This window comes from Mesoplodon bidens (assembly GCF_964165515.1).
Source record: "Mesoplodon bidens genome assembly, contig: HAP1_SCAFFOLD_593, whole genome shotgun sequence".
Taxonomy (NCBI): Eukaryota; Metazoa; Chordata; class Mammalia; order Artiodactyla; family Ziphiidae; genus Mesoplodon; species Mesoplodon bidens.
In genome coordinates, this window is record NW_027672613.1 from 57,969 (window position 1) to 130,057 (window position 72,089).

Sequence of the window (72,089 nt, forward strand, 5' to 3'; positions counted from 1 at the left end):
TAATTATTAGAGAGATGCAAATCAAAACTACAATGAGGTATCACCTCACACCTGTTAGAATCGGCATCATCAGAAAATCTACAGACAACAAATTCTGGGGAGGGTGTGGACAAAAGGAGCCCTCTTCCACTATTGGTGGGAATGTAAATTGATACAGTCACTATGGAGAACAGTATGGAGTTTCCTTTAAAAAACGAGAAATAGAATTACCATCTGACCCAGCAATCCCACTTTTGGGCATATACCCAGAGACAACCATAAATCAAAAAGGCACATTGACCACAAGGTTCATTGCAGCACTATTTACAATAGCCAGTTAATGGAAGCAACCTAAATGCCCACAGACAGATGAATGGATAAAGATGGGGTACATATATAAAATGGAATATTACTCGGCCATAAAAAGGAATGAAACTGGGTCATTTGTAGAGACATCGATGGATCTAGAGACTGTCATACAGAATGAAGTAAGTCAGAAATAGGAAATCAAATATTTTATATTAATGCATATATGTGGAACCTAAAAGATGGTACAGATGAACTGGTTTGCAGGGAAGAAACAGAGACACAGAGGTAGAGAACAAACGTATGGACACCAAGTGTGGGAAGCCATGGGGTGGTGGTGGTGGGATGAGTTGGGAGATTGGGATTGACCTGTATACATGTATATGCATAAAATACATAACTAATAATAAGCCGCTGTATAAAAAGTAAATAAAATTAAATTTCAAAATTTTAAAATATAAAATTTAAAAATAAAACAGAAAAATGTTCTTCCCTTCACACAGATGTATTTATAGGAATGAATTATTTCCATGTTATATCTATAAATACATAAAAGAGGAATAAAATCTAACTTGAACCATAAACGAAAAAAAACCCTGAACCCACCAGTTATACAGAGGAAAACCCTATCAGGGCACTTGCTCCAGCGGTAAACAATTCTGAAATTGGTCAGAGGTGGGGAATCATCTCCCATACAGCCAGCAACCCACTCCCCATGCAAGGAGCGTCCTCATTGCAAAGCTGGGGGACCGTGCCGAGGCATCTCTGAATAAAGGTGAGCTGAGCCCCAGGCCAGCTGCTGCTGAACTGTTCCCACCCTTCCCAGGTAAAACACCTGAATATGTACAAAGGCTTGAAAGCCTAGAGGAAGGGCCGTGGAGCCACACCAGCGACAGCACGCAGGCCAACTTGGTGACTGCAGGCCAGCCAGGGTGATCCTGGCCCCGGGCGCTCTTCCGGAAGCTTTCCATTGTCCTGCCTGAGATACCCCTCTTGTCCCGGCCCCCACTGCTTTTTTCCTTCCTCACCTCTGTCCGGAGAGAAATTCCAGCGGAAGGTATGGGTGACACATCCTCTTCTTTACAGGTTGCAGCCTGGCAACTCCTGCAGAAAGGCCAGCAGAACCCCACTCAACCGGGCCACCAACAAAGCTGTGGCCCCTCACTCCCTCCCACCAGCACAGCCCCGAGACTGCTGACGGGGCAGAGAATATGGACTCAGGCACAGCTTCAGGGGCTATTGCTGCCTGGAGCGCTGTTTATATTGACCTCAACCAGGCAGACCTGGGGAGGGCCGGCCGGCAGGGTAAGGCTGCCCAGGTCAGCTAATCCACAACCCTCAGGGAATCACATTGTTGAAAATGGACCTCCCTAAGGCAGAATAGAAGCCAAGGAAAATAAGGACACAATGCCATTTGCAGCACCGTAGATGAGTCTAGAGGTAATCACGTGACTTGGAGTAAGTCAGAAAGTGAAAGACACATATCATTTCATATCACTTATAGCTGTTACCTAAAATAGAAACCAGGGCAGTCATTTCCACTGAGAAGTGCAATCATAGATTCATTAAACAAACTTATGGTTCACCAATGGAAAGGTGGGAGGATTGGTTTCATTACGATATCGGGGTTAACAGACATATACAAACAGAGGTGACATATATAATCACCAAAGACCTACGGAATACCAAGAGAAGACTACTCAACATTCTGTCATAACGTACATGGGAAAAGGATCCCAGGAAGAACAGACATCTGTATATGTGTAAAAGAACCACATCTTCCACACCTACAACAAGCCAAACATTGTAATCAAACTTGCTATAATAAAAAATAAAAAAAATAAATTAAAAATACGAACAAGAAGTAGGGAGTCAAACATGAGGGGCTTTCTCCTGGCACATTCCATTCTAAATTCCAATCTAGAACACGACGTCCATTGAGGCTCTGTTGCCCTAGTAACCAGATGTGTTAAGGGAGAACTGCTGCCAGCTAGTGGCCATTTCACACAAGAGCAGCTTTAATCCCAGTGCTAATGGTCAGTTGATATTCAAAATCATTGCAGGCCTGTAAATGACACCTGCCCTGAAAACAAATCCTGGGGCCACATATCGACCAAAAAATTTAAAGGACGTCCATATTTCAAAACGACCGTTTCAAAAGGCATATTTTATGCACATTAGTGTTCTGCTTCTTTTTCTTTCTTTCTTTTTTGGTTAAAAACACAGGAATGGAAAAAGGCATCCCTTAGAAGGGGCGAAAATAGTTGCAAACGAATCAATGGACAAAGGTTTAATCTCCAATATAAATAAACAGCTCATGCAGCTTATTAAAAAAACAAACAACCCAATACAAAAATGGGCAGAAGATCTAAAGAGACGTTTCTTCAAAGAAGACAGAGAGATGGCCAAGACGCACATGAAAAGCTGCTCAAGAGCACTAATTATTAGAGAAATGCAAATCAAAACTACAATGAGGTATCACCTCACACCTGTTAGAATCGGCATCATCAGAAAATCTACAAACAACAAATTCTGGGGAGGGTGTGGACAAAAGGACCCCTCTTCCCCTATTGGTGGTAATGTAAATTGATACAGTCACTATGGAGAACAGTATGGAGTTTCCTTTAAAAAACTAGAAATAGAATTACCATCTGACCCAGCAATCCCACTGTTGGGCATATACCCAGAGACAACCATAAATCAAAAAGGCACATTCACCACAAGGTTCATTGCAGCACTATTTACAATAGCCAGGTAATGGAAGCAACCTAAATGCCCACAGACAGATGAATGGATAAAGATGGGGTACATATATAAAATGGAATATTACTCGGCCATAAAAAGGAATGAAACTGGGTCATTTGTAGAGACATCGATGGATCTAGAGACTGTCATACAGAATGAAGTAAGTCAGAAAGAGGAAAACAAATATTGTATATTAATGCATATATGTGGAACCTAAAAAATGGTACAGATGAACTGGTTTGCAGGGAAGAAATAGAGACACAGAGGTAGAGAACAAACGTATGGACACCAAGTGTGGGAAGCCATGGGGTGGTGGTGGTGGGATGAGTTGGGAGTTTGAGATTGACCTGTATACATGTATATGCATAAAATAGATAACTAATAGTAAGCCGCTGTATAAAAAAGTAAATAAAATTAAATTTCAAAATTTTAAAATATAAAATTTAAAAATAAAACAGAAAAAAGTTCTTCCCTTCACACAGATGTATTTATAGGAATGAATTATTTCCATGCTTATATCTATAAATACATAAAAGAGGAATAAAATCTAAATTGAACCATAAACGAAAAAAAACCCTGAACCCACCATTTATACAGAGGAAAATCCTATCAGGGCACTTGCTCCAGCGGTAAACAATTCTGAAATTGGTCATAGGTGGGGAATCATCTCCCATACAGCCAGCAACCCACCCCCCATGCAAGGAGCGTCCTCATTGCAAAGCTGGGGGACCGTGCCGAGGCATCTCTGAATAAAGGTGAGCTGAGCCCCAGGCCAGCTGCTGCTGAACTGTTCCCACCCTTCCCAGGTAAAACACCTGAATATGTACAAAGGCTTGAAAGCCTAGAGGAAGGGCCGTGGAGCCACACCAGCGACAGCACGCAGGCCAACTTGGTGACTGCAGGCCAGCCAGGGTGATCCTGGCCCCGGGCGCTCTTCCGGAAGCTTTCCATTGTCCTGCCTGAGATACCCCTCTTGTCCCGGCCCCCACTGCTTTTTTCCTTCCTCAACTCTGTCCGGAGAGAAATTCCAGCGGAAGGTATGGGTGACACATCCTCTTCTTTACAGGTGGCAGCCTGGCAACTCCTGCAGAAAGGCCAGCAGAACCCCACTCACACCGGGCCGCCAACAAAGCTGTGGCCCCTCACTCCCTGCCACCAGCACAGCCCCGAGACTGCTGACGGGGCAGAGAATATGGAGTCAGGCACAGCTTCAGGGGCTATTGCTGCCTGGAGCGCTGTTTATATTGACCTCAACCAGGCAGACCTGGGGAGGGCCGGCCGGCAGGGTAAGGCTGCCCAGGTCAGCTAATCCACAACCCTCAGGGAATCACATTGTTGAAAATGGACCTCGCTAAGGCAGAATAGAAGCCAAGGAAAATAAGGACACAATGCCATTTGCAGCACCGTAGATGAGTCTAGAGGTAATCACGTGACTTGGAGTAAGTCAGAAAGTGAAAGACACATATCATTTCATATCACTTATAGGTGTTACCTAAAATAGAAACCAGGGCAGTCATTTCCACTGAGAAGTGCAATCATAGATTCATTAAACAAACTTATGGTTCACCAATGGAAAGGTGTGAGGATAGGTTTCATTACGATATCGGGGTTAACAGACATATACAAACAGAGGTGACATATATAATCACCAAAGACCTACGGAATACCAAGAGAAGACTACTCAACATTCTGTCATAACGTACATGGGAAAAGGATCCCAGGAAGAACAGACATCTGTATATGTGTAAAAGAACCACATCTTCCACACCTACAACAAGCCAAACATTGTAATCAAACTTGCTATAATAAAAAATAAAAAAATTAAATTAAAAATACGAACAAGAAGTAGGGAGTCAAACTTGAGGGGCTTTCTCCTGGCACATTCCATTCTAAATTCCAATCTAGAACATGACTTCCATTGAGGCTCTGTTGCCCTAGTAACCAGATGTGTTAAGGGAGAAATGCTGCCACCTAGTGGCCGTTTCACACAACAGCATCTTTAATCCCAGTGCTAATGGTCAGTTGATATTCAAAATCATTGCAGGCCTGTAAATGACACCTGCCCTGAAAACAAATCCTGGGGTCACATATCGACCAAAAAATTTAAAGGACGTCCATATTTCAAAACGACCGTTTTTCAAAAGGCATATTTTATGCACATTAGTGTTCTGCTTCTTTTTCTTTCTTTCTTTTTTTGGTTAAAAACACGGGAATGGAAAAAGGCATCCCTCAGAAGGGGCGAAAATAGTTGCAAACGAATCAATGGACAAAGGTTTAATCTCCAATATATATAAACAGCTCATGCAGCTTATTAAAAAAACAAACAACCCAATACAAAAATGGGCAGAAGATCTAAAGAGACGTTTCTTCAAAGAAGACACAGAGATGGCCAAGTCGCACATGAAAAGCTGCTCAAGAGCACTAATTATTAGAGAGATGCAAATCAAAACTACAATGAGGTATCACCTCACACCTGTTAGAATCGGCATCATCAGAAAATCTACAGACAACAAATTCTGGGGAGGGTGTGGACAAAAGGAGCCCTCTTCCACTATTGGTGGGAATGTAAATTGATACAGTCACTATGGAGAACAGTATGGAGTTTCCTTTAAAAAACGAGAAATAGAATTACCATCTGACCCAGCAATCCCACTTTTGGGCATATACCCAGAGACAACCATAAATCAAAAAGGCACATTGACCACAAGGTTCATTGCAGCACTATTTACAATAGCCAGTTAATGGAAGCAACCTAAATGCCCACAGACAGATGAATGGATAAAGATGGGGTACATATATAAAATGGAATATTACTCGGCCATAAAAAGGAATGAAACTGGGTCATTTGTAGAGACATCGATGGATCTAGAGACTGTCATACAGAATGAAGTAAGTCAGAAATAGGAAATCAAATATTTTATATTAATGCATATATGTGGAACCTAAAAGATGGTACAGATGAACTGGTTTGCAGGGAAGAAACAGAGACACAGAGGTAGAGAACAAACGTATGGACACCAAGTGTGGGAAGCCATGGGGTGGTGGTGGTGGGATGAGTTGGGAGATTGGGATTGACCTGTATACATGTATATGCATAAAATACATAACTAATAATAAGCCGCTGTATAAAAAGTAAATAAAATTAAATTTCAAAATTTTAAAATATAAAATTTAAAAATAAAACAGAAAAATGTTCTTCCCTTCACACAGATGTATTTATAGGAATGAATTATTTCCATGTTATATCTATAAATACATAAAAGAGGAATAAAATCTAACTTGAACCATAAACGAAAAAAAACCCTGAACCCACCAGTTATACAGAGGAAAACCCTATCAGGGCACTTGCTCCAGCGGTAAACAATTCTGAAATTGGTCAGAGGTGGGGAATCATCTCCCATACAGCCAGCAACCCACCCCCCATGCAAGGAGCGTCCTCATTGCAAAGCTGGGGGACCGTGCCGAGGCATCTCTGAATAAAGGTGAGCTGAGCCCCAGGCCAGCTGCTGCTGAACTGTTCCCACCCTTCCCAGGTAAAACACCTGAATATGTACAAAGGCTTGAAAGCCTAGAGGAAGGGCCGTGGAGCCACACCAGCGACAGCACGCAGGCCAACTTGGTGACTGCAGGCCAGCCAGGGTGATCCTGGCCCCGGGCGCTCTTCCGGAAGCTTTCCATTGTCCTGCCTGAGATACCCCTCTTGTCCCGGCCCCCACTGCTTTTTTCCTTCCTCACCTCTGTCCGGAGAGAAATTCCAGCGGAAGGTATGGGTGACACATCCTCTTCTTTACAGGTGGCAGCCTGGCAACTCCTGCAGAAAGGCCAGCAGAACCCCACTCAACCGGGCCACAAACAAAGCTGTGGCCCCTCACTCCCTCCCACCAGCACAGCCCCGAGACTGCTGACGGGGCAGAGAATATAGACTCAGGCACAGCTTCAGGGGCTATTGCTGCCTGGAGCGCTGTTTATATTGACCTCAACCAGGCAGACCTGGGGAGGGCCGGCCGGCAGGGTAAGGCTGCCCAGGTCAGCTAATCCACAACCCTCAGGGAATCACATTGTTGAAAATGGACCTCGCTAAGGCAGAATAGAAGCCAAGGAAAATAAGGACACAATGCCATTTGCAGCACCGTAGATGAGTCTAGAGGTAATCACGTGACTTGGAGTAAGTCAGAAAGTGAAAGACACATATCATTTCATATCACTTATAGCTGTTACCTAAAATAGAAACCAGGGCAGTCATTTCCACTGAGAAGTGCAATCGTAGATTCATTAAACAAACTTATGGTTCACCAATGGAAAGGTGTGAGGATTGGTTTCATTACGATATCGGGGTTAACAGACATATACAAACAGAGGTGACATATATAATCACCAAGACCTACGGAATACCAAGAGAAGACTACTCAACATTCTGTCATAACGTACATGGGAAAAGGATCCCAGGAAGAACAGACATCTGTATATGTGTAAAAGAACCACATCTTCCACACCTACAACAAGCCAAACATTGTAATCAAACTTGCTATAATAAAAAATAAAAAAATTAAATTAAAAATACGAACAAGAAGTAGGGAGTCAAACTTGAGGTGCTTTCTCCTGGCACAATCCATTCTCAATTCCAATCTAGAACAGGACGTCCATTGAGGCTCTGTTGCCCTAGTAACCAGATGTGTTAAGGGAGAACTGCTGCCACCTAGTGGCCGTTTCACACAACAGCAGCTTTAATCCCAGTGCTAATGGTCAGTTGATATTCAAAATCATTGCAGGCCTGTAAATGACACCTGCCCTGAAAACAAATCCTGGGGCCACATATCAACCAAAAAATTTAAAGGACGTCCATATTTCAAAACGACCGTTTCAAAAGGCATATTTTATGCACATTAGTGTTCTGCTTCTTTTTCTTTCTTTCTTTTTTGGTTAAAAACACGGGAATGGAAAAAGGCATCCCTCAGAAGGGGCGAAAATAGTTGCAAACGAATCAATGGACAAAGGTTTAATCTCCAATATATATAAACAGCTCATGCAGCTTATTAAAAAAACAAACAACCCAATACAAAAATGGGCAGAAGATCTAAAGAGACGTTTCTTCAAAGAAGACACAGAGATGGCCAAGACGCACATGAAAATCTGCTCAAGAGCACTAATTATTAGAGAGATGCAAATCAAAACTACAATGAGGTATCACCTCACACCTTTTAGAATCGGCATCATCAGAAAATCTACAGACAACAAATTCTGGGGAGGGTGTGGACAAAAGGAGCCCTCTTCCACTATTGGTGGGAATGTAAATTGATACAGTCACTATGGAGAACAGTATGGAGTTTCCTTTAAAAAACGAGAAATAGAATTACCATCTGACCCAGCAATCCCACTTTTGGGCATATACCCAGAGGCAACCATAAATACAAAAGGCACATTCACCACAAGGTTCATTGCAGCACTATTTACAATAGCCAGGTAATGGAAGCAAACTAAATACCCACAGACAGATGAATGGATAAAGATGGGGTACATATATAAAATGGAATATTACTCGGCCATAAAAAGGAATGAAACTGGGTCATTTGTAGAGACATCGATGGATCTAGAGAATGTCATACAGAATGAAGTAAGTCAGAAAGAGAAAAACAGATATTGTATTTTAATGCATATATGTGGAACCTAGAAAAATGGTACAGATGAACTGGTTTGCAGGGAAGAAACAGAGACACAGAGGTAGAGAACAAACGTATGGACACCAAGTGAGGGAAGCCATGGGGTGGTGGTGGTGGGATGAGTTGGGAGTTTGAGATTGACCTGTATACAGGTATATGCATAAAATACATAACTAATAATAAGCCGCTGTATAAAAAAGTAAATAAAATTAAATTTCAAAATTTTAAAATATAAAATTTAAAAATAAAACAGAAAAATGTTCTTCCCTTCACACAGATGTATTTATAGGAATGAATTATTTCCATGCTTATATCTATAAATACATAAAAGAGGAATAAAATCTAACTTGAACCATAAACGAAAAAAACCCCTGAACCCACCAGTTATACAGAGGAAAACCCTATCAGGGCACTTGCTCCAGCGGTAAACAATTCTGAAATTGGTCAGAGGTGGGGAATCATCTCCCATACAGCCAGCAACCCACCCCCCATGCAAGGAGCGTCCTCATTGCAAAGCTGGGGGACCGTGCCGAGGCATCTCTGAATAAAGGTGAGCTGAGCCCCAGGCCAGCTGCTGCTGAACTGTTCCCACCCTTCCCAGGTAAAACACCTGAATATGTACAAAGGCTTGAAAGCCTAGAGGAAGGGCCGTGGAGCCACACCAGCGACAGCACGCAGGCCAACTTGGTGACTGCAGGCCAGCCAGGGTGATCCTGGCCCCGGGCGCTCTTCCGGAAGCTTTCCATTGTCCTGCCTGAGATACCCCTCTTGTCCCGGCCCCCACTGCTTTTTTCCTTCCTCACCTCTGTCCGGAGAGAAATTCCAGCGGAAGGTATGGGTGACACATCCTCTTCTTTACAGGTGGCAGCCTGGCAACTCCTGCAGAAAGGCCAGCAGAAACCCACTCACACCACGCCACCAACAAAGCTGTGGCCCCTCACTCCCTCCCACCAGCACAGTCCCGAGACTTCTCACGGGCAGAGAATATGGAGTCAGGCACAGCTTCAGGGGCTATTGCTGCCTGGAGCGCTGTTTATATTGACCTCAACCAGGCAGACCTGGGGAGGGCCGGCCGGCAGGGTAAGGCTGCCCAGGTCAGCTAATCCACAACCCTCAGGGAATCACATTGTTGAAAATGGACCTCGCTAAGGCAGAATAGAAGCCAAAGAAAATAAGGACACAATGCCATTTGCAGCACCGTAGATGAGTCTAGAGATAATCACGTGACTTGGAGTAAGTCAGAAAGTGAAAGACACATATCATTTCATATCACTTATAGGTGTTACCTAAAATAGAAACCAGGGCAGTCATTTCCACTGAGAAGTGCAATCATAGATTCATTAAACAAACTTATGGTTCACCAATGGAAAGGTGTGAGGATTGGTTTCATTACGATATCGGGGTTAACAGACATATACAAACAGAGGTGACATATATAATCACCAAAGACCTACGGAATACCAAGAGAAGACTACTCAACATTCTGTCATAACGTACATGGGAAAAGGATCCCAGGAAGAACAAACATCTGTATATGTGTAAAAGAACCACATCTTCCACACCTACAACAAGCCAAACATTGTAATCAAACTTGCTATAATAAAAAATAAAAAAATTAAATTAAAAATACGAACAAGAAGTAGTGAGACAAACTTGAGGGCCTTTCTCCTGGCACATTCCATTCTAAATTCCAATCTAGAACAGGACTTCCACTGAGGCTCTGTTGCCCTAGTAACCAGAATTGGTAAGGGAGAACTGCTGCCACCTTGTGGCCGTTTCACACAACAGCAGCTTTAATCCCAGTGCTAATGGTCTGTTGATATTCAAAATCATTGCAGGCCTGTAAATGACACCTGCCCTGAAAACAAATCCTGGGGCCACATATCGACCAAAAAATTTAAAGGACGTCCATATTTCAAAACGACCGTTTCAAAAGGCATATTTTATGAACATTAGTGTTCTGCTTCTTTTTCTTTCTTTCTTTTTTGGTTAAAAACACGGGAATGGAAAAAAGGATCCCTCAGAAGGGGCGAAAATAGTTGCAAACGAATCAATGGACAAAGGTTTAATCTCCAATATATATAAACAGCTCATGCAGCTTATTAAAAAAACAAACAACCCAATACAAAAATGGGCAGAAGATCTAAAGAGACGTTTCTTCAAAGAAGACACAGAGATGGCCAAGACGCACATGAAAAGCTGCTCAAGAGCACTAATTATTAGAGAAATGCAAATCAAAACTACAATGAGGTATCACCTCACACCTGTTAGAATCGGCATCATCAGAAAATCTAAAAACAACAAGTTCTGGGGAGGGTGTGGACAAAAGGAGCCCTCTTCCACTATTGGTGGGAATGTAAATTGATACATTCACTATGGAGAACAATATGGAGTTTCCTTTAAAAAACTAGAAATAGAATTACCATCTGACCCAGCAATCCCACTTTTGGGCATATACCCAGAGACAACCATAAATCAAAAAGGCACATTCACCACAAGGTTCATTGCAGCACTATTTACAATAGCCAGGTAATGGAAGCAACCTAAATGCCCACAGACAGATGAATGGATAAAGATGGGGTACATATATAAAATGGAATATTACTCGGCCATAAAAAGGAATGAAACTGGGTCATTTGTAGAGACATCGATTGATCTAGAGACTGTCATACAGAATGAAGTTAGTCAGAAAGAGGAAAACAAATATTGTATATTAATGCATATATGTGGAACCTAAAAAATGGTACAGATGAACTGGTTTGCAGGGAAGAAATAGAGACACAGAGGCAGAGAACAAACGTATGGACACCAAGTGTGGGAAGCCATGGGGTGGTGGTGGTGGGATGAGTTGGGAGTTTGAGATTGACCTGTATACATGTATATGCATAAAATACATAACTAATAATAACCCACTGTATAAAAAAGTAAATAAAATTAAATTTCAAAATTTTAAAATATAAAATTTAAAAATAAAACAGAAAAAAGTTCTTCCCTTCACACAGATGTATTTATAGGAATGAATTATTTCCATGCTTATATCTATAAATACATAAAAGAGGAATAAAATCTAACTTGAACCATAAACGAAAAAAAACCCTGAACCCACCAGTTATACAGAGGAAAACCCTATCAGGGCACTTGCTCCAGCGGTAAACAATTCTGAAATTGGTCAGAGGTGGGGAATCATCTCCCATACAGCCAGCAACCCACCCCGCATGCAAGGAGCGTCCTCATTGCAAAGCTGGGGGACCGTGCCGAGGCATCTCTGAATAAAGGTGAGCTGAGCCCCAGGCCAGCTGCTGCTGAACTGTTCCCACCCTTCCCAGGTAAAACACCTGAATATGTACAAAGGCTTGAAAGCCTACAGGAAGGGCCGTGGAGCCACACCAGCGACAGCACGCAGGCCAACTTGGTGACTGCAGGCCAGCCAGGGTGATCCTGGCCCCGGGCGCTCTTCCGGAAGCTTTCCATTGTCCTGCCTGAGATACCCCTCTTGTCCCGGCCCCCACTGCTTTTTTCCTTCCTCACCTCTGTCCGGAGAGAAATTCCAGCGGAAGGTATGGGTGACACATCCTCTTCTTTACAGGTGGCAGCCTGGCAACTCCTGCAGAAAGGCCAGCAGAACCCCACTCACACCGGGCCACCAACAAAGCTGTGGCCCCTCACTCCTTCCCACCAGCACAGCCCCGAGACTGCTCACGGGGCAGAGAATATGGACTCAGGCACAGCTTCAGGGGCTATTGCTGCCTGGAGCGCTGTTTATATTGACCTCAACCAGGCAGACCTGGGGAGGGCCGGCCGGCAGGGTAAGGCTGCCCAGGTCAGCTAATCCACAACCCTCAGGGAATCACATTGTTGAAAATGGACCTCGCTAAGGCAGAATAGAAGCCAAGGAAAATAAGGACACAATGCCATTTGCAGCACCGTAGATGAGTCTAGAGGTAATCACGTGACATGGATTAAGTCAGAAAGTGAAAGACACATATCATTTCATATCACTTATAGGTGTTACCTAAAATAGAATCCAGGGCAGTCATTTCCACTGAGAAGTGCAATCATAGATTCATTAAACAAACTTATGGTTCACCAATGGAAAGGTGTGAGGATTGGTTTCATTACGATATCGGGGTTAACAGACATATACAAACAGAGGTGACATATATAATCACCAAAGACCTACGGAATACCAAGAGAAGACTACTCAACATTCTGTCATAACGTACATGGGAAAAGGATCCCAGGAAGAACAGACATCTGTATATGTGTAAAAGAACCACATCTTCCACACCTACAACAAGCCAAACATTGTAATCAAACTTGCTATAAAAAAAATAAAAAAATTAAATTAAAAATACGAACAAGAAGTAGGGAGTCAAACTTGACTGGCTTTCTCCTGGCACATTCCATTCTAAATTCCAATCTAGAACACGACTTCCATTGAGGATCTGTTGCCCTAGTAACCAGATGTGTTAAGGGAGAACTGCTGCCAGCTGGTGGCCGTTTCACACAACAGCAGCTTTAATCCCAGTGCTAATGGTCTGTTGATATTCAAAATCATTGCAGGCCTGTAAATGACACCTGCCCTGAAAACAAATCCTGGGGCCACATATCGACCAAAAAATTTAAAGGACGTCCATATTTCAAAACGACCGTTTCAAAAGGCATATTTTATGAACATTAGTGTTCTGCTTCTTTTTCTTTCTTTCTTTTTTGGTTAAAAACACGGGAATGGAAAAAAGCATCCCTCAGAAGGGCCGAAAATAGTTGCAAACGAATCAATGGACAAAGGTTTAATCTCCAATATATATAAACAGCTCATGCAGCTTATTAAAAAAACAAACAACCCAATACAAAAATGGGCAGAAGATCTAAAGAGACGTTTCTTCAAAGAAGACACAGAGATGGCCAAGACGCACATGAAAAGCTGCTCAAGAGCACTAATTATTAGAGAAATGCAAATCAAAACTACAATGAGGTATCACCTCACACCTGTTAGAATCGGCATCATCAGAAAATCTAAAAACAACAAATTCTGGGGAGGGTGTGGACAAAAGGAGCCCTCTTCCACTATTGGTGGGAATGTAAATTGATACATTCACTATGGAGAACAATATGGAGTTTCCTTTAAAAAACTAGAAATAGAATTACCATCTGACCCAGCAATCCCACTTTTGGGCATATACCCAGAGACAACCATAAATCAAAAAGGCACATTCACCACAAGGTTCATTGCAGCACTATTTACAATAGCCAGGTAATGGAAGCAACCTAAATGCCCACAGACAGATGAATGGATAAAGATGGGGTACATATATAAAATGGAATATTACTCGGCCATAAAAAGGAATGAAACTGGGTCATTTGTAGAGACATCGATTGATCTAGAGACTGTCATACAGAATGAAGTTAGTCAGAAAGAGGAAAACAAATATTGTATATTAATGCATATATGTGGAACCTAAAAAATGGTACAGATGAACTGGTTTGCAGGGAAGAAATAGAGACACAGAGGCAGAGAACAAACGTATGGACACCAAGTGTGGGAAGCCATGGGGTGGTGGTGGTGGGATGAGTTGGGAGTTTGAGATTGACCTGTATACATGTATATGCATAAAATACATAACTAATAATAACCCACTGTATAAAAAAGTAAATAAATTTAAATTTCAAAATTTTAAAATATAAAATTTAAAAATAAAACAGAAAAAAGTTCTTCCCTTCACACAGATGTATTTATAGGAATGAATTATTTCCATGCTTATATCTATAAATACATAAAAGAGGAATAAAATCTAACTTGAACCATAAACGAAAAAAAACCCTGAACCCACCAGTTATACAGAGGAAAACCCTATCAGGGCACTTGCTCCAGCGGTAAACAATTCTGAAATTGGTCAGAGGTGGGGAATCATCTCCCATACAGCCAGCAACCCACCCCGCATGCAAGGAGCGTCCTCATTGCAAAGCTGGGGGACCGTGCCGAGGCATCTCTGAATAAAGGTGAGCTGAGCCCCAGGCCAGCTGCTGCTGAACTGTTCCCACCCTTCCCAGGTAAAACACCTGAATATGTACAAAGGCTTGAAAGCCTACAGGAAGGGCCGTGGAGCCACACCAGCGACAGCACGCAGGCCAACTTGGTGACTGCAGGCCAGCCAGGGTGATCCTGGCCCCGGGCGCTCTTCCGGAAGCTTTCCATTGTCCTGCCTGAGATACCCCTCTTGTCCCGGCCCCCACTGCTTTTTTCCTTCCTCACCTCTGTCCGGAGAGAAATTCCAGCGGAAGGTATGGGTGACACATCCTCTTCTTTACAGGTGGCAGCCTGGCAACTCCTGCAGAAAGGCCAGCAGAACCCCACTCACACCGGGCCACCAACAAAGCTGTGGCCCCTCACTCCCTCCCACCAGCACAGCCCCGAGACTGCTGACGGGGCAGAGAATATGGAGTCAGGCACAGCTTCAGGGCCTATTGCTGCCTGGAGCGCTGTTTATATTGACCTCAACCAGGCAGACCTGGGGAGGGCCGGCGGGCAGGGTAAGGCTGCCCAGGTCAGCTAATCCACAACCCTCAGGGAATCACATTGTTGAAAATGGACCTCGCTAAGGCAGAATAGAAGCCAAGGAAAATAAGGACACAATGCCATTTGCAGCACCGTAGAAGAGTCTAGAGGTAATCACGTGACTTGGAGTAAGTCAGAAAGTGAAAGACACATATCATTTCATATCACTTATAGGTGTTACCTAAAATAGAAACCAGGGCAGTCATTTCCACTGAGAAGTGCAATCATAGATTCATTAAACAAACTTATGGTTCACCAATGGAAAGGTGTGAGGATTGGTTTCATTACGATATCGGGGTTAACAGACATATACAAACAGAGGTGACATATATAATCACCAAAGACCTACGGAATACCAAGAGAAGACTACTCAACATTCTGTCATAACGTACATGGGAAAAGGATCCCAGAAAGAACAGACATCTGTATATGTGTAAAAGAACCACATCTTCCACACCTACAACAAGCCAAACATTGTAATCAAACTTGCTATAATAAAAAATAAAAAAATTAAATTAAAAATACGAACAAGAAGTAGGGAGTCAAACTTGAGGGGCTTTCTCCTGGCACATTCCATTCTCAATTCCAATCTAGAACAGGACGTCCATTGAGGCTCTGTTGCCCTAGTAACCAGATGTGTTAAGGGAGAACTGCTGCCAGCTAGTGGCCATTTCACACAACAGCAGATTTAATCCCAGTGCTAATGGTCAGTTGATATTCAAAATCATTGCAGGCCTGTAAATGACACCTGCCCTGAAAACAAATCCTGGGGCCACGTATCGAACAAAAAATTTAAAGGACGTCCATATTACAAAACGACCGTTTCAAAAGGCATATTTTATGCACATTAGTGTTCTGCTTCTTTTTCTTTCTTTCTTTTTTGGTTAAAAACACGGGAATGGAAAAAGTCATCCCTCAGAAGGGGCGAAAATAGTTGCAAACGAATCAATGGACAAAGGTTTAATCTCCAATATATATAAACAGCTCATGCAGCTTATTAAGAAAACAAACAACCCAATACAAAAATGGGCAGAAGATCTAAAGAGACGTTTCTTCAAAGAAGACACAGAGATGGCCAAGACGCACATGAAAAGCTGCTCAAGAGCACTAATTATTAGAGAAATGCAAATAAAAACTACAATGATGTATCAACTCACACCTGTTAGAATCGGCATCATCAGAAAATCTACAAACAACAAATTCTGGGGAGGGTGTGGACAAAAGGAGCCCTCTTCCACTACTGGTGGGAATGTAAATTGATACAGTCACTATGGAGAACAGTATGGAGTTTCCTTTAAAAAACTAGAAATAGAATTACCATCTGACCCAGCAATCCCACTTTTGGGCATATACCCAGAGACAACCATAAATCAAAAAGGCACATTCACCACAAGGTTCATTGCAGCACTATTTACAATAGCCAGGTAATGGAAGCAACCTAAATGCCCACAGACAGATGAATGGATAAAGATGGGGTACATATATAAAATGGAATATTACTCGGCCATAAAAAGGAATGAAACTGGGTCATTTATAGAGACATCGATGGATCTAGAGACTGTCATACAGAATGAAGTTAGTCAGAAAGAGGAAAACAAATATTGTATATTAATGCATATATGTGGAACCTAAAAAATGGTACAGATGAACTGGTTTGCAGGGAAGAAATAGAGACACAGAGGTAGAGAACAAACGTATGGACACCAAGTGTGGGAAGCCATGGGGTGGTGGTGGTGGGATGAGTTGGGAGTTTGAGATTGACCTGTATACATGTATATGCATAAAATACATAACTAATAATAACCCACTGTATAAAAAAGTAAATAAAATTAAATTTCAAAATTTTAAAATAAAAAAGAAAAAAGTTATTCCCTTCACACAGATGTATTTATAGGAATGAATTATTTCCATGCTTATATCTATAAATACATAAAAGAGGAATAAAATCTAACTTGAACCATAAACGAAAAAAAACCCTGAACCCACCAGTTATACAGTGGAAAACCCTATCAGGGCACCTGCTCCAGCGGTAAACAATACTGAAATTGGTCAGAGGTGGGGAATCATCTCCCATACAGCCAGCAACCCACACCCCATGCAAGGAGCGTCCTCATTGCAAAGCTGGGGGACCGTGCCGAGGCATCTCTGAATAAAGGTGAGCTGAGCCCCAGGCCAGCTGCTGCTGAACTGTTCCCACCCTTCCCAGGTAAAACACCTGAATATGTACAAAGGCTTGAAAGCCTACAGGAAGGGCCGTGGAGCCACACCAGCGACAGCACGCAGGCCAACTTGGTGACTGCAGGCCAGCCAGGGTGATCCTGGCCCCGGGCGCTCTTCCGGAAGCTTTCCATTGTCCTGCCTGAGATACCCCTCTTGTCCCGGCCCCCACTGCTTTTTTCCTTCCTCACCTCTGTCCGGAGAGAAATTCCAGCGGAAGGTATGGGTGACACATCCTCTTCTTTACAGGTGGCAGCCTGGCAACTCCTGCAGAAAGGCCAGCAGAACCCCACTCACACCGGGCCACCAACAAAGCTGTGGCCCCTCACTCCCTCCCACCAGCACAGCCCCGAGACTGCTGACGGGGCAGAGAATATGGAGTCAGGCACAGCTTCAGGGCCTATTGCTGCCTGGAGCGCTGTTTATATTGACCTCAACCAGGCAGACCTGGGGAGGGCCGGCGGGCAGGGTAAGGCTGCCCAGGTCAGCTAATCCACAACCCTCAGGGAATCACATTGTTGAAAATGGACCTCGCTAAGGCAGAATAGAAGCCAAGGAAAATAAGGACACAATGCCATTTGCAGCACCGTAGAAGAGTCTAGAGGTAATCACGTGACTTGGAGTAAGTCAGAAAGTGAAAGACACATATCATTTCATATCACTTATAGGTGTTACCTAAAATAGAAACCAGGGCAGTCATTTCCACTGAGAAGTGCAATCATAGATTCATTAAACAAACTTATGGTTCACCAATGGAAAGGTGTGAGGATTGGTTTCATTACGATATCGGGGTTAACAGACATATACAAACAGAGGTGACATATATAATCACCAAAGACCTACGGAATACCAAGAGAAGACTACTCAACATTCTGTCATAACGTACATGGGAAAAGGATCCCAGAAAGAACAGACATCTGTATATGTGTAAAAGAACCACATCTTCCACACCTACAACAAGCCAAACATTGTAATCAAACTTGCTATAATAAAAAATAAAAAAATTAAATTAAAAATACGAACAAGAAGTAGGGAGTCAAACTTGAGGGGCTTTCTCCTGGCACATTCCATTCTCAATTCCAATCTAGAACAGGACGTCCATTGAGGCTCTGTTGCCCTAGTAACCAGATGTGTTAAGGGAGAACTGCTGCCAGCTAGTGGCCATTTCACACAACAGCAGATTTAATCCCAGTGCTAATGGTCAGTTGATATTCAAAATCATTGCAGGCCTGTAAATGACACCTGCCCTGAAAACAAATCCTGGGGCCACGTATCGAACAAAAAATTTAAAGGACGTCCATATTACAAAACGACCGTTTCAAAAGGCATATTTTATGCACATTAGTGTTCTGCTTCTTTTTCTTTCTTTCTTTTTTGGTTAAAAACACGGGAATGGAAAAAGTCATCCCTCAGAAGGGGCGAAAATAGTTGCAAACGAATCAATGGACAAAGGTTTAATCTCCAATATATATAAACAGCTCATGCAGCTTATTAAGAAAACAAACAACCCAATACAAAAATGGGCAGAAGATCTAAAGAGACGTTTCTTCAAAGAAGACACAGAGATGGCCAAGACGCACATGAAAAGCTGCTCAAGAGCACTAATTATTAGAGAAATGCAAATAAAAACTACAATGATGTATCAACTCACACCTGTTAGAATCGGCATCATCAGAAAATCTACAAACAACAAATTCTGGGGAGGGTGTGGACAAAAGGAGCCCTCTTCCACTACTGGTGGGAATGTAAATTGATACAGTCACTATGGAGAACAGTATGGAGTTTCCTTTAAAAAACTAGAAATAGAATTACCATCTGACCCAGCAATCCCACTTTTGGGCATATACCCAGAGACAACCATAAATCAAAAAGGCACATTCACCACAAGGTTCATTGCAGCACTATTTACAATAGCCAGGTAATGGAAGCAACCTAAATGCCCACAGACAGATGAATGGATAAAGATGGGGTACATATATAAAATGGAATATTACTCGGCCATAAAAAGGAATGAAACTGGGTCATTTATAGAGACATCGATGGATCTAGAGACTGTCATACAGAATGAAGTTAGTCAGAAAGAGGAAAACAAATATTGTATATTAATGCATATATGTGGAACCTAAAAAATGGTACAGATGAACTGGTTTGCAGGGAAGAAATAGAGACACAGAGGTAGAGAACAAACGTATGGACACCAAGTGTGGGAAGCCATGGGGTGGTGGTGGTGGGATGAGTTGGGAGTTTGAGATTGACCTGTATACATGTATATGCATAAAATACATAACTAATAATAACCCACTGTATAAAAAAGTAAATAAAATTAAATTTCAAAATTTTAAAATAAAAAAGAAAAAAGTTATTCCCTTCACACAGATGTATTTATAGGAATGAATTATTTCCATGCTTATATCTATAAATACATAAAAGAGGAATAAAATCTAACTTGAACCATAAACGAAAAAAAACCCTGAACCCACCAGTTATACAGTGGAAAACCCTATCAGGGCACCTGCTCCAGCGGTAAACAATACTGAAATTGGTCAGAGGTGGGGAATCATCTCCCATACAGCCAGCAACCCACACCCCATGCAAGGAGCGTCCTCATTGCAAAGCTGGGGGACCGTGCCGAGGCATCTCTGAATAAAGGTGAGCTGAGCCCCAGGCCAGCTGCTGCTGAACTGTTCCCACCCTTCCCAGGTAAAACACCTGAATATGTACAAAGGCTTGAAAGCCTAGAGGAAGGGCCGTGGAGCCACACCAGCGACAGCACGCAGGCCAACTTGGTGACTGCAGGCCAGCCAGGGTGATCCTGGCCCCGGGCGCTCTTCTGGAAGCTTTCCATTGTCCTGCCTGAGATACCCCTCTTGTCCCGGCCCCCACTGCTTTTTTCCTTCCTCACCTCTGTCCGGAGAGAAATTCCAGCGGAAGGTATGGGTGACACATCCTCTTCTTTACAGGTGGCAGCCTGGCAACTCCTGCAGAAAGGCCAGCAGAACCCCACTCACACCGGGCCACCAACAAAGCTGTGGCCCCTCACTCCCTCCCACCAGCACAGCCCTGAGACTGCTGACGGGGCAGAGAATATGGAGTCAGGCACAGCTTCAGGGGCTATTGCTGCCTGGAGCGCTGTTTATATTGACCTCAACCAGGCAGACCTGGGGAGGGCCGGCCGGCAGGGTAAGGCTGCCCAGGTCAGCTAATCCACAACCCTCAGGGAATCACATTGTTGAAAATGGACCTCGCTAAGGCAGAATAGAAGCCAAGGAAAATAAGGACACAATGCCATTTGCAGCACCGTAGATGAGTCTAGAGGTAATCACGTGACTTGGAGTAAGTCAGAAAGTGAAAGACACATATCATTTCATATCACTTATAGGTTTTACCTAAAATAGAAACCAGGGCAGTCATTTCCACTGAGAAGTGCAATCATAGATTCATTAAACAAACTTATGGTTCACCAATGGAAAGGTGTGAGGATTGGTTTCATTACGATATCGGGGTTAACAGACATATACAAACAGAGGTGACATATATAATCACCAAAGACCTACGGAATACCAAGAGAAGACTACTCAACATTCTGTCATAACGTACATGGGAAAAGGATCCCAGAAAGAACAGACATCTGTATATGTGTAAAAGAACCACATCTTCCACACCTACAACAAGCCAAACATTGTAATCAAACTTGCTATAATAAAAAATAAAAAAATTAAATTAAAAATACGAACAAGAAGTAGGGAGTCAAACTTGAGGGGCTTTCTCCTGGCACATTCCATTCTCAATTCCAATCTAGAACAGGACGTCCATTGAGGCTCTGTTGCCCTAGTAACCAGATGTGTTAAGGGAGTACTGCTGCCAGCTAGTGGCCGTTTCACACAACAGCAGCTTTAATCCCAGTGCTAATGGTCAGTTGATATTCTAAATCATTGCAGGCCTGTAAATGACACCTGCCCTGAAAACAAATCCTGGGGCCACATATCGACCAAAAAATTTAAAGGACGTCCATATTTCAAAACGACCGTTTCAAAAGGCATATTTTATGCACATTAGTGTTCTGCTTCTTTTTCTTTCTTTCTTTTTTGGTTAAAAACACGGGAATGGAAAACGTCATCCCTCAGAAGGGGCGAAAATAGTTGCAAACGAATCAATGGACAAAGGTTTAATCTCCAATATATATAAACAGCTCATGCAGCTTATTAAGAAAACAAACAACCCAATACAAAAATGGGCAGAAGATCTAAAGAGACGTTTCTTCAAAGAAGACACAGAGATAGCCAAGACGCACATGAAAAGCTGCTCAAGAGCACTAATTATTAGAGAAATGCAAATAAAAACTACAATGATGTATCAACTCACACCTGTTAGAATCGGCATCATCAGAAAATCTACAAACAACAAATTCTGGGGAGGGTGTGGACAAAAGGAGCCCTCTTCCACTATTGGTGGGAATGTAAATTGATACATTCACTATGGAGAACAGTATGGAGTTTCCTTTAAAAAACTAGAAATAGAATTACCATCTGACCCAGCAATCCCACTTTTGGGCATATACCCAGAGACAACCATAAATCAAAAAGGCACATTCACCACAAGGTTCATTGCAGCACTATTTACAATAGCCAGGTAATGGAAGCAACCTAAATGCCCACAGACAGATGAATGGATAAAGATGGGGTACATATATAAAATGGAATATTACTCGGCCATAAAAAGGAATGAAACTGGGTCATTTGTAGAGACATCGATGGATCTAGAGACTGTCATACAGAATGAAGTTAGTCAGAAAGAGGAAAACAAATATTGTATATTAATGCATATATGTGGAACCTAAAAAATGGTACAGATGAACTGGTTTGCAGGGAAGAAATAGAGACACAGAGGCAGAGAACAAACGTATGGACACCAAGTGTGGGAAGCCATAGGGTGGTGGTGGTGGGATGAGTTGGGAGTTTGAGATTGACCTGTATACATGTATATGCATAAAATACATAACTAATAATAACCCGCTGTATAAAAAAGTAAATAAAATTTCAAAATTTTAAAATATAAAATTTAAAAATAAAACAGAAAAAAGTTCTTCCCTTCACACAGATGTATTTATAGGAATGAATTATTTCCATGCTTATATCTATAAATACATAAAAGAGGAATAAAATCTAACTTGAACCATAAACGAAAAAAAACCCTGAACCCACCAGTTATACAGAGGAAAACCCTATCAGGGCACTTGCTCCAGCGGTAAACAATTCTGAAATTGGTCATAGGTGGGGAATCATCTGCCATACAGCCAGCAACCAACCCCCCATGCAAGGAGCGTCCTCATTGCAAACCTGGGGGACCGTGCCGAGGCATCTCTGAATAAAGGTGAGCTGAGCCCCAGGCCAGCTGCTGCTGAACTGTTCCCACCCTTCCCAGGTAAAACACCTGAATATGTACAAAGGCTTGAAAGCCTAGAGGAAGGGCCGTGGAGTCACACCAGCGACAGCATGCAGGCCAACTTGGTGACTGCAGGCCAGCCAGGGTGATCCTGGCCCCGGGCGCTCTTCCGGAAGCTTTCCATTGTCCTGCCTGAGATACCCCACCTGTCCCGGCCCCCACTGCTTTTTTCCTTCCTCACCTCTGTCCGGAGAGAAATTCCAGCGGAAGGTATGGGTGACACATCCTCTTCTTTACAGGTGGCAGCCTGGCAACTCCTGCAGAAAGGCCAGCAGAACCCCACTCACACCTGGCCACCAACGAAGCTGTGGCCCCTCACTCCCTGCCACCAGCACAGCCCCGAGACTGCTGACGGGGCAGAGAATATGGAGTCAGGGACAGCTTCAGCGGCTATTGCTGCCTGGAGCGCTGTTTATATTGACCTCAACCAGGCAGACCTGGGGAGGGCCGGCCGGCAGGGTAAGGCTGCCCAGGTCAGCTAATCCACAACCCTCAGGGAATCACATTGTTGAAAATGGACCTCGCTAAGGCAGAATAGAAGCCAAGGAAAATAAGGACACAATGCCATTTGCAGCACCGTAGATGAGTCTAGAGGTAATCACGTGACTTGGAGTAAGTCAGAAAGTGAAAGACACATATCATTTCATATCACTTATAGCTGTTACCTAAAATAGAAACCAGGGCAGTCATTTCCAGTGAGAAGTGCAATCATAGATTCATTAAACAAACTTATGGTTCACCAATGGAAAGGTGTGAGGATTGGTTTCATTACGATATCGGGGTTAACAGACATATACAAACAGAGGTGACATATATAATCACCAAAGACCTACGGAATACCAAGAGAAGACTACTCAACATTCTGTCATAACGTACATGGGAAAAGGATCCCAGGAAGAACAGACATCTGTATATGTGTAAAAGAACCACATCTTCCACACCTACAACAAGCCAAACATTGTAATCAAACTTGCTATAATAAAAAATAAAAAAATTAAATTAAAAATACGAACAAGAAGTAGGGAGTCAAACTTGAGGGGCTTTCTCCTGGCACATTCCATTCTCAATTCCAATGTAGAACAGGACTTCCATTGAGGCTCTGTTGCCCTAGTAACCAGATGTGTTAAGGGAGAACTGCTGCCAGCTAGTGGCCGTTTCACACAACAGCAGCTTTAATCCCAGTGCTAATGGTCAGTTGTTATTCAAAATCATTGCAGGCCTGTAAATGACACCTGCCCTGAAAACAAATCCTGGGGCCACATATCGACCAAAAAATTTAAAGGACGTCCATATTTCAAAACGACAGTTTCAAAAGGCATATTTTATGCACATTAGTGTTCTGCTTCTTTTTCTTTCTTTCTTTTTTGGTTAAAAACACGGGAATGGAAAAAGGCATCCCTCAGAAGGGGCGAAAATTGTCGCAAACGAATCAATGGACAAAGGTTTAATCTCCAATATATATAAACAGCTCATGCAACTTATTAAGAAAACAAACAACCCAATACAAAAATGGGCAGAAGATCTAAAGAGACGTTTCTTCAAAGAAGACACAGAGATGGCCAAGACGCACATGAAAAGCTGCTCAAGAGCACTAATTATTAGAGAAATGCAAATCAAAACTACAATAAGGTATCACCTCACACCTGTTAGAATCGGCATCATCAGAAAATCTACAAACAACAAATTCTGGGGAGGGTGTGGACAAAAGGAGCCCTCTTCCACTATTGGTGGGAATGTAAATTGATACAGTCACTATGGAGAACAGTATGGAGTTTCCTTTAAAAAACTAGAAATAGAATTACCATCTGACCCAGCAATCCCACTTTTGGGCATATACCCAGAGACAACCATAAATCAAAAAGGCACATTCACCACAAGGTTCATTGCAGCACTATTTACAATAGCCAGGTAATGGAAGCAAACTAAATGCCCACAGACAGATGAATGGATAAAGATGGGGTACATATATAAAATGGAATATTACTCGGCCATAAAAAGGAATGAAACTGGGTCATTTGTAGAGACATCGATTGATCTAGAGACTGTCATACAGAATGAAGTTAGTCAGAAAGAGGAAAACAAATATTGTATATTAATGCATATATGTGGAACCTAAAAAATGGTACAGATGAACTGGTTTGCAGGGAAGAAATAGAGACACAGAGGCAGAGAACAAACGTATGGACACCAAGTGTGGGAAGCCATGGGGTGGTGGTGGTGGGATGAGTTGGGAGTTTGAGATTGACCTGTATACATGTATATGCATAAAATACATAACTAATAATAACCCACTGTATAAAAAAGTAAATAAAATTAAATTTCAAAATTTTAAAATATAAAATTTAAAAATAAAACAGAAAAAAGTTCTTCCCTTCACACAGATGTATTTATAGGAATGAATTATTTCCATGCTTATATCTATAAATACATAAAAGAGGAATAAAATCTAACTTGAACCATAAACGAAAAAAAACCCTGAACCCACCAGTTATACAGAGGAAAACCCTATCAGGGCACTTGCTCCAGCGGTAAACAATTCTGAAATTGGTCAGAGGTGGGGAATCATCTCCCATACAGCCAGCAACCCACCCCGCATGCAAGGAGCGTCCTCATTGCAAAGCTGGGGGACCGTGCCGAGGCATCTCTGAATAAAGGTGAGCTGAGCCCCAGGCCAGCTGCTGCTGAACTGTTCCCACCCTTCCCAGGTAAAACACCTGAATATGTACAAAGGCTTGAAAGCCTACAGGAAGGGCCGTGGAGCCACACCAGCGACAGCACGCAGGCCAACTTGGTGACTGCAGGCCAGCCAGGGTGATCCTGGCCCCGGGCGCTCTTCCGGAAGCTTTCCATTGTCCTGCCTGAGATACCCCTCTTGTCCCGGCCCCCACTGCTTTTTTCCTTCCTCACCTCTGTCCGGAGAGAAATTCCAGCGGAAGGTATGGGTGACACATCCTCTTCTTTACAGGTGGCAGCCTGGCAACTCCTGCAGAAAGGCCAGCAGAACCCCACTCACACCGGGCCACCAACAAAGCTGTGGCCCCTCACTCCCTCCCACCAGCACAGCCCCGAGACTGCTGACGGGGCAGAGAATATGGAGTCAGGCACAGCTTCAGGGCCTATTGCTGCCTGGAGCGCTGTTTATATTGACCTCAACCAGGCAGACCTGGGGAGGGCCGGCGGGCAGGGTAAGGCTGCCCAGGTCAGCTAATCCACAACCCTCAGGGAATCACATTGTTGAAAATGGACCTCGCTAAGGCAGAATAGAAGCCAAGGAAAATAAGGACACAATGCCATTTGCAGCACCGTAGAAGAGTCTAGAGGTAATCACGTGACTTGGAGTAAGTCAGAAAGTGAAAGACACATATCATTTCATATCACTTATAGGTGTTACCTAAAATAGAAACCAGGGCAGTCATTTCCACTGAGAAGTGCAATCATAGATTCATTAAACAAACTTATGGTTCACCAATGGAAAGGTGTGAGGATTGGTTTCATTACGATATCGGGGTTAACAGACATATACAAACAGAGGTGACATATATAATCACCAAAGACCTACGGAATACCAAGAGAAGACTACTCAACATTCTGTCATAACGTACATGGGAAAAGGATCCCAGAAAGAACAGACATCTGTATATGTGTAAAAGAACCACATCTTCCACACCTACAACAAGCCAAACATTGTAATCAAACTTGCTATAATAAAAAATAAAAAAATTAAATTAAAAATACGAACAAGAAGTAGGGAGTCAAACTTGAGGGGCTTTCTCCTGGCACATTCCATTCTCAATTCCAATCTAGAACAGGACGTCCATTGAGGCTCTGTTGCCCTAGTAACCAGATGTGTTAAGGGAGAACTGCTGCCAGCTAGTGGCCATTTCACACAACAGCAGCTTTAATCCCAGTGCTAATGGTCAGTTGATATTCAAAATCATTGCAGGCCTGTAAATGACACCTGCCCTGAAAACAAATCCTGGGGCCACGTATCGAACAAAAAATTTAAAGGACGTCCATATTACAAAACGACCGTTTCAAAAGGCATATTTTATGCACATTAGTGTTCTGCTTCTTTTTCTTTCTTTCTTTTTTGGTTAAAAACACGGGAATGGAAAAAGTCATCCCTCAGAAGGGGCGAAAATAGTTGCAAACGAATCAATGGACAAAGGTTTAATCTCCAATATATATAAACAGCTCATGCAGCTTATTAAGAAAACAAACAACCCAATACAAAAATGGGCAGAAGATCTAAAGAGACGTTTCTTCAAAGAAGACACAGAGATGGCCAAGACGCACATGAAAAGCTGCTCAAGAGCACTAATTATTAGAGAAATGCAAATAAAAACTACAATGATGTATCAACTCACACCTGTTAGAATCGGCATCATCAGAAAATCTACAAACAACAAATTCTGGGGAGGGTGTGGACAAAAGGAGCCCTCTTCCACTACTGGTGGGAATGTAAATTGATACAGTCACTATGGAGAACAGTATGGAGTTTCCTTTAAAAAACTAGAAATAGAATTACCATCTGACCCAGCAATCCCACTTTTGGGCATATACCCAGAGACAACCATAAATCAAAAAGGCACATTCACCACAAGGTTCATTGCAGCACTATTTACAATAGCCAGGTAATGGAAGCAACCTAAATGCCCACAGACAGATGAATGGATAAAGATGGGGTACATATATAAAATGGAATATTACTCGGCCATAAAAAGGAATGAAACTGGGTCATTTATAGAGACATCGATGGATCTAGAGACTGTCATACAGAATGAAGTTAGTCAGAAAGAGGAAAACAAATATTGTATATTAATGCATATATGTGGAACCTAAAAAATGGTACAGATGAACTGGTTTGCAGGGAAGAAATAGAGACACAGAGGTAGAGAACAAACGTATGGACACCAAGTGTGGGAAGCCATGGGGTGGTGGTGGTGGGATGAGTTGGGAGTTTGAGATTGACCTGTATACATGTATATGCATAAAATACATAACTAATAATAACCCACTGTATAAAAAAGTAAATAAAATTAAATTTCAAAATTTAAAAATAAAAAAGAAAAAAGTTCTTCCCTTCACACAGATGTATTTATAGGAATGAATTATTTCCATGCTTATATCTATAAATACATAAAAGAGGAATAAAATCTAAGTTGAACCATAAACGAAAAAAAACCCTGAACCCACCAGTTATACAGAGGAAAACCCTATAAGGCACCTGCTCCAGTGGTAAACAATTCTGAAATTGGTCAGAGGTGGGGAATCATCTCCCATACAGCCAGCAACCCACCCCGCATGCAAGGAGCGTCCTCATTGCAAAGCTGGGGGACCGTGCCGAGGCATCTCTGAATAAAGGTGAGCTGAGCCCCAGGCCAGCTGCTGCTGAACTGTTCCCACCCTTCCCAGGTAAAACACCTGAATATGTACAAAGGCTTGAAAGCCTAGAGGAAGGGCCGTGGAGCCACACCAGCGACAGCACGCAGGCCAACTTGGTGACTGCAGGCGAGCCAGGGTGATCCTGGCACCGGGCGCTCTTCCGGAAGCTTTCCATTGTCCTGCCTGAGATACCCCTCTTGTCCCGGCCCCCACTGCTTTTTTCCTTCCTCACCTCTGTCCGGAGAGAAATTCCAGCGGAAGGTATGGGTGACACATCCTCTTCTTTACAGGTGGCAGCCTGGCAACTCCTGCAGAAAGGCCAGCAGAACCCCACTCACACCGGGCCACCAACAAAGCTGTGGCCCCTCACTCCTTCCCACCAGCACAGCCCCGAGACTGCTCACGGGGCAGAGAATATGGAGTCAGGCACAGCTTCAGGGGCTATTGCTGCCTGGAGCGCTGTTTATATTGACCTCAACCAGGCAGACCTGGGGAGGGCCGGCCGGCAGGGTAAGGCTGCCCAGGTCAGCTAATCCACAACCCTCAGGGAATCACATTGTTGAAAATGGACCTCGCTAAGGCAGAATAGAAGCCAAGGAAAATAAGGACACAATGCCATTTGCAGCACCGTAGATGAGTCTAGAGGTAATCACGTGACTTGGAGTAAGTCAGAAAGTGAAAGACACATATCATTTCATATCACTTATAGCTGTTACCTAAAATAGAAACCAGGGCAGTCATTTCCACTGAGAAGTGCAATCATAGATTCATTAAACAAACTTATGGTTCACCAATGGAAAGGTGTGAGGATTGGTTTCATTACGATATCGGGGTTAACAGACATATACAAACAGAGGTGACATATATAATCACCAAAGACCTACGGAATACCAAGAGAAGACTACTCAACATTCTGTCATAACGTACATGGGAAAAGGATCCCAGGAAGAACAGACATCTGTATATGTGTAAAAGAAGCACATCTTCCACAACTACAACAAGCCAAACATTGTAATCAAACTTGCTATAATAAAAAATAAAAAAATTAAATTAAAAATACGAACAAGAAGTAGGGAGTCAAACTTGAGGGGCTTTCTCCTGGCACATTCCATTCTAAATTCCAATCTAGAACACGACTTCCATTGAGGATCTGTTGCCCTAGTAACCAGATGTGTTAAGGGAGAACTGCTGCCAGCTAGTGGCCGTTTCACACAACAGCAGCTTTAATCCCAGTGCTAATGGTCAGTTGATATTCAAAATCATTGCAGGCCTGTAAATGACACCTGCCCTGAAAACAAATCCTGGGGCCACATATCGACCAAAAAATTTAAAGGACGTCCATATTTCAAAACGACCGTTTCAAAAGGCATATTTTATGCACATTAGTGTTCTGCTTCTTTTTCTTTCTTTCTTTTTTGGTTAAAAACACGGGAATGGAAAAAGTCATCCCTCAGAAGGGGCGAAAATAGTTGCAAACGAATCAATGGACAAAGGTTTAATCTCCAATATATATAAACAGCTCATGCAGCTTATTAAAAAAACAAACAACCCAATACAAAAATGGGCAGAAGATCTAAAGAGACGTTTCTTCAAAGAAGACACAGAGATGGCCAAGACGCACATGAAAAGCTGCTCAAGAGCACTAATTATTAGAGAAATGCAAATCAAAACTACAATGAGGTATCACCTCACACCTGGTAGAATCGGCATCATCAGAAAATCTAAAAACAACAAATTCTGGGGAGGGTGTGGACAAAAGGAGCCCTCTTCCACTATTGGTGGGAATGTAAATTGATACAGTCACTATGGAGAACAGTATGGAGTTTCTTTAAAAAACTAGAAATAGAATTACCATCTGACCCAGCAATCCCACTTTTGGGCATATACCCAGAGACACCATAAATCAAAAAGGCACATTCACCACAAGGTTCATTGCAGCACTATTTACAATAGCCAGGTAATGGAAGCAACCTAAATGCCCACAGACAGATGAATGGATAAAGATGGGGAACATATATAAAATGGAATATTACTCGGCCATAAAAAGGAATGAACCTGGGTCATTTGTAGAGACATCGATGGATCTAGAGACTGTCATACAGAATGAAGTAAGTCAGAAAGAGGAAAACAAATATTGTATATTAATGCATATATGTGGAACCTAAAAAATGGTACAGATGAACTGGTTTGCAGGGAAGAAATAGAGACACAGAGGTAGAGAACAAACGTATGGACACCAAGTGTGGGAAGCCATGGGGTGGTGGTGGTGGGATGAGTTGGGAGTTTGAGATTGACCTGTATACATGTATATGCATAAAATACATAACTAATAATAACCCGCTGTATAAAAAAGTAAATAAAATTAAATTTCAAAATTTTAAAATATAAAATTTAAAAATAAAACAGAAAAAAGTTCTTCCCTTCACACAGATGTATTTATAGGAATGAATTATTTCCATGCTTATATCTATAAATACATAAAAGAGGAATAAAATCTAACTTGAACCATAAACGAAAAAAAACCCTGAACCCACCAGTTATACAGAGGAAAACCCTATCAGGGAACTTGCTCCAGCGGTAAACAATTCTGAAATTGGTCATAGGTGGGGAATCATCTCCCATACAGCCAGCAACCAACCCCCCATGCAAGGAGCGTCCTCATTGCAAAGCTGGGGGACCGTGCCGAGGCATCTCTGAATAAAGGTGAGCTGAGCCCCAGGCCAGCTGCTGCTGAACTGTTCCCACCCTTCCCAGGTAAAACACCTGAATATGTACAAAGGCTTGAAAGCCTAGAGGAAGGGCCGTGGAGTCACACCAGCGACAGCATGCAGGCCAACTTGGTGACTGCAGGCCAGCCAGGGTGATCCTGGCCCCGGGCGCTCTTCCGGAAGCTTTCCATTGTCCTGCCTGAGATACCCCTCTTGTCCCGGCCCCCACTGCTTTTTTCCTTCCTCACCTCTGTCCGGAGAGAAATTCCAGCGGAAGGTATGGGTGACACATCCTCTTCTTTACAGGTGGCAGCCTGGCAACTCCTGCAGAAAGGCCAGCAGAACCCCACTCACACCGGGCCACCAACGAAGCTGTGGCCCCTCACTCCCTGCCACCAGCACAGCCCCGAGACTGCTGACGGGGCAGAGAATATGGAGTCAGGGACAGCTTCAGCGGCTATTGCTGCCTGGAGCGCTGTTTATATTGACCTCAACCAGGCAGACCTGGGGAGGGCCGGCCGGCAGGGTAAGGCTGCCCAGGTCAGCTAATCCACAACCCTCAGGGAATCACATTGTTGAAAATGGACCTCGCTAAGGCAGAATAGAAGCCAAGGAAAATAAGGACACAATGCCATTTGCAGCACCGTAGATGAGTCTAGAGGTAATCACGTGACTTGGAGTAAGTCAGAAAGTGAAAGACACATATCATTTCATATCACTTATAGCTGTTACCTAAAATAGAAACCAGGGCAGTCATTTCCAGTGAGAAGTGCAATCATAGATTCATTAAACAAACTTATGGTTCACCAATGGAAAGGTGTGAGGATTGGTTTCATTACGATATCGGGGTTAACACACATATACAAACAGAGGTGACATATATAATCACCAAAGACCTACGGAATACCAAGAGAAGACTACTCAACATTCTGTCATAACGTACATGGGAAAAGGATCCCAGGAAGAACAGACATCTGTATATGTGTAAAAGAACCACATCTTCCACACCTACAACAAGCCAAACATTGTAATCAAACTTGCTATAATAAAAAATAAAAAAATTAAATTAAAAATACGAACAAGAAGTAGGGAGTCAAACTTGAGGGGCTTTCTCCTGGCACATTCCATTCTCAATTCCAATGTAGAACAGGACTTCCATTGAGGCTCTGTTGCCCTAGTAACCAGATGTGTTAAGGGAGAACTGCTGCCAGCTAGTGGCCGTTTCACACAACAGCAGCTTTAATCCCAGTGCTAATGGTCAGTTGTTATTCAAAATCATTGCAGGCCTGTAAATGACACCTGCCCTGAAAACAAATCCTGGGGCCACATATCGACCAAAAAATTTAAAGGACGTCCATATTTCAAAACGACAGTTTCAAAAGGCATATTTTATGCACATTAGTGTTCTGCTTCTTTTTCTTTCTTTCTTTTTTGGTTAAAAACACGGGAATGGAAAAAGGCATCCCTCAGGGGGCGAAAATTGTCGCAAACGAATCAATGGACAAAGTTTTAATCTCCAATATATATAAACAGCTCATGCAACTTATTAAGAAAACAAACAACCCAATACAAAAATGGGCAGAAGATCTAAAGAGACGTTTCTTCAAAGAAGACACAGAGATGGCCAAGACGCACATGAAAAGCTGCTCAAGAGCACTAATTATTAGAGAAATGCAAATCAAAACTACAATAAGGTATCACCTCACACCTGTTAGAATCGGCATCATCAGAAAATCTACAAACAACAAATTCTGGGGAGGGTGTGGACAAAAGGAGCCCTCTTCCACTATTGGTGGGAATGTAAATTGATACAGTCACTATGGAGAACAGTATGGAGTTTCCTTTAAAAAACTAGAAATAGAATTACCATCTGACCCAGCAATCCCACTTTTGGGCATATACCCAGAGACAACCATAAATCAAAAAGGCACATTCACCACAAGGTTCATTGCAGCACTATTTACAATAGCCAGGTAATGGAAGCAAACTAAATGCCCACAGACAGATGAATGGATAAAGATGGGGTACATATATAAAATGGAATATTACTCGGCCATAAAAAGGAATGAAACTGGGTCATTTGTAGAGACATCGATTGATCTAGAGACTGTCATACAGAATGAAGTTAGTCAGAAAGAGGAAAACAAATATTGTATATTAATGCATATATGTGGAAGCTAAAAAATGGTACAGATGAACTGGTTTGCAGGGAAGAAATAGAGACACAGAGGCAGAGAACAAACGTATGGACACCAAGTGTGGGAAGCCATGGGGTGGTGGTGGTGGGATGAGTTGGGAGTTTGAGATTGACCTGTATACATGTATATGCATAAAATACATAACTAATAATAACCCACTGTATAAAAAAGTAAATAAAATTAAATTTCAAAATTTTAAAATATAAAATTTAAAAATAAAACAGAAAAAAGTTCTTCCCTTCACACAGATGTATTTATAGGAATGAATTATTTCCATGCTTATATCTATAAATACATAAAAGAGGAATAAAATCTAACTTGAACCATAAACGAAAAAAAACCCTGAACCCACCAGTTATACAGAGGAAAACCCTATCAGGGCACTTGCTCCAGCGGTAAACAATTCTGAAATTGGTCAGAGGTGGGGAATCATCTCCCATACAGCCAGCAACCCACCCCGCATGCAAGGAGCGTCCTCATTGCAAAGCTGGGGGACCGTGCCGAGGCATCTCTGAATAAAGGTGAGCTGAGCCCCAGGCCAGCTGCTGCTGAACTGTTCCCACCCTTCCCAGGTAAAACACCTGAATATGTACAAAGGCTTGAAAGCCTACAGGAAGGGCCGTGGAGCCACACCAGCGACAGCACGCAGGCCAACTTGGTGACTGCAGGCCAGCCAGGGTGATCCTGGCCCCGGGCGCTCTTCCGGAAGCTTTCCATTGTCCTGCCTGAGATACCCCTCTTGTCCCGGCCCCCACTGCTTTTTTCCTTCCTCACCTCTGTCCGGAGAGAAATTCCAGCGGAAGGTATGGGTGACACATCCTCTTCTTTACAGGTGGCAGCCTGGCAACTCCTGCAGAAAGGCCAGCAGAACCCCACTCACACCGGGCCACCAACAAAGCTGTGGCCCCTCACTCCCTCCCACCAGCACAGCCCCGAGACTGCTGACGGGGCAGAGAATATGGAGTCAGGCACAGCTTCAGGGCCTATTGCTGCCTGGAGCGCTGTTTATATTGACCTCAACCAGGCAGACCTGGGGAGGGCCGGCGGGCAGGGTAAGGCTGCCCAGGTCAGCTAATCCACAACCCTCAGGGAATCACATTGTTGAAAATGGACCTCGCTAAGGCAGAATAGAAGCCAAGGAAAATAAGGACACAATGCCATTTGCAGCACCGTAGAAGAGTCTAGAGGTAATCACGTGACTTGGAGTAAGTCAGAAAGTGAAAGACACATATCATTTCATATCACTTATAGGTGTTACCTAAAATAGAAACCAGGGCAGTCATTTCCACTGAGAAGTGCAATCATAGATTCATTAAACAAACTTATGGTTCACCAATGGAAAGGTGTGAGGATTGGTTTCATTACGATATCGGGGTTAACAGACATATACAAACAGAGGTGACATATATAATCACCAAAGACCTACGGAATACCAAGAGAAGACTACTCAACATTCTGTCATAACGTACATGGGAAAAGGATCCCAGAAAGAACAGACATCTGTATATGTGTAAAAGAACCACATCTTCCACACCTACAACAAGCCAAACATTGTAATCAAACTTGCTATAATAAAAAATAAAAAAATTAAATTAAAAATACGAACAAGAAGTAGGGAGTCAAACTTGAGGGGCTTTCTCCTGGCACATTCCATTCTCAATTCCAATCTAGAACAGGACGTCCATTGAGGCTCTGTTGCCCTAGTAACCAGATGTGTTAAGGGAGAACTGCTGCCAGCTAGTGGCCATTTCACACAACAGCAGCTTTAATCCCAGTGCTAATGGTCAGTTGATATTCAAAATCATTGCAGGCCTGTAAATGACACCTGCCCTGAAAACAAATCCTGGGGCCACGTATCGAACAAAAAATTTAAAGGACGTCCATATTACAAAACGACCGTTTCAAAAGGCATATTTTATGCACATTAGTGTTCTGCTTCTTTTTCTTTCTTTCTTTTTTGGTTAAAAACACGGGAATGGAAAAAGTCATCCCTCAGAAGGGGCGAAAATAGTTGCAAACGAATCAATGGACAAAGGTTTAATCTCCAATATATATAAACAGCTCATGCAGCTTATTAAGAAAACAAACAACCCAATACAAAAATGGGCAGAAGATCTAAAGAGACGTTTCTTCAAAGAAGACACAGAGATGGCCAAGACGCACATGAAAAGCTGCTCAAGAGCACTAATTATTAGAGAAATGCAAATAAAAACTACAATGATGTATCAACTCACACCTGTTAGAATCGGCATCATCAGAAAATCTACAAACAACAAATTCTGGGGAGGGTGTGGACAAAAGGAGCCCTCTTCCACTACTGGTGGGAATGTAAATTGATACAGTCACTATGGAGAACAGTATGGAGTTTCCTTTAAAAAACTAGAAATAGAATTACCATCTGACCCAGCAATCCCACTTTTGGGCATATACCCAGAGACAACCATAAATCAAAAAGGCACATTCACCACAAGGTTCATTGCAGCACTATTTACAATAGCCAGGTAATGGAAGCAACCTAAATGCCCACAGACAGATGAATGGATAAAGATGGGGTACATATATAAAATGGAATATTACTCGGCCATAAAAAGGAATGAAACTGGGTCATTTATAGAGACATCGATGGATCTAGAGACTGTCATACAGAATGAAGTTAGTCAGAAAGAGGAAAACAAATATTGTATATTAATGCATATATGTGGAAGCTAAAAAATGGTACAGATGAACTGGTTTGCAGGGAAGAAATAGAGACACAGAGGCAGAGAACAAACGTATGGACACCAAGTGTGGGAAGCCATGGGGTGGTGGTGGTGGGATGAGTTGGGAGTTTGAGATTGACCTGTATACATGTATATGCATAAAATACATAACTAATAATAACCCACTGTATAAAAAAGTAAATAAAATTAAATTTCAAAATTTTAAAATAAAAAAGAAAAAAGTTCTTCCCTTCACACAGATGTATTTATAGGAATGAATTATTTCCATGCTTATATCTATAAATACATAAAAGAGGAATAAAATCTAACTTGAACCATAAACGAAAAAAAACCCTGAACCCACCAGTTATACAGAGGAAAACCCTATCAGGGCACTTGCTCCAGCGGTAAACAATTCTGAAATTGGTCAGAGGTGGGGAATCATCTCCCAAACAGCCAGCAACCCACCCCCCATGCAAGGAGCGTCGTCATTGCAAAGCTGGGGGACCGTGCCGAGGCATCTCTGAATAAAGGTGAGCTGAGCCCCAGGCCAGCTGCTGCTGAACTGTTCCCACCCTTCCCAGGTAAAACACCTGAATATGTACAAAGGCTTGACAGCCTACAGGAAGGGCCGTGGAGCCACACCAGCGACAGCACGCAGGCCAACTTGGTGACTGCAGGCCAGCCAGGGTGGTCCTGCCCCCGGGCGCTCTTCCGGAAGCTTTCCATTGTCCTGCCTGAGATACCCCACCTGTTCCGGCCCCCACTGCTTTTTTCCTTCCTCACCTCTGTCCGGAGAGAAACTCCAGCGGAAGGTATGGGTGACACATCCTCTTCTTTACAGGTGGCAGCCTGGCAACTCCTGCAGAAAGGCCAGCAGAACCCCACTCACACCGGGCCACCAACAAAGCTGTGGCCCCTCATTCCATCCCACCCGCACAGCCCCGAGACTGCTGACGGGGCAGAGAATATGGAGTCAGGCACAGCTTCAGGGGCTATTGCTGCCTGGAGCGCTGTTTATATTGACCTCAACCAGGCACACATGGGGAGGGCCGGGCGGCAGGTTAAGGCTGCCCAGGTCAGCTAATCCACAACACTCAGGGAATCACATTGTTGAAAATGGACCTTGCTAAGGCAGAAGAGAAGCCAAGGAAAAAAAGAACACAATGCCATTTGCACCACCGTAGATGAGTCTAGAGGTAATCACGTGACTTGTAGTAAGTCAGAAAGTGAAAGACACATATCATATCATATCACGTATAGGTGTTACCTAAAAATGGATACCAGGGCAGATATTTCCACCGAGAAGGGCAATCAGAGATTCATTAAACAAACTTATGGTTCACCAATGGAAAGGTGTGAGGATGGGTTTCATTACGATATCGGGGTTAACAGACTTATACAAACACAGGTGACATATATAATCGCCAAAGACCTACGGAATACCAAAAGACTACTCATCATTCTATCATAACGTACATGGGAAAAGGATCCCAGGAAAAACAGACATGTGTATATGTGTAAAAGAACCACATCTTCCACACCTCCAACAAGCCAAACATTGTAATCAAACTTGCTGTAATAAAAAATAAAAATTAAATTAAAAACACGAACAAGAAGTAGGGAGACAAACTTGAGGGGCTTTCTCCTGGCACATTCCATTCTAAATTCCAATCTAGAACAGGACTTCCATTGAGGCTCTGTTGCCCTAGTAACCAGAATTGGTAAGGAAGCACTGCTGCCACCTTGTGGCCGTTTCACACAACAGCAGCTTTAATCCCAGCGCTAATGGTCAGTTGATATTCCAAATCATTGCAGGCCTGTAAATGACACCTGCCCTGAAAACAAATCCTGGGGTCACATATCGACCAAAAAATTCAAAGGACGTCCATATTTCAAAACGACCGTTTCAAAAGGCATATTTTATGCACATTAGTTTCCTGCTTCTTTTTCTTTCTTTCTTTTTTGGTTAAAAAAACGGGAATGGAAAAAGGCATCCCTCAGAAGGGGCGAAAATATTTGCAAACGAATCAATGGACAAAGGTTTAATCTCCAATATATATAAACAGCTCATGCAGCTTAATATTAAATAAACAAACAACCCAATACAAAAATGGGCAGAAGATCTAAAGAGACGTTTCTTCAAAGAAGACACAGAGATGGCCAAGACGCACATGAAAAGCTGCTCAACAGCACTAATTATTAGAGAAATGCAAATGAAAATTACAATGAGGTATCACCTCACACCTGTTAGAATCGGCATCATCAGAAAATCTACAAACAACAAATTCTGGGGAGGGTGTGGACAAAAGGAGCCCTCTTCCACTATTGGTGGGAATGTAAATTGATACAGTCACTATGGAGAACAGTATGGAGTTTCCTTAAAAAAAAACTCGAAATAGAATTACCATCTGATCAAGCAATCCCACTTCTGGCCATATATCCAAAGAAAACCATAATTCAAAAAGGCACATTCACCAAAATGTTCATTGCAGCACTATTTACAATAGCCAGGTAATGGAAGCAACCTAAATGCCCACAGACAGATGAATGGATAAAATTGGGGTACATATATAAAATGGAATATTACTCGGCCATAAAAAGGAATGAAACTGGGTCATTTGTACAGACATCGATGGATCTAGAGACTGTCATACAGAATGAAGTAAGTCAGAAAGAGGAAAACAAATATTGTATATTAATGCATATATGTGGAACCTAAAAAATGGTACAGATGAACTGGTTTGCAGGGAAGCAATAGAGACACACAGGTAGAGAACATACGTATGGACACCAAGTGTGGGAAGCCATGGGGTGGTGGTGGTGGGACGAGTTGGGAGATTGAGATTGACCTGTATCCATGTATATGCATAAAATACATAACTAATAATAACCTGCTGTAATATAAAAGTAAATAAAATTAAATTTCAAAATTTTAAAAAATAAAATTTAAATATAAAACAGAAAAATGTTCTTCCCTTCACACAGATGTATTTATAGGAATGAATTATTTCCATGCTTATATCTATAAATATATAAAAGAGGAATAAAATCTAACTTGAACCATAAAAGAAAAAAAACCTGAACCCACCAGTTATACAGAGGAAAACCCTATCAGGGCACCTGATCCAGCGGCAAAAAATTCTGAAATTGGTCAGAGGTGGGGAATCATCTCCCATACAGCCAGCAACCCACCCCCCACGCAAGGAGCGTCCTCATGGCAAAGCTGGGGGAGCGAGCCGAGGCATCTCAGAATAAAGGTGAGCTGAGCCCCAGGCCAGCTGCTGCTGAACTCTTCCCACCCTTCCCAGGTAAAACACCTGAATATGTACAAGGGCGTGAAAGACTAGAGGAAGGGCCGTGGAGCCACACCAGCGACAGCACGCAGGCCAACTTGATGCCTGCAGCCCAGCCAGGGTGGTCCTGGCCGCGGGCGCTCTTCCGGAAGCTTTCCATTGTCCTGCCTGAGATACCCCGCCTGTCCAGGCCCCCACTGCTTTTTTCCTTCCTCACCTCTGTCCGGAGAGAAATTCCAGCGGAAGGTATGGGTGACACATCCTCTTCTTTACAGGTGGCAGCCTGGCAACTCCTGCAGAAAGGCCAGCAGAACCCCACTCACACCGGGCCACCAACAAAGCTGTGGCCCCTCACTCCCTCCCACCAGCACAGCCCCGACACTGCTCACGGGGCAGAGAATATGGAGGCAGGCAAAGCTTCAGGGGCTATTGCTGCCTGGAGCACTGTTTATATTGACCTCAACCAGGCACACCTGGGGAGGGCCGGCCGGCAGGATAAGGCTGCCCACGTCAGCTAATCCACAACCCTCAGGGAATCACAGTGTTGAAAATGGACCTCGCTAAATCAGAAAAGAAGTCAATGCAAAAAAGGACACAATGCCATTTGCAGCACCATAGATGAGTCTAGAGGTTATCACGTGACTTGTAGTAAGTCAGAAAGTGAAAGACACATATCGTATCATATCACTTACAGGTGTAACCTAAAAATGGATACCAGGGCAGATATTTCCACGGAGAAGGGCAATCACAGATTCATTAAACAAACTTATGGTTCACCAATGGAAAGGTGTGAGGATTGGTTTCATTACGATATTGGGGTTAACAGACATATACAAACACAGGTGACATATATAATCAGATAAGACCTACGGAATACAAAGAGAGGACTACTCAACATTCTGTCATAACGTACATGGGAAAAGGATCCCAGGAAGAACAGACATCTGTATATGTGTCAAAGAACCACATATTCCACACCTACAACAAGCCAAACATTGTAATCAAAGTTGCTGTAATAAAAAATAAAAAATTAAATTAAAAACACGAACAAGAAGTAGTGAGACAAACATGAGGGGCTTTCTCCTGGCACATTCCATTGTAAATTCCATTTAGAACACGACTTCCATTGAGGCTCTGTTGCACTAATGACCCGGTTTGAAAGAGAGAACTGCTGCCACCTTGTGGCCGTTTCACACAACAGCAGCTTTAATCCCAGCGCTAAAGGTCAGTTGATATTCAAAATCATTGCAGGCCTGTATATGACACCTGACCTGAAAACAAATCCTGGGGTTACGTATCGACCAAAAAATTCAAAGGACGTCCATATTTCAAAACGACCGTTTCAAAAGGCATATTTTATGCTCATTAGTTTTCTGCTTCTTTTTCTTTCTTTCTTTTTTGGTTAAAAATACGGGAATGGAAAAAGGCATTCCTCAGAAGGGGCGAAAATAGTTGCAAACGAATCAATGGACAAAGGTTTAATCTCCAATATATATAAACTGCACATGCAGCTTAATATTAAAAAAACAAACAACCCAATACAAAAATGGGCAGAAGATCTAAAGATACGTTTCTTCAAAGAAGACACAGAGATGGCCAAGACGCACATGAAAAGCTGGTCAACAGCACTAATTATTAGAGAAATGCAAATCAAAACTACAATGAGGTATCACCTCACACCTGTTAGAATCGGCATCATCAGAAAATCTACAAACAACAAATTCTGGGGAGGGTGTGGACAAAAGGAGCCCGCTTCCACTATTGGTGGGAATGTAAATTGATACAGTCACTATGGAGAACAGTATGGAGTTTCCTTAAAAAAAAACTCGAAATAGAATTACCATCTGATCAAGCAATCCCACTTCTGGGCATATACCCAAAGAAAACCATAAATCAAAAAGGCACATTCACCACAATGTTCATTGCAGCACTATTTACAATAGCCAGGTAATGGAAGCAACCTAAATGCCCACAGACAGATGAACGGATAAAGATGGGGTACATATAGAAAATGGAATATTACTCGGCCATAAAAAGGAATGAATCTGGGTCATTTGTAGAGACATCGATGGATTTAGAGACTGTCATACAGAATGAAGTAAGTCAGAAAGAGGAAAACAAATATTGTATATTAATGCATATATGTGGAACCTAAAAAATGGTACAGATGAACTGGTTTGCAGGGAAGAAATAGAGACACAGAGGTAGAGAACAAACATATGGACACCAAGTGTGGGAAGCCATGGGGTGGTGGTGGTGGGATGAGTTGGGAGTTTGAGATTGACCTGTATACATATATATGCATAAAATACATACCTAATAATAAGACGCTGTATAAAAAAGTAAATAAAATTAAATTTCAAAATTTTAAAATATAAAATTTAAAAATAAAACAGAAAATAGATCTTCCCTTCACACAGATGTATTTATAGGAATGAATTATTTCCATGCTTATATCTATAAATACATAAAAGAGGAATAAAATCTAACTTGAACCATAAACGAAAAAAAAACCTGAACCCACCAGTTATACAGTGGAAAACCCTAACAGGGCACTTGCTCCAGTGGTAAACAATTCTGAAATTGGTCAGAGGTGGGGAATCATCTCCCGTACAGCCAGCAGCCCACCCCCCATGAAAGGAGCGTCCTCATTGCAAAGCTGGGGGACCGTGCCGAGGCATCTCTGAATAAAGGTGAGCTGAGCCCCAGGCCAGCGGCTGCTGAACTGTTCCCACCCTGCCCAGGTAAAACACCTGAATATGTACAAAGTCTTGAAAGCCTAGAGGAAGGGCCGTGGAGCCACACCAGCGACAGCACGCAGGCCAACTTGGTGACTGCAAGACAGCCAGGTGATCATGGCCCCGTGCGCTCTTCCGGAAGATTTCCATTGTCCTGCCTGAGATACCCCTCTTGTCCCGGCCCACACTGCATTTTTCCTTCCTCACCTCTGTCCGGAGAGAAATTCCAGCGGAAGGTATGGGTGACACATCCTCTTCTTTACAGGTGGCAGCCTGGCAACTCCTGCAGAAAGGCCAGCAGAACCCCACTCACACCGGGCCACCAACAAAGCTGTGGCCCCTCACTCCCTCCCACCAGCACAGCCCCGAGACTGCTGACGGGGCAGAGAATATGGAGTCAGGCACAGCTTCAGGGGCTATTGCTGCCTGGAGCGCTGTTTATATTGACCTCAACCAGGCAGACCTGGGGAGGGCCGGCCGGCAGGGTAAGGCTGCCCAGGTCAGCTAATCCACAACCCTCAGGGAATCACATTGTTGAAAATGGACGTCGCTAAGGCAGAATAGAAGCCAAGGAATATAAGGACACAATGCCATTTGCAGCGCCGTAGATGAGTCTAGATGTAATCACGTGACTTGTAGTAAGTCAGAAAGTGAAAGACACATATCATTTCACATCACTTATAAGTGTTACCTAAAATAGAAACCAGGGCAGTCATTTCCACTGAGAAGTGCAATCATAGATTCATTAAACAAACTTATGGTTCACCAATGGCAAGGTGTGAGGATTGGTTTCATTACGATATTGGGGTTAACAGACATATACAAACACAGGTGACATATATAATCACCTAAGACCTACGGAATACAAAGAGAGGACTACTCAACATTCTGTCATAACGTACATGGGCAAAGGATCCCAGGAAAAACAGACATCTGTATATGTGTAAAAGAACCACATCTTCCACACCTACAACAAGCCAAACATTGTAATCAAACTTGCTGTAATAAAAAATAAAAATTAAATTAAAAACACGAACAAGAAGTAGGGAGACAAACTTGAGGGGCTTTCTCCTGGCACATTCCATTCTAAATTCCAATCTAGAACACGACTTCCATTGAGGCTCTGTTGCCCTAGTAACCAGAATTGGTAAGGGAGAACTGCTGCCACCTTGTGGCCGTTTCACACAACAGCAGCTTTAATCCCAGCGCTAATGGTCAGTTGATATTCAAAATATTGCAGGCCTGTAAATGACACCTGCCCTGAAAACAAATCCTGGGGTCACATATCGACCAAAAAATTCAAAGGACGTCCATATTTCAAAACGACCATTTCAAAAGGCATATTTTATGCACATTAGTTTTCTGCTTCTTTTTCTTTCTTTCTTTTTTGGTTAAAAAAACGGGAATGGAAAAAGGCATCCCTCAGAAGGGGCGAAAATAGTTGCAAACGAATCAATGGACAAAGGTTTAATCTCCAATATATATAAACAGCTCATGCAGCTTAATATTAAAAAAACAAACATCCCAATACAAAAATGGGTAGAAGATCTAAAGATACGTTTCTTCAAAGAAGACACAGAGATGGCCAAGACGCACATGAAAAGCTGCTCAACAGCACTAATTATTAGAGAAATGCAAATGAAAACTACAATGAGGTATCACCTCACACCTGTTAGAATAGGCATCATCTGAAAATCTACAAACAACAAATTCTGTGGAGGGTGTGGACAAAAGGAGCCCTCTTCCACTATTGGTGGGAATGTAAATTGATACAGTCACTATGGAGAACAGTATGGAGTTTCCTTAAAAAAAAAACTAGAAATAGAATTACCATCTGATCAAGCAATCCCACTTCTGGGCATATACCCAAAGAAAACCATAAATCAAAAAGGCACATTCACCACAATGTTCATTGCAGCCCTATTTACAATAGCCAGGTAATGGAAGCAACCTAAAAGCCCACAGACAGATGAATGGATAAAGATGGGGTACATATAGAAAATGGAATATTACTCGGCCATAAAAAGGAATGAACCTGGGTCATTTGTAGAGACATCGATGGATCTAGAGACTGTCATACAGAATGAAGTAAGTCAGAAAGAGGAAAACAAATATTGTATATTAATGCATACATGTGGAACCTAAAAAATGGTACAGATGAACTGGTTTGCAGGGAAGAAATAGAGACACACAGGTAGAGAACAAACGTATGGACACCAAGTGTGAGAAGCCATGGGGTGGTGCTGGTGGGTCGAGTTGGGAGATTGAGATTGACCTGTATACATGTATATGCATAAAATACATAACTAATAATAACCTGCTGTAATATAAAAGTAAATAAAATTAAATTTCAAAATTTTAAAAAATAAAATTTAAATATAAAACAGAAAAACGTTCTTCCCTTCACAAAGATGTATTTATAGGAATGAATTATTCCCATGCTTATATCTATAAATACATAACAGAGGAATAAAATCTAACTTGAACCATAAAAGAAAAAAAAACTGAACCCACCAGTTATACAGAGGAAAACCCTATCAGGGCACTTGCTCCAGCGGTAAACAATTCTGAAACTGGTCAGATGTGGGGAATCATCTCCCATACAGCCAGCAACCCTCACCCCACGCAAGGAGAGTCCTCATTGCAAAGCTGGGGGACCATGCCGAGGCATCTCTGAATAAAGGAGAGCTGAGCCCCAGGCCAGCTACTGCTGAACTGTTCCCACCCTTCCCAGGTAAATCACCTGAATATGTACAAGGGTTTAAAACACTAGAGGAAGGGCCGTGGAGCCACACCAGCAACAACACGCACGCCGACTTGGTGCCTGCAGGCCAGCCAGGGTGGTCCTGCCCCCGGGCGCTCTTCCGGAAGCTTTCCATTGTCCTGCCTGAGATACCCCACCTGTCCCGGCCCCCACTGCTTTTTTCCTTCCTCACTTCTGTCCGGAGAGAAATTCCAGCGGAAAGTATGGGTGACACATCCTCTTCTTTACAGGTGGCAGCCTGGCAACTCCTGCAGAAAGGCCAGCAGAACCCCACTCACACCGGGCCACCAACAAAGCTGTGGCCCCTCATTCCCTCCCACCAGCACAGCCCAGAGACTTCTCACGGGGCAGAGAATATGGAGTCAGGCACAGCTTCAGGGGCTATTGCTGCCTGGAGCGCTGTTTATATTGACCTCAACCAGGCACACCTGGGGAGGGCTGGGCGGCAAGGTAAGGCTGCCCAGGTCAGCTAATCCACAACACTCAGGGAATCACATTGTTGAAAATGGACCTCGCTAAGGCAGAAGAGAAGCCAAAAAAAAGAACACAATGCCATTTGCACCACCGTAGATGAGTCTAGAAGTAATCACGTGACTTGTAGTAAGTCAGAAAGTGAAAGACACATACCATATCATATCACTTATAGGTGTTACCTAAAAATGGATACCAGGGCAGATATTTCCACCGAGAAGGGCAATCAGAGATTCATTAAACAAACTTATGGTTCACCAATGGAAATGTGTGAGGATGGGTTTCATTACGATATCGGGGTTAACAGACTTATACAAACACAGGTGACATATATAATCACCAAAGACCTATGGAATACCAAAAGACTACTCATCATTCTGTCATAACGTACATGGGGAAAGGATCCCAGGAAAAACAGACATGTGTATATGTGTAAAAGTAGCACATCTTCCACACCTCCAACAAGCCAAACATTGTAATCAAACTTGCTGTAATAAAAAATAAAAATTAAATTAAAAACACGAACAAGAAGTAGGGAGACAAACTTGAGGGGCTTTCTCCTGGTACATTACATTCTAAATTCCAAACTAGAACACGACTTCCATTGAGGCTCTGTTTCACTATTAACCAGAATTGGTAAGCGAGAACTGCTGCCACCTTGTGGCCGTTTCACACAACAGCAGCTTTAATCCCAGCGCTAATGGTCAGTTGATATTCAAAATCATTGCAGGCCTGTAAATGACACCTGCCCTGAAAACAAATCCTGGGGTCACATATCGACAAAAAATTCAAAGGACGTCCATATTTCAAAACGACCGTTTCAAAAGGCATATTTTATGCACATTAGTTTTCTGCTTCTTTTTCTTTCTTTCTTTTTTGGATAAAAAAACGGGAATGGAAAAAGGCATCCCTCAGAAGGGGCGAAAATAGTTGCAAACGAATCAATGGACAAAGGTTTAATCTCCAATACATATAAACAGCTCATGCAGCTTAGTATTAAAAAAACAAACAACCGAATACAAAAATGGGTAGAAGATCTAAAGACACGTTTCTTCAAAGAAGACACAGAGATGGCCAAGACGCACATGAATAGCTGCTCAACAGCACTAATTATTAGAGAAATGCAAATCAAAACTACAATGAGGTATCACCTCACACCTGTTAGAATCGGCATCATCAGAAAATCTACAAACAACAAATTCTGGGGAGGGTGTGGACAAAAGGAGCCCTCTTCCACTATTGGTGGGAATGTAAATTGATACAGTCACTATGGAGAACAGTATGGAGTTTCCTTAAAAAAAAACTAGAAATAGAATTACCGTCTGATCAAGCAATCCCACTTCTGGGCATATACCCAAAGAAAACCATAAATCAAAAAGGCACATTCACCACAATGTTCATTGCAGCACTATTTACAATAGCCAGGTAATGGAAGCAACCTAAATGCCCACAGACAGATGAATGGATAAAGATGGGGTACATATATAAAATGGAATATTACTCGGCCATAAAAAGGAATGAACCTGGGTCATTTGTAGAGACATCGATGGATCTAGAGACTGTCATACAGAATGAAGTAAGTCAGAAAGAGGAAAACAAATATTGTATATTAATGCATATATGTGGAACCTAAAAAATGGTACAGATGAACAGGTTTGCAGGGAAGAAATAGAGACACAGAGGTAGAGAACAAACATATGGACACCAAGTGTGGGAAGCCATGGGGTGGTGGTGTTGGGATGAGTTGGGAGTTTGAGATTGACCTGTATACATATATATGCATAAAATACATAACTAATAATAACCCGCTGTATAAAAAAGTAAATAAAATAAAATTTCAAAATTTTAAAATATAAAATTTAAAAATAAAACAGAAAAAAGTTCTTCCCATCACACAGATGTATTTATAGGAATGAATTATTTCCATGCTTATATCTATAAATACATAAAAGAGGAATAAAATCTAACTTGAACCATAAACGAAAAAAAAACCTGAACCCACAAGTTATACAGAGGAAAACCCTATCAGGGCACTTGCTCCAGCGGCAAACAATTCTGAAATTGGTCAGAGGTGGGGAATCATCTCCCGTACAGCCACCAACCCACCCCCCATGCAAGGAGCGTCCTCATTGCAAAGCTGGGGGACCGTGCCGAGGCATCTCTGAATAAAGGTGAGCTGAGCCCCAGGCCAGCTGCTGCTGAACTGTTCCCACCCTTCCCAGGTAAAACACCTGAATATGTACAAAGGCTTGAAAGCCTAGAGGAAGGGCCGTGGAGCCACACCAGCGACAGCACGCTGGCCAACTTGGTGACTGCAGGCCAGCCAGGGTGATCCTGGCCCCTTGCGCTCTTCCAGAAGATTTCCATTGTCCTGCCTGTGATACCCCTCTTGTCCCGGGCCCCACTGCATTTTTCCTTCCTCACCTCTGTCCGGAGAGAAATTCCAGCGGAAGGTATGGGTGACACATCCTCTTCTTTACAGGTGGCAGCCTGGCAACTCCTGCAGAAAGGCCAGCAGAACCCCACTCACACCGGGCCACCAACAAAGCTGTGGCCCCTCACTCCCTCCCACCAGCACAGCCCCGAGACTGCTGACGGGGCAGAGAATATGGAGTCAGGCACAGCTTCAGGGGCTATTGCTGCCTGGAGCGCTGTTTATATTGACCTCAACCAGGCAGACCTGGGGAGGGCCGGCCGGCAGGGTAAGGCTGCCCAGGTCAGCTAATCCACAACCCTCAGGGAATCACATTGTTGAAAATGGACCTCGCTAAGGCAGAATAGAAGCCAAGGAAAATAAGGACACAATGCCATTTGCAGCGCTGTAGATGAGTCTAGATGTAATCACGTGACTTGTAGTAAGTCAGAAAGTGAAAGACACATATCATTTCACATCACTTATAAGTGTTACCTAAAATAGAAACCAGGGCAGTCATTTCCACTGAGTAGTGCAATCATAGATTTATTAAACAAACTTATGGTTCACCAATGGAAAGGTGTGAGGAGGATTGGTTTCATTACGATATCGGGTTTAACAGACATATACAAATACAGGTGACATATATAATTACCACAGACCTACAGAATACCAAAAGACTACTCAACATTGTGTCATAACGTACATGGGAAAAGGATCCCAGGAAGAACAGACACCTGTATATGTGTAAAAGAACCACATCTTCCACACTTACACCAAGCCAAACATTGTAATCAAACTTGCTGTAATAAAAAATAAAAAAATAAATTAAAAATACGAACAAGAAGTAGTGAGACAAACTTGAGGGGCTTTCTCCTGGGACATTCCATTCTAAATTCCAATCTAGAACACGACTTCCATTGAGGCTCTGTTGCCCTAGTAACCAGAATAGGTAAGGGAGAACTGCTGCCACCTTGTGGCCCATTCACACAACAGCAGCTTTAATCCCAGAGCTAATGGTCAGTGGATATTCAAAATCATTGCAGGCCTGTAAATGACACCTGCCCTGAAAACAAATACTGGGGTCACATATCGACCAAAAAGTTCAAAGGACGTCCATATTTCAAAACGACCCTTTCAAAAGCCATATTTTACGCACATTAGTTTTCTGCTTCTTTTTCTTTCTTTCTTTTTTGGTTAAAAAAACGGGAATGGAAAAAGGCATCCCTCAGAAGGGGCGAAAATAGTTGCAAACGAATCAATGGACAAAGGTTTAATCTCCAATATATATAAACAGCTCATGCAGCTTAATATTAAAAAAACAAACAACCCAATACAAAAATGGGCAGAAGATCTAAAGATACGTTTCTTCAAAGAAGACACACAGATGGCCAAGACGCCCATGAAAAGCTGCTCAAGAGCACTAATTATTAGAGAAATGCAAATCAAAACTACAATGAGGTATCATCTCACACCTGTTAGAATCGGCATCATCGGAAAATCTACAAACAACAAATTCTGGGGAGGGTGTGGACAAAAGGAGCCCTCTTCCACTATTGGTGGGAATGTAAATTGATACAGTCACTATGGAGAACACTATGGAGTTTCCTTAAAAAAACTTGAAATAGAAATACCATCTACTCCAGCATTCCCACTTCTGGGCATATACCCAAAGAAAACCATTAATCAAAAAGGCACATTCACCACAATGTTCATTGCAGCACTATTTACAATAGCCAGGTAATGAAAGCAAACTAAATGCCCACAGACAGATGAATGGATAAAGATGGGGTACATATATAAAATGGAATATTTCTCAGCCATAAAACGGAATGAAACTGGGTCATTTGTAGAGACATCGATGGATCTAGAGACTGTCATACAGAATGAAGTAAGTCAGAAAGAGGAAAACAAATATTGTATATAAATGCATATATGTGGAACGTAAAAAATGGTACTGATGAACTGGTTTGCAGGGAAGAAATAGAGACACAGAGGTAGAGAACAAACGTATGGACACCAAGTTTGGGAAGCCATGGAGTGGTGGTGTTGGTATGAGTTGGGAGATTGGGATTGGCCTGCATACATGTATATGCATAAAATACAAAACTGATAATAACCTGCTGTATAAAAAAGTAAATAAAATTAAATTTCAAAATTTTAAAAAATAAAATTTAAAAATGAGAAAAAAGATCTCCCCTTCAAACAGATGTATTTATAGGAATGAATTATTTCCATGCTTATATCTATAAATACATAAATGAGGAATAAAATCTAACTTCAACCATAAAAGAAAAAAAAACCTGAACCCACCAGTTATACAGCGGAAAACACTATCAGGGCTCTTGCTCCAGCGGTAAACAATTCTGAAATTGGTCAGAGGTGGGGAATCATCTCCCATACAAACAGCAACACAGCCCCCACGCAAGAAGCATCCTCATTGCAAGGCTGGGGGACCGTGCCGAGGCATCTCTGAGTAAACGTTAGCTGAGCCCCAGGCCAGCTGCTGCTGAACTGTTCCCACCTTTCCCAGGTAAAACACCTTAATATGTACAAGGGCATGAAAGCATAGAGGAAGGACCGTGAAGCCACACCAGCGACAGCACGCAGGCCAACTTGTTGCCTGCAGGCCAGCCAGGGTGGTCCTGGCCCTGGGCGCTCTTCCGGAAGCTTTTCATTGTCCTGCCTGACATACCCCACCTGTCCCGGCCCGCACTGCGTTTTCCTTCCTCACCTCTGTCCACTGAGAAATTCCAGTGGAATGTATGGGTGACACATTCTCTTCTTTACAGGTGGCAGCCTGGCAACTCCTCCAGAAAGGCCAGCAGAACCCCACTCACAACGGGCCCCCAACAAAGCTGTGGCCCCTCACTACCTCCCACCAGCACAGCCCCGAGACTGCTGACGGGGCAGAGAATATGCAGTCAGGCACAGCTTCAGGGGCTATTGCTCTTTGGAGAGCTGTTTATATTGACCTCCAGCAGGCAGACCTGGGGAGGGCCGGCCGGCAGGGTAAGGCTGCCCAGGTCACCTAATCCACAACCCTCAGGGAATCACATTGTTGAAAATGGACTTCGCTAAGGCACAATAGAAGCCAAGGAAAATAAGGACACAATGCCATTAGCAGCACCGTAGATGATTCTAGAGTTAATCACGTGACTTGTAGTCAGTCAGAAAGTGAAAGACACTTATCATATCATATCACTTATAGGTGTTACCTAAAATAGATAGCAGGGCAGTTATGTCCACTGAGAAGGGCAATCACAGGTTCATTAAACAAACTTATGGTTCACCAATGGAAACGTGTGAGGATTGGTTTCATTATAATATCGGGGTTAAGAGACATATACAAACAGAGGTGACATATATAATCACCAAAGACCTATGGAATACGAAGAGAAGACTACTCAACATTCTGTCATAACGTACATGGGAAAAGGATCCCAGGAAGAACAGACATCTGTATATGTGTAAAAGAACCACATCTTCCACACCTACAACAAGCCAAACATTGTAATCAAACTTGCTATAATAAAAAATAAAATCCCTGGTGGCGCAGTGGTTGAGAGTCCGCCTGCCGATGCAGGGGACACGGGTTCGTGCCCCGGTCTGGGAAGATCCCACATGCCGCGGACTGGCTGGGCCCGTGAGCCATGGCTGCTGAGCCTGCGCATCCGGAGCCTGTGCTCTGCAAGGGGAGAGGCCACAACAGTGAGAGGCCCGCCTACCGCAAAAAAAAAAAATAAATAAAATAAAAGACATAAATTAAAAATACGGGGCTTCCCTGGTGGCGCAGTGGTTGAGAGTCCGCCTGCCGATGCAGGGGACACAGGTTCGTGCCCCTATCCCGGAAGATCCCACATGCCGCGGAGCGGCTGGGCCCGCGAGCCATGGCCGCGGAGCCTGTGTGTCCGGAGCCTGTGCTCCGCAACGGGAGAGGCCACAGCAGTGAGAGGCCCGCGTACAGCAAAAAAAAAAAAAAAAAAAAAAAAAAAAAAAAAAATACGAACAAGAAGTAGGGAGGCAAACTTGAGGGGCTTTCTCCTGGCACATTCCATTCTAAATTCCAAAATAGAACACGACGTCCTTTGGGGCTCTGTTTCCCTGGTAACCAGATGTGTTCAGGGAGAACTGCTGCCACCTTGTGGCCGTTTCACACAACAGCAGCTTTAATCCCAGCGCTCATGGTCAGTGGATATTCAAAATCATTGCAGGCCTGTAAATGACACCTGCCCTGAAAACAAATCCTGGGCTCACATATCGACCAAAAATTTTAAAGGACGTCCATATTTCAAAACGACCGTTTCAAAAGATATATTTTATGCACATTAGTGTTCTGCTTCTTTTTCTTTCTTTCTTATTTGGTTAAAAAAACGGGAATGGAAAAAGGCATCCCTCAGAATGGGCGAAAATAGTTGCAAACGAATCAATGGACAAAGGTTTAATCTCCAATATATATAAACAGCTCATGCAGCTTAATATTAAAAAAACAAACAACCCAATACAAAAATGGGCAGAATATCTAAAGAGACGTTTCTTTAAAGAAGACACAGAGATGGCTAAGACGCACATGAAAAGCTGCTCAACAGCACTAATTATTAGAGATATGCAAATCAAAACTATAATGAGCTATGACCTCACACCTGTTAGAATCGGCATCATCAGAAAATCTACAAACAACAAATTCTGGGGAGGGTGCGGACAAAAGGAGCCGTCTTCCTCTATGGTGGGAATGTAAATTGATACAGTCACTATGGAGAACAGTATGGAGTTTCCTTAAAAAAACTAGAAATAGAAACCTTGACTTTCCCTAACCCTAACCATAGCCCGGAACGGAAACCTACCACCAACCCTACACCTTATCTATGCCGTACACTAATCTTAATCCGTACGCTGGCACTAACCGGTGAGTCAACACGTACCCTGACCCTAACACGTTTCCGTACCCTCAGCTGTGCCCTAAACCTTGCCGTTGCCTATCCTTAACCTTAGCCCGGAATAGAAATGAACCATCAGCCCTACACCTTACCCTAAGCCGTACCCTAATCCTAAACCATACGTCAACACGTACCCTTACCCTAACACGTTTCCGTACCCTCACCTCTGCCATAAACCTTGCCGTTCCCTAACCCTAACCCTAGCCCAGCACGGAAACCTACCACCAACCCTACACCTTACCTTACGCCGTACCCTAATCCTAATTCGTATGCTGACACTAACTTGTGCATCAACACGTACCCTGACCCTAACACGTTTCGTACCCTCACCTGTGCCCTAAACTTTGCCGGTCCCTAAACATAACCCTAGACTGGAACGGAAACGTACCACCAACCCTACACCTTACTCTATGCGGTACCCTAATCCTCCTACGTACGCTGACACTAACCCGTGAGTCAACACGTACCCTGAACCTAACACATTTCCGTACCATCACCTGTGCCCAAAACCTTGCAATTCGCTAACCCTAACCCTACAACGGAATGGAAACCTACTGTCATCCGTACACCTTACCCTACGCCGTACCCTAATCCTAATGCGTACGATGACACTATTCCATGCATCAACATGTACCATGACCCTAACACGTTTCTGTACCCTCACCTGTGCCCTAAACCTTGCCGTACCCTAACACTAACCCTAGCCCAGAATGGAAAACTATCACAAACCGTACAGCATACCCTACACGGTACCCTAATCCTAATCCGTACACTGACACTAACCCGTGCGTCAACACGTACACTGACCCTAACACTTTTCCGTTCCCTCACCTGTGCCCTAAACCATGCCGTTGCTTAACCCTAACCCTAGCCCAAAACGGAAACCTACCACCAACCCTACACGTTACCCTACGCCATACCCTAATCATATTCCTAGCGTCAACACGTACCATGACCCTAACACTTTTCCGTACCCTCACCTATGCCCTAAACCTTGCCGTTCCATAACACTAACCCTAGCCTGGAACGGAAACCTACCACCAACCCTAGACTTTAACCTACGAAGGACCATAAACCTACTCTGTACGCTGACACTAACCCATGCGTCAACACTTACCCTGACCCTAACACGTTTCCGTACCTTCACCTGTGACTAAACCTTGCCATTCCCTAACCCTAACCCTAGCCCAAAACGGAAACCTACCACCAAACCTACACCTTACCCTAAGCCGTACCCTAATGCTAATCCATATGTCAACACGTACCCTGACACTAACACGTTTCCATACCCTCATCTGGGCCCAAAACCTTGCCGTTCCCTAACACTAACCCTAGCCTGGAACGGAAACCTACCACCAACCATACACCTTACCCTATGCCGCACCATAATCCTCATCTGTACTTTCACACTAACCCGTGCGTCAACACGTACCCTGAGCCTAACACGTTTCAATACCCTCACGTGTGCCCTAAACCTTGTCATTCCCTAACCCTAACCCAAGCCCGGAACAGAAACCTACCACCAACACAACACCTTACCCTACGCCATACCGTAATCCTAATCTGTTCGTCAACATGTACCCTGACCCTAAAACGTTTCCGTACCCTCACCTGTGCCCTAAACATTGCCATTCCCTAACCCTAACCCTAGCACGGAACGGAAACCTACCACTAACTCTACACATTACCCTACGCCGTACCCTAATCCTAATCCATACGCTTACACTAACCCGTGTTTCAACACGTACCTTGACTGTAACAAGTTTCTGTAAGCTCACCTATGCCCAAACTTTGCCAATCCCTAACCCTAACCCTAGCCCTGAAAGGAAACCCACCACCAGCCCAACACATTACCCTACACCGAAGCCTACTCCTGGCCCGTACGCTGGCACTGACCCGTGTGTCAGCACGTAGCCTGACCCTCCGACGTTTCCATACCCTCACCTGTGCCCTAAGCCTTGCCGTTCCCTAACCCTAACCCTAGCCCGGAACGGAAACCCACCACCAGCCCTACACCTTACCCTATGCCGTACCCTACTCCTGGCCCGTACGCTGGCACTGACACGTGCGTCAGCACGGAGCCTGACCCTCCCACGTTTCCGTACCCTCACCTTTGCCCTAAACCTTGCCATTCCCTAACCCTAACCCTAGCCTGGAAAGGAAACCAACCACCAGCCCTACACCTTAACATAAGCCATTGCCTACTCCTGGACTGTATGCTGGCACTGACCCGTGCGTCACCACGTAGCCTGACCGTCCCCCGTTTCTGTACCCTCACCTGTGCCCTAAGCCTTGCCGTTCCCTAACCCTAACCCTAGCCCGAAACGGAAACCCACCACCAGCCCTACACCTTACCCTACGCCGTACCATACTCCTGGAGCGTACGCTGGAACTGAACCCTGCGTCAGATGCAGCCTGACCCTCCCACGTTTCCGTACCCTCACCAGTGCCCTAAGCCTTCCCGTTCCCTAACCCTAACCCTAGCCCGGAACAGGGACCCACCACCAGCCCTACACCTTACCCTACGTCGAAGCCTACTCCTGCCCAGAAGCTGACACTGACACGTGCGTGAGCACGTAGCCTGACCCTCCCACTTTTCCGTACCCTCACCTGTGCCCTAAGCCTTGCCGTTCGCTAACCCTAACCCTAGCCCAGAACGGAAACCCACCACCGGGCCTACACCTTACCCTACGCCGAAGCCTACACCTGGGCGTACGCTGTCATTGACCCGTGTGTCAGCACGTAGCCTGACACTCCCACGTTTCCGTAACCTCACCTGTGCCCTAAGCCTTGCGATTCCCTACCCCTAACCCTAGCCCGGAACGGAATCCCACGACCACCCCTACAGCATACCCTACGCCATACCCAACTCCTGGCCCGTACGGTGGCACTGACCTGTGTGTCAGCACGTAGCCTGCCTCTCACACGTTTCCGTACTCTCATCTGTGCCCTAAGCCTTACCGTTCCCTAACCCTAACCCTAGCCCTGAAAGGAAACCCACCACCAGCCCTACACCTTACCGTACGCCGTAGCCTACGCCTGGCCCATATGCTGGCACTGACCCGTGTGTCAGCACGTAGCATGACCCTCCCACGTTTCCATACCCTCACCTGTGCCCTATGCCTTGCCATTCCCTAACCCTAACCCTAGCCCTGAAAGGAAACCAACCACCAGCCCTAAACCTTACCCTACGCTGTTGCCTACTCCTGGCCTGTACGCTGGCACTGACACGTGCGTCAGCACATAGCCTGACCCTCCCCCATTTCCGTACCCTCACCTGTGCCCTAAGGCTTGTCGTGCCCTAACCCTAACCCTAGCCCAGAGCAGAAACCCACCACCAGCCCTAAACCTTACCCTACGCCGTAGCCTATTCCAGGCCCGTACGCTGGCACTGATCCATGCGTCAGCACGTAGCCTGACCCTCCCACGTTCCCGTACCCTCACCTCTGTCCTAAGCCTTGCCGTTCCATAACCCTAACCATAACCCCGAACGGAAACCTACCACCAGCCCTACACCTTACTCTACGCCATAGCCCACTCCTGGCCCATACGCTGGCACTGAATTGTGTGTCAGCACGTAGCCTGCCCCTCCCACGTTTCCGTATCCTGACCCGTACCCGAAGCCTTGTCATTCCCTAAACCTAACCTTAGCCCGTAAAGGAAACCCACCACCAGCCCTACACCTTACCCTACACCGTACCTTACTGCTGGCCCGTACGCTGGCACTGACCCGTGCGTCAGAACATAGCCTGAACCTCCCACGTTACCGTACCCGCACCTGTGCCCTAAGGCTTGTCGTTCTCTAGCCCTAACCCTATCCCGGAACGGAAAACCACCCCCTGCCCTAAACCTTACCCTACACTGTACCCTACTTCTGGCCAGTACACTGGCACTGACCGGTGCGTCAGCATGTAGCCTGACCCTCCCACGTTTCCGTACCCTCACCCGTGCCCTAAGCCTTGCCGTTCCCTAACCCTAACCCTACACCTTACCCTACGCCGTACCCTACTCTTGGCCCGTACGCTGGCACTGACCCGTGCGTCAACACGTAGCATGAACCTCCCACGTTTCCGTGCCATCTTCTGTGCCCTAAGCTTTGCCATCCCCTAACCCTAACCCTAGCCCAGAATGGAAACCCACCACCAGCCCTACACCTTACCCTACGCCGTACCCTAATCCTGCCCCATACGCTAGCACTGACCCGTGCGTCAGCATGGAGCCTGACACTCCCACGTTTCCGTACCCTCACCTGTGCCCTAAGCTTCGCCGTTCCCTAACCCTAACCCTAGCCCGGAATGGAGACCCACCATCAGCCCTAACCCTTACCCTTGTCGAAGCCTACTCCTGCCCGGAAGCTGACACTGACACGTGCGTGAGCACGTACCCAGACCCTCCCACTTCTCCGTACCCTCACCTGTTCCCTAAGCCTTGCGTTCGCTAACCCTTACCCTGGCCCGGAACGGAAACCCACCACCGGGCCTACACCTTACACTACGCCGAAGACTACACCTGGGCGTACGCTGTCATTGACCCGTGCGTCAGCACGTAGTGTGACCCCCCCACGTTTCTGTAACCTCACCTGTGCCCTAAGTCTTGTGTTTCCCTTCCCCTAACAGTTGCCCGGAAAGGAAACCCACCACCACCCCTACACCATACCCAACGTCATACCCAACTCCTGCCCCGTACGGTGGCACTGACTCGTGTGTCAGCACGTAGCCTGCCTTTCCCACGTTTCCTTACCCTCACCTGTGCCCTAAGCCTCGCAATTCCCTAGCACTAACCCTAGCCCGGAACAGAAACCCACCACCAGCCCTACACCTTACCCTACGCCGTACCCTATTCCTGGACCGTACGCTGGCACTGACACGTGATTCAGCATGTAGCCTGACACACCCACGTTTCCGTACCCTCACCTGTGCCCTAAGCATTGCCTTTCCCTAACCCTAACCCTAGCCGGGAACGGAAACCCACCACCAGCCCTACACCTTACCGTACGCCGTACCCTACTCTTGGCCTATACGCTGGCACTGACCCGTGCGTCAGCACGTAGCCTGACCCACCCACGTTTCCGTACCCTCACCTGTGCCCTAAGCCTTGCCGTTCCGTAACCCTAACCCTAGCCCGGAACGGGAAACCACAGCCAGCCCGACACCTTACCCTATGCCGTAAACGACTCCTGGCCCGTATGCTGGCACTGACACGTGCGTCAGCACGTAGCCTGACCCTCCCACTTTTCCGAACCCTCACCTGTGCCCTAAGCCTTGCCGTTCCGTAACCCTAACCCTAGCCCGGAACGGAAACCCACCACCAGCCCTAAACCTTACCCTACGCCGTACCATACTCCTGGCCCGTACGCTGGCACTGAACCATGCGTCAGCATGTAGCCTGACCCTCCCACTTTTCCTTACCCTCACCTGTTCCCTAAGCCTTACCGATCCCTAACTCTAACCCTAGCCCGGAACGGAAACCCACCACCAGCCCTACACCCTACCCTACGTCGTAGCCTACTGCTGGCCCGTAAGCTGACACTCTCCCATGTGTCAGCCCATAGCCTGCCTCTCCCACGTTTCCGTACCCTCACCTGTGCCCTAAGCATTGCCGCTCCCTAACCCTAACCCTAGCCCGGAATGGACACCCACCACCAGCCGTACACTTTACCCTACGCCGTACCATACACCTGGTCCATACCCTGGAACTAACCCTTGATTCAGCATGTAGCCTGACCCTCCGACGTTTCCATACCCTCACCTGTGCCCTAAGCCTTGCCATTCCCTAACCCTAACCCTAGCCCGGAACGGAAACCCACCACCATCCCTACACCTTACCCTATGCCGTATCCTACTCCTGGCCCGTACACTGGCACTGACCCGTGTGTCAGCACGGAGCCTGACCCTCCCACGTTTCCGTACCTTCACCTGTGCCCTAAGACTTCCCGTTCCCTAACCCTAACACTAGCCCGGAACAGAGACCCACCACCAGCCCTACACCTTACCCTACGTCGAAGCATACTCCTGCCCAGAAGCTGACACTGACACGTGCGTGAGCACGTAGCCTGACCCTCCCACTTTTCCGTACCCTCACCTGTGCCCTAAGCCTTGCCGTTCGCTAACCCTAACCCTAGCCCAGAACGGAAACCCACCACCGGGCCTACACCTTACCCTACACTGAAGCCTACACCTTGGCGTACGCTGTCATAGACCCATGTGTCAGCACGTAGTCTGACACTCCCACGTTTCCATAACCTCACCTGTGCCCTAAGCCTTGCGGTTCCCTACCCCTAACCCTAGCCCGGAACGGAATCCCACGACCACCCCTACAGCATACCCTACGCCGTACCCAACGCCTGGCCCGTACGGTGGCACTGACCTGTGTGTCAGCACGTAGCCTGCCTCTCACACGTTTCCGTACCCTCACCTGTGCCCTAAGCCTTACCGTTCCCTAACCCTAACCCTAGCACGGAAAGGAAACCCACCACCAGCCCTACACCTTACCGTACGCCGTAGCCTATGCCGGGCCCATATGCTGGCACTGACCCGTGTGTCAGCACGTAGCATGACCCTCCCACGTTTCCATACCCTCACCTGTGCCCTATGCCTTGCCATTCCCTAACCCTAACCCTAGCCCGGAAAGGAAACCAACCACCAGCCCTACACCTTACCCTACGCTGTTGCCTACTCCTGGCCTGTACGCTGGCACTGACCCGTGCATCAGCACATAGCCTGACCCTCCCCCGTTTCCGTACCCTCACCTGTGCCCTAAGCCTTACCGTTCCCTATCCCTAACCCTAGCCCAGAACAGAAACCCACCACCAGCCCTACACCTTACCTTACGCCGTAGACTAATCCTGGCCCGTACGCTGGCACTGATCCATGCGTCAGAACATAGCATGCCTCTCACACGTTTCCGTACCCTCACCTGTGCCCTAAGCCTTACCGTTACCTAACCCTAACCCTACACCGGAAAGGAAACCCACCACCAGCCCTACACCTTACCGTACGCCGTAGCCTACGCCGGGCCCATATGCTGGCACTGACCCGTGTGTCAGCACGTAGCATGACCCTCCCACGTTTCCATACCCTCACCTGTGCCCTATGCCTTGCCGTTCCCTAACCCTCACGCTAGCCCGGAATGGTAACCCACCACCAGCCCTACACCTTACCCTACGCCGTACCCTACTCTTGGCCTGTACACTGGCACTGACCCGTGCGTCAGCATGTAGCCTGACCCACCCACGTTTCCGTACCCTCACCTGTGCCCTAAGCCTTGCCGTTCTGTAACCCTAACCCTAGCCCGGAACGGGAAACCACAGCCAGCCTGACACCTTACCCTACGCCGTACACGACTTCTGGCCCGTATGCTGTCACTGACCCATGCGTCAGCACGTAGCCTGACCCTCCCACGTTTCTGTACCCTCACCTGTGCCCTAAGCCTTGCCGTTCCCTAACCCTAACCCTACACATTACACTACGCCGTACCCTACTCTTGGCCCGTACGCTGGCACTGACCCGTGCGTCAACACGTAGCCTGACCCTCCCACGTTTCCGTACCATCTACTGTGCCCTAAGCTTTGCCATTGCCTAACCCTAACCCTAGCCTTTAACGGAAACCCACCACCAGCCCTACACCTTACCATACGCCGTACGCTAATCCTGTCCCATACGCTAGCACTGACCCGTGCCTCAGCACATAGCCTACCACTCCCACGTTTCCGCACCCTCACCAGTGCCCTAAGCCTTGCCGTTCCCAAACCCTAACCCTAGCCCAGACCGGAAACACACCACCAGCCCTACAGCTTACCCTACGCCGTACCCTACTCCTTGCCCGTACGCTGGCACTGACCCATGCGTCAGCACGTAGCCTACCTCTCCCAACTTTCTGTACCCTCACCTGTGCCCTTAGCCTTGCCGTTCCCTAACCCTATACCAAAACGGAAACCCACCACCAGCCCTACACCTTACCCTACACCGTACCATACTCCTGGACCGTACGCTGTCACTGACACGTACGTCAGCACGTAGACTGACCCTAACACGTTTCCGTACCCTCACCTGTGCCCTAAGCCTTGCCGTTCCCTAACCCTAACCCTAGCCCTTAACGGAAACCCACCACCAGCCCTACACCTTACCCTACGCCGTACCCTAATCCTGCCCCGTACGCTGGCACTGGCCCGTGCGTCAGCACGTAGCCTGGCACTCCTACGTTTCCGTACCCTCACCTGTGTCCTAAGCCATGCCATTCCCTAACCCTAACCCTAGCCCGGAACATAAACCCACCACCAGCCCTAGACCTTACACTACGCCGTACCCTACTCCTGGCCCCTACACTGGCACTGACCTGTGCGTCAGCTCGTAGCCTGCCTCTCCCACGTTTCCGTACCCTCACCTGTGTCCTAAGCCTTGCCGTTCCCTAACCCTAACCCAAGCCTGGAACGGAAACCCACCACCAGCCCTAAACCTTACGTTACGACGTACCCTACTCCTGGCCCGTACGCTGGCACAGACCCGTGCGTCAACACGTAGCCTGCCACTCCCACGTTTCTGTACGTTCACCTGTGCCCTAAGCCTTGCTGTTCCCTCACACTAACCCTAGCCCGGAACGGAAAACCACCACCAGCCCTAAACCTTACCCTACGCCATACCCTACTCCTGGCCCGTACGCTGGCACTAACCCATGCGTCAGCACGTAGCCTGACCCTCCCACGATTCCATACGTTCACCTGTGCCCTAAGCCTTGCCGTTCCCTAACCCTAACCCTAGCCCGGAATGGTATCTCACAACCAGCCCTACTCATTACCCTACGCCGTACCCTATTCCTGGCCCATACGCTGGCACTGAGGCATGCGTCAGCACCTATCCTGACCTTCCCACGTTTCCGTACCCTCACCTGTGCCCTAAGCTTTGTCATTCCCTAACCCTAACACTAGCACGGAACGGAAACCCACCACCAGCCCTATACATTAGCCTACGCCGTAGCCTAATCCTGGCCCGTACATTGGCACTGACCCGTGCGTAAGAACGTAGCCTGACCATCCCACGTTTCCGTACCCTCAGCTGTGCCCTAAGCCTTGCCGTTCCCTAACCGTAAACCAAGCCCGGAACGGAAACCCACCACCAGACTTACACCTTACCCTACGCAGTACCCTACTCCTGGCCCTTACGGTGGCACTGACACGTGCGTGAACACGTAGCCTGACCCACCCACGACCCTCGCAATACAGAAATGGGCAGAAGATCTCAAGAGATGTTTCGTCAAAGAAGACACAGATATGACCAAGACGCACATGAAAAGCTGCTCAACATCACTAATAATTAGAGAAATGCAAATCAAAACTACAATGAGGTATCACCTCATAACTGTTAGAATCGGCATCATCAGAAAACCTACAAACAACAAATTCTGGGGAGGGTGTGGACAAAAGGAGCCCTCTTCCACTATTGGTGGGAATGTAAATTGATACAGTCATTATGGAGAACAGAATGGAGTTTCCTTAAAAAAAACTAGAAATAGAATTACCATCTGATCCAGCAATCCCACTTCTGGGCATATACCCAAAGAAAACCATAAATCAAAAAGGCACATTCACCACAATGTTCATTGCAGCACTATTTACAATAGCCAGGTAATGGAAGCAAACTAAATGCCCACAGACAGATGAATGGATAAAGATGGGGTACATATATAAAATGGAATATTACACGGCCATAAAAAGGAATGAAACTGGGTCATTTGTAGAGATATGGATGGATCTAGTGACTGTCACTCACAATGAAGTAAGTCAGAAAGAGGAAAACAAATATTGTATATTAATGCATATATGTGGAACCTAAAAACTGGTACAGATGAACTGGTTTGCAGGGAAGAAATAGAGACAGAGGTAGAGAACAAACGTAAGGACACCAAGTGTGGGAAGCCATGGTTTGGTGGTGGTGGGATGAGTTGGGAGATTGGGATTGACCTGCATACATGTATATTCATAAAATACATAACTAATAATAACCTGCTGTATAAAAAAATAAATAAAATTAAATTTCAAAATTTAAAAAAAGAAAATATAAAAATAATACAGAAAAAAGTTCTTCCCTTCACACAGATGTATTTATAGGAAGGAATTATTTCCATGCTTATATCTATAAATACATAAAAGAGGAATAAAATCTAACTTGAACCATAAAAGAAAAAAAAACCTGAACCCACCAGTTATACAGAGGAAAACCCTATCAGGGCACTTGCTCCAGCGGTAAACAATTCTGAAATTGGTCAGAGGTGGGGAATCATCTCCCATACAGCCAGCAACCCACACACCAGGCAAGGAGCGTCCTCATTGCAACGCTTGGGGATCGTGCAGAGGCATCTCTGAATAAAGGTGAGCTGAGCCCCAGGCCAGCTGCTGCTGAACTGTTCCCACCCTTCCCAGGTAAAACACCTGAATATGTAAAAGGGATTGTAAGACTAGAGGAAGGGCCGTGGAGCCACCCCAGCAACAGCACGCAGGCCAACTTGGTGCCTGCTGTCCAGCCAGGGTTGTCCTGCCCCCGGGCGCTCTTCCGGAAGCTTTCCATTGTCCTGCCTGAGATAGCCCACCTGTCCCGGCCCCCAATGCTTTTTTCCGTCCTCACCTCTGTCCGGAGAGAAATTCCAGCGGAAGGTATGGGTGACACATCCTCTTCTTTACAGGTGGCAGCCTGGCAACTCCTGCAGAAAGGCCAGCAGAACCCCACTCACACCGGGCCACCAACAAAGCTGTGGCACCTCATTCCCTCCCACCAGCACAGCCCCGAGACTGCTGACGGGGCAGAGAATATGGAGTCAGGAACAGCTTCAGGGGCTATTGCTGCCTGGAGCGCTGTTTATATTGACCTCAACCAGGCACACCTGGGGAGGGCCGGGCGGCAGGGTAAGGCTGCCCAGGTCAGCTAATCCACAACACTCAGGGAATCACATTGTTGAAAATGGACCTCGCTAAGGCAGAAGAGAAGCCAAGGAAAAAAAGAACACAATGCGATTTGCACCACCGTAGATGAGTCTAGAGGTAATCACGTGACTTGTAGTAAGTCAGAAAGTGAAAGACACATATCATATCATATCACTTATAGGTGTTACCTAAAAATGGATACCAGGGCAGATATTTCCAACGAGAAGGGCAATCAGAGATTCATTAAACAAACTTATGGTTCACCAATGGAAAGGTATGAGGATGGGTTTCATTACGATATCGGGGTTAAGAGACTTATACAAACACAGGTGACATATATAATCACCAAAGACCTACGGAATACCAAAAGACTACTCAACATTCTGTCATAACGTACATGGGAAAAGGATCCCAGGAAAAACAGACATGTGTATATGTGTAAAAGAACCACATCTTCCACACCTCCAACAAGCCAAACATTGTAATCAAACTTGCTGTAATAAAAAATATAAATTAAATTAAAAACACGAACAAGAAGTAGGGAGACAAACTTGCGGGGCTTTCTCCTGGCACATTCCATTCTAAATTCCAATCTAGAACACGACTTCCATTGAGGCTCTGTTGCCCTAGTAACTAGAATTGGTAAGGGAGAACTGCTGCCACCTTGTGGCCGTTTCACACAACAGCAGCTTTAATCCCAGCACTAATGGTCTGTTGATATTCAAAATCATTGCAGGCCTGTAAATGACACCTGCCCTGAAAACAAATCCTGGGGTCACATATCGACCAAAAAATTCAAAGGACGTCCATATTTCAAAACGACCATTTCAAAAGGCATATTTTATGCACATTAGTTTTCTGCTTCTTTTTCTTTCTTTCTTTTTTGGTTAAAAAAACGGGAATGGAAAAAGGCATCCCTCAGAAGGGGCGAAAATAGTTGCAAACGAATCAACGGACAAAGGTTTAATCTCCCATATATATAAACAGCACATGCAGCTTAATATTAAAAAAACAAACAACCCAATACAAAAATGGGCAGAAGATCTAAAGATACGTTTCTTCAAAGAAGACACAGAGATGGCCAAGACGCACATGAAAAGCTGCTCAACAGCACTAATTATTAGAGAAATGCAAATCAAAACTACAATGAGGTATCACTTCACACTGTTAGAATCGGCATCATCAGAAAATCTACAAACAACAAATTCTGGGGAGGGTGTGGACAAAAGGAGCCCTCTTCCACTATTGGTGGGAATGTAAATTGATACAGTCACTATGGAGAACAGTATGGAGTTTCGTTAAAAAAAAACTAGAAATAGAATTACCATCTGATCCAGCAATCCCACTTCTGGGCATATACCCAAAGAAAACCATAAATCAAAAAGGCCCATTCACCACAATGTTCATTGCAGCACTATTTACAATAGCCAGGTAATGGAAGCAACCTAAATGCCCACAGACAGATGAATGGATAAAGATGTGGTACATGTATAAAATGGAATATTACTCAGCCATAAAAAGGAATGAAACTGGGTAATTTGTAGAGACATCGATGGATCTATAGACTGTCATACAGAATGAAGTAAGTCAGAAAGAGGAAAACAAATATTGTATATTAATGCATATATGGGGAACCTAAAAACTGGTACAGATGAACTGGTTTGCAGGGAAGAAATAGAGACAGAGGTAGAGAACAAACGTATGGACACCAAGTGTGGAGAGCCATGGTGTGGTGGAGGTGGGATGAGTTGGGAGATTGGGATTGACCTGCATGCATGTATATGCATAAAATACATAACTAATAATAACCTGCTGTATAAAAAAATAAATAAAATTAAATTTCAAAATTTAAAAAAAGAAAATTTAAAAATAATACAGAAAAAAGTTCTTCCCTTCACACAGATGTATTTATAGGAATGAATTATTTCCATGCTTATATCTATAAATACATAAAAGAGGAATAAAATCTAACTTGAAACATAAAAGAAAAAAAAACCTGAACCCACCAGTTATACAGAGGAAAACCCTATCAGGGCACTTGCTCCAGCGGTAAACAATTCTGAAATTGGTCAGAGGTGGGGAATCATCTCCCATACAGCAAGCAACCCAAACCCCAGGCAAGGAGCGTCCACATTGCAACGCTTGGGGATCGTGCAGAGGCATCTCTGAATAAAGGTGAGCTGAGCCCCAGGCCAGCTGCTGCTGAACTGTTCCCACCCTTCCCAGGTAAAACACCTGAATATGTAAAAGGGATTGTAAGACTAGAGGAAGGGCCGTGGAGCCACCCCAGCAACAGCACGCAGGCCAACTTGGTGCCTTCTCTACAGCCAGGGTGGTCCTGCCCCCGGGCGCTCTTCCGGAAGCTTTCCATTGTCCTGCCTGAGATACCCCTCTTGTCCCGGCCCCCACTGCTTTTTTCCTTCCTCACCTCTGTCCGGAGAGAAATTCCAGCGGAAGGTATGGGTGACACATCCTCTTCTTTACAGGTGGCAGCCTGGCAACTCCTGCAGAAAGGCCAGCAGAACCCCACTCACACCGGGCCACCAACAAAGCTGTGGCCCCTCACTCCCTCCCACCAGCACAGCCCCGAGACTGCTGACGGGGCAGAGAATATGGAGTCAGGCACAGCTTCAGGGGCTATTGCTGCCTGGAGCTCTGTTTATATTGACCTCAACAAGGCAGACCTGGGGAGGGCCGGCCAGCAGGGTAAGGCTGCCCAGGTCAGCTAATCCACAACCCTCAGGGAATCCCATTGTTGAAAATTGACCTCGCTAAGGCAGAATAGAAGCCAAGGAAAATAAGGACACAATGCCATTTGCAGCACCGTAGATGAGTCTAGAGGTAATCACGTGACTTGGAGTAAGTCAGAAAGTGAAAGACACATATCATTTCATATCACTTATAGGTGTTACCTAAAACAGAAACCAGTGCAGTCATTTCCACTGAGAAGTGCAATCATAGATTCATTAAACAAACTTATGGTTCACCAATGGAAAGTTGTGAGGATTGGTTTCATTACGATATCAGGGTTTACAGACATATACAAACAGAGGTGACATATATAATCACCAAAGACCTACGGAATACCAAGAGAAGACTACTCAACATTCTGTCATAACGTACATGGGAAAAGGTTCCCAGGAAGAACAGACATCTGTATATGTGTAAAAGAAGCACATCTTCCACAACTACAACAAGCCAAACATTGTAATCAAACTTGCTATAATAAAAAATAAAAAAATTAAATTAAAAATACGAACAAGAAGTAGGGAGTCAAACTTGAGGGGCTTTCTCCTGGCACATTCCATTCTAAATTCCAATCTAGAACATGACTTCCATTGAGGCTCTGTTGCCCTAGTAACCAGATGTTTTAAGGGAGAACTGCTGCCACCTTGTGGCCGTTTCACACAACAGCAGCTTTAATCCCAGCGCTAATGGTCAGTTGATATTCCAAATCATTGCAGGCCTGTAAATGACACCTGCCCTGAAAACAAATCCTGGGGTCACATATCGACCAAAAAATTTAAAGGACGTCCATATTTCAAAACGACCGTTTCAAAAGGCATATTTTATGCACATTAGTGTTCTGCTTCTTTTTCTTTCTTTCCTTTTTTTGGTTTAAAACATGGGAATGGAAAAAGGCATCCCTCAGAAGGGGCGAAAATAGATGCAAAGGAATCAATGGACAAAGGTTTAATCTCCAATATGTATAAACAGCTCATGAAGCTTATTAAAAAAACAAACAACCCAATACAAAAATGGGCAGAAGATCTAAAGAGTCGTTTCTTCAAAGAAGACACAGAGATGGCCAAGACGCACATGAAAAGCTTCTCAAGAGCACTAATTATTAGAGAGATGCAAATCAAAACTACAATGAGGTATCACCTCCCACCTGTTAGAATCGGCATCATCAGAAAATTTACAGACAACAAATTCTGGGGAGGGTGTGGACAAAAGGAGCCCTCTTCCACTATTGGTGGGAATGTAAATAGATACAGTCACTATGGAGAACAGTATGGAATTTCCTTTAAAAAACTAGAAATAGAATTACCATCTCACCCAGCAATCCCACTTTTGGGCATATACCCAGAGACAACCATAAATCAAAAAGGCACATTCACCACAAGTTTCATTGCAGCACTATTTACAATAGCCAGGTAATGAAAGCAACCTAAATGCCCACAGACAGATGAATGGGTAAAGATGGGGTACAGATATAAAATGGAATATTACTCGGCCATAAAAAGGAATGAAAGTGGGTCATTTGTAGAGACATCGATGGATCTAGAGAGTGTCATGCAGAATGAAGTAAGTCAGAAAGAGGAAAACAAATATTTTATATTAAGGCATATATGTGGAACCTAAAAACTGGTACAGATGAACTGGTTTGCAGGGAAGAAAGAGAGACACAGAGGTAGAGAACAAACGTATGGACACCAAGTGTGGGAAGCCATGGGGTGGTGGTGGTGGGATGAGTTGGGAGTTTGAGATTGACCTGTATACATGTATACGCATAAAATACATAACTAATAATTACCCACTGTATAAAAAAGTAAAGGGCTTCCCTGGTGGCGCAGTGGTTGAGAGTCCGCCTGCCGATGCAGGGGACACGGGTTCGTGCCCCGGTCTGGGAAGATCCCACATGCCGCAGAGCGGCTAGGCCCGTGAGCCATGGCTGCTGAGCCTGCGCATCCGGAGCCTGTGCTCTGCAAGGGGAGAGGCCACAACAGTGAGAGGCCCGCCTACAGCAAAAAAAAAAAAAATGTAAATAAAACTAAATTTCAAAATTTTAAAATATAAAATTTAAATATAAAACAGAAAAAAGTTCTTCCCTTCACACAGATGTATTTATAGGAATGAATTATTTCCATGCTTATATCTATAAATACATAAAAGAGGAATAAAATCTAACTTGAAACATAAACGAAAAAAAACCCTGAACCCACCAGTTATACAGAGGAAAACCCTATCAGGGCTCTTGCTCCAGCGGTAAACAATTCTGAAATTGGTCAGAGGTGGGGAATCATCTCCCATACAGCCAGCAACCCACCCCCCATGCAAGGAGCGTCCTCATTGCAAAGCTGGGGGACCGTGCCGAGGCATCTCTGAATAAAGGTGAGCTGAGCCCCAGGCCAGCGGCTGCTGAACTGTTTCCACCCTTCCCAGGTAAAACACCTGAATATGTACAAAGTCTTGAAAGCCTAGAGGAAGGGCCGTGGAGCCACACCAGCGACAGCACGCAGGCCAACTTGGTGACTGCAAGACAGCCAGGGTGATCATGGCCCCGTGCGCTCTTCCGGAAGATTTCCATTGTCCTGCCTGAGATACCCCTCTTGTCCCGGCCCCCACTGCATTTTTCCTTCCTCACCTCTGTCCGGAGAGAAATTCCAGCGGAATGTACGGGTGACACATCCTCTTCTTTACAGGTGGCAGCCTGGCAACTCATGCAGAAAGGCCAGCAGAACCCCACTCACACCGGGCCACCAACAAAGCTGTGGCCCCTCACTCCCTCCCACCAGCACAGCCCCGAGACTGCTGACGGGGCAGAGAATATGGAGTCAGGCACAGCTTCAGGGGCTATTGCTGCCTGGAGCGCTGTTTATATTGACCTCAACCAGGCAGACCTGGGGAGGGCCGGCCGGCAGGGTAAGGCTGCCCAGGTCAGCTAATCCACAACCCTCAGGGAATCACATTGTTGAAAATGGACGTCGCTAAGGCAGAATAGAAGCCAAGGAATATAAGGACACAATGCCATTTGCAGCGCCGTAGATGAGTCTAGATGTAATCACGTGACTTGTAGTAAGTCAGAAAGTGAAAGACACATATCATTTCACATCACTTATAAGTGTTACCTAAAATAGAAACCAGGGCAGTCATTTCCACTGAGAAGTGCAATCATAGATTCATTAAACAAACTTATGGTTCACCAATGGCAAGGTGTGAGGATTGGTTTCATTAGGATATTGGGGTTAACAGACATATACAAACACAGGTGACATATATAATCACCTAAGACCTACGGAATACAAAGAGAGGACTACTCAACATTCTGTCATAACGTACATGGGCAAAGGATCCCAGGAAAAACAGACATCTGTATATGTGTAAAAGAACCACATCTTCCACACCTCCAACAAGCCAAACATTGTAATCAAACTTGCTGTAATAAAAAATAAAAATTAAATTAAAAACACGAACAAGAAGTAGGGAGACAAACTTGAGGGGCTTTCTCCTGGCACATTCCATTCTAAATTCCAATCTAGAACACGACTTCCATTGAGGCTCTGTTGCCCTAGTAACCAGAATTGGTAAGGGAGAACTGCTGCCACCTTGTGGCCGTTTCACACAACAGCAGCTTTAATCCCAGCGCTAATGGTCAGTTGATATTCAAAATCATTGCAGGCCTGTAAATGACACCTGCCCTGAAAACAAATCCTGGGGTCACATATCGACCAAAAAATTCAAAGGACGTCCATATTTCAAAACGACCATTTCAAAAGGCATATTTTATGCACATTAGTTTTCTGCTTCTTTTTCTTTCTTTCTTTTTTGGTTAAAAAAACGGGAATGGAAAAAGGCATCCCTCAGAAGGGGCGAAAACAGTTGCAAACGAATCAATGGACAAAGGTTTAATCTCCAATATATATAAACAGCTCATGCAGCTTAATATTAAAAAAACAAACATCCCAATACAAAAATGGGTAGAAGATCTAAAGATACGTTTCTTCAAAGAAGACACAGAGATGGCCAAGACGCACATGAAAAGCTGCTCAACAGCACTAATTATTAGAGAAATGCAAATCAAAACTACAATGAGGTATCACCTCACACCTGTTAGAATCGGCATCATCAGAAAATCTACAAACAACAAATTCTGTGGAGGGTGTGGACAAAAGGAGCCCTCTTCCACTATTGGTGGGAATGTAAATTGATACAGTCACTATGGAGAACAGTATGGAGTTTCCTTAAAAAAAAAAGTCGAAATAGAATTACCATCTGATCAAGCAATCCCACTTCTGGGCATATACCCAAAGAAAACCATAAATCAAAAAGGCACATTCACCACAATGTTCATTGCAGCACTATTTACAATAGCCAGGTAATGGAAGCAACCTAAATGCCCACAGACAGATGAATGGATAAAGATGGGGTACATATAGAAAATGGAATATTACTCGGCCATAAAAAGGAATGAAACTGGGTCATTTGTAGAGACATCGATGGATCTAGAGACTGTCATACAGAATGAAGTAAGTCAGAAAGAGGAAAACAAATATTGTATATTAATGCATATATGTGGAACCTAAAAAATGGTACAGATGAACTGGTTTGCAGGGAAGAAATAGAGACACACAGGTAGAGAACAAACGTATGGACACCAAGTGTGAGAAGCCATGGGGTGGTGCTGGTGGGTCGAGTTGGGAGATTGAGATTGACCTGTATACATGTATATGCATAAAATACATAACTAATAATAACCTGCTGTAATATAAAAGTAAATAAAATTAAATTTCAAAATTTTAAAAAATAAAATTTAAATATAAAACAGAAAAACGTTCTTCCCTTCACAAAGATGTATTTATAGGAATGAATTATTCCCATGCTTATATCTATAAATACATAACAGAGGAATAAAATCTAACTTGAACCATAAAAGAAAAAAAAACTGAACCCACCAGTTATACAGAGGAAAACCCTATCAGGGCACTTGCTCCAGCGGTAAACAATTCTGAAATTGGTCAGACGTGGGGAATCATCTCCCATACAGCCAGCAACCCTCACCCCACGCAAGGAGAGTCCTCATTGCAAAGCTGGGGGACCGTGCCGAGGCATCTCTGAATAAAGGAGAGCTGAGCCCCAGGCCAGCTACTGCTGAACTGTTCCCACCCTTCCCAGGTAAAACACCTGAATATGTACAAGGGCGTGAAAGACTAGAGGAAGGGCCGTGGAACCACACCAGCAACAACACGCAGGCCAACTTGGTGCCTGCAGGCCAGCCAGGGTGGTCCTGCCCCCGGGCGCTCTTCCGGAAGCTTTCCATTGTCCTGCCTGAGATACCCCACCTGTCACGGCCCCCACTGCTTTTTTCCTTCCTCACCTCTGTCCGGAGAGAAATTCCAGCGGAAAGTATGGGTGACACATCCTCTTCTTTACAGGTGGCAGCCTGGCAACTCCTGCAGAAAGGCCAGCAGAACCCCACTCACACCGGACCACCAACAAAGCTGTGGCCCCTCATTCCCTCCCACCAGCACAGCCCAGAGACTTCTCACGGGGCAGAGAATATGGAGGCAGGCACAGCTTCAGGGGCTATTGCTGCCTGGAGCGCTGTTTATATTGACCTCAACCAGGCACACCTGGGGAGGGCTGGGCGGCAGGGTAAGGCTGCCCAGGTCAGCTAATCCACAACACTCAGGGAATCACATTGTTGAAAATGGACCTCGCTAAGGCAGAAGAGAAGCCAAAAAAAAAGAACACAATGCCATTTGCACCACCGTAGATGAGTCTAGAGGTAATCACGTGACTTGTAGTAAGTCAGAAAGTGAAAGACACATACCATATCATATCACTTATAGGTGTTACCTAAAAATGGATACCAGGGCAGATATTTCCACCGAGAAGGGCAATCAGAGATTCATTAAACAAACTTATGGTTCACCAATGGAAAG

At 44.6% G+C, this 72,089-nt stretch overlaps 1 long non-coding RNA gene across 1 annotated transcript; it reads left to right on the top strand.

Moving 5' to 3' along the window:
• Nucleotides 1-6,080: 6,080 nt before the first annotated feature.
• Nucleotides 6,081-47,134, top strand: LOC308609898. The gene is made up of 2 exons (XR_014014369.1): nucleotides 6,081-6,162; nucleotides 46,983-47,134. It is a non-coding gene; the product is annotated as an uncharacterized lncRNA (long non-coding RNA).
• The last annotated feature ends 24,955 nt before the right edge of the window (nucleotides 47,135-72,089 follow it).